Source organism: Marmota flaviventris, chromosome 1 (genome assembly GCF_047511675.1).
Source record: "Marmota flaviventris isolate mMarFla1 chromosome 1, mMarFla1.hap1, whole genome shotgun sequence".
Taxonomy (NCBI): domain Eukaryota; kingdom Metazoa; phylum Chordata; class Mammalia; order Rodentia; family Sciuridae; genus Marmota; species Marmota flaviventris.
In genome coordinates, this window is record NC_092498.1 from 179,703,853 (window position 1) to 179,775,941 (window position 72,089).

Genomic DNA, 72,089 nt, shown 5'->3' on the forward strand with positions numbered 1-72,089 from the left:
TTTGAAATGTAATTATAATAATTTAGCAGGAGATAGTATATTGTTTATGATTAAATAAGAACAAGTAAAAATAAGAATCAATCATGACTAAACAAAAAAATGCATTAGGTAAAATTTTTGTTTTACAGAAATAGAAATCAGAGGTGCTGAGGGAAAATTTTCTAAGTATCTTAAGAAATAGAGAGTTAAAGGGAAGAAGGGAAACTGGTAGACAAATTATTGGAATGTAAGATCTTTAACAACTGTAAATATCATATCATAATCTTACCCCTAATAGAGGGCTTAACGCCTAGCAATATACTATTGGTATTAAATGAATTTATCCTGAATTTATTTGTAAAATCATGAGTGTTCCCCTAAAAATAAAGCAGATGATTTGGAAGAAAAGGTCAGTTAAAACAGAAGAAAATTGTCCACATTTAAAAACTACACTAACATTAAAAGTTGTCTTCAAAGCAAAATTAAGAAATAAAAATCAATGCTTGTCATAAGCTAGCAAAATTTTAAATTTCTAGGACAAGAAAATTCCTGCAAGCATATCCAAAGAAAAAACATATGCCCTCACATTTCTTATAAGGAACAAGAACTTTTTAGAACCTCAGGTAAATTTCCACACAAATATTAAGAGAACTAGTTTGATTCTATATGTTTTAGGCGTAATTACTCATTTATTTAAATAAGCTATAGAATAAAATTTAAAAATTCACCAAAATATCAAAAAACAGAACAACCAAGAGTCTTCTGTAAAAATTGCAGGAAGATATTTTCCCACTCCTTAAGGGGTGAGAGTATAAAAAAAAATTTAAAATTGGAAATTTCAGTAAAAAATATTAGTGTTAATCATTGAAGGTAAAGACAAAATAACAAATGAATAAAGTATATGAAGTCAAACTGAATTCAAATTGATGCTAGATAGTTTTTACTAAGAGAGCACAGTTTCAATATAATTCTGAAGAGGAGGCTTTTGAATTTCTAGCAGAATTTGTAACTAACAATCACAATGTGGAAAGGGGAGATGAAAGAAAGAAAAGCATTAAGAGTTGTTTTATTTTTAAATCATTAGATAAGAATACATTTTAGGATAGTCAAGAACTATTTAATGTAAGTACTGTTGACCTGGAACTGCAATATCTATTTTTTTAAAATAATCGTAGAAGATAAAAAGTAAACAAAACATAGTCTAGGCTAAAGAAAAAAGGAATAAAAAGAACTACTGAAAAAAAAGGTATAAAATAAGTCCAGTCAAACTTCAAATTTATGACAAATATAAATGGCTCAAATTTTCCTATTTAAATGGACAGATCCTTAGATTTAATTGAAATGCAAGTCTAATGATTTGGTGTTGCTTCCAAGAGTAATAAAGGAAAATGATATATTTTTTTTAATAGCAAAGACTTTTCTGAAGCATAAAGTGTTGGTATCCAGCCAGACGTAGTGGTGCAGACCTATAATCCCAGCAGCTTGGGAAATTGAGACAGAGGATCACAAGTTCAAAGCCAGCCTCAGCAGATTAGTGAGGCACTTAGCAACTCAGTGATACCCTGTTTCTAAATAAAATACAAAAAAGGGTTGGAGATGTGCCTCAGTGGTTAAGCACCCTTGGGTTCAATCCATGGTACAAAAAAAAAAAAAAAAAAAAAAATTCCAAATCATATACAGCAATCTGAATTTCAAATGAAACTTTTTTTTTTTTTGGTCAAAAAAATAGTAAATAAGACAAAGGGGAATATTTTATAATCATCAATATTGTAATACCAATGAAGAAATAATGACACTAAAAGATTATATAGCAAATAACTAAACAAAAAATGATTTATACACTCTTTTAAAAATATAATAGAACTCACCACAGCAAAATAATGTGTGTCCAAACTAGTACAAAAGTTTTCGAAATGAAAAACTATACTATGAAATATTTAATGGTAATAGGGTAAAAAATAAAATGAAATAAATTATTAATTTAATAGATTGTTTTAAAAGCTTCAGATAAAATTTAGTACCTATTCCTGATAAAATGGTAAAATAGAAAAAGTAAAGTATTTTTTCAATCTGATAATGATGTTGAGTATTTATACTAGTTAGATAATGAATAGTTTATACTAGTTATCAACATTAAAATTAAAAATTCTAGAATGTAAAAATTCTAGAAAAGAATGTGTTTGAAAAGGGTGTGGTGAAGGTACTATAATGGATTTGCATAATAACAATATTACTTACTAGTATTTTAAAAACCCTAGTCAATGTAATAAAACAGGCTAAAAAAGAAGAGCTTTAAAAAGTGAAAATAAGATACAACATATCATCATGTACTGGAAAAATATTTTTAGTTTGAAAACCTAAACGAATCAATGAAAACATGAATAAATGTAATGAATTAGTAAAATATTAGAATAAAAACACTAACATAAATCAACAGTATTTCTAAATAACATCAACCATTATTTGAAACATGAAATTTTAAGAGATTTACATTATAAGAGCAATAAAATGTGTAACTCATAATAATACCTAACCAATGTATGAGATAAGAAGAAGATCACATTTAGCCAATACATGATATACAATCACATTTATTTGCAAACACATATATTTGCAAACATAGGAAAATATCAGCCTTAACAATAATCAAATGAATATACACTAAAACAAAAATAAGTTATATTTAGATTTAATCAACTATTTAAAAATTAGGGACAAGGGCTTGCACTCCCAGCTATTATATTTAGATATCACCCTCCCCAAAACAAGTAAAGCTGGATGAAGTCTAACAAACATGGTTTGAAAGCATTGGAGAGCTTTAAGTTGGAGAGAATTCTAGAGGCCAAGAACCCAAAGAGCAGGGACTCCAAGAGAGATCTCACTTATCTCACCCACCATCAGGAGCTAAACATTACATTACATTTGTTCATATTTTCAGTGATTTGTTTAGGTTTCCATTTGATGAAGATGTGATCTTCCAGAGGCTCAAATTATCTTAATGATTTTCCATACAGTGTCTAGTATTCAGTAAAATTACCAGACATATCCGAATACAGGATAAAGTAACCAAAAACAGACCTAGAATAAATTCAGATATAAGAATAACAGACTTGGAAATATTTGTGATTAGTAAGTTAAGGATATTGGATAAGAAAATTAAAATTTCAGAAGATTAGTGGTAACTATAATAAAGAAACACATGGAAATTCCAGAAATAAATTGGAAATTGTAAGAAATTTAAAAATCAGTAGGTGGATAGAAGAGAACGTTAGGAACAGTTGAAGAATATACCGATGAACGGGAAGACAAAGCAATAGAAAATTGTGTGCATTGAAAATGGTTTTGTAAGAGGTGAAAGACTTATACAATGAAAACTACAGAACCCTAAAGAGAGAAATAGAAGAAGATCTTAGAAGATGGAAAAATATACCCTGTTCATGGATAGGCAGAACTAACATCATCAAAATGGCGATATTACCAAAAGTTCTCTATAGGTTTAATGCAATGCCAATCAAAATCCCAACGGCATTTCTTGTAGAAATAGAGAAAGCAATCATGAAATTCATATGGAAAAATAAAAGACCCAGAATAGCAAAAACAATGCTAAGCAGGAAGTGTGAATCAGGCGGTATAGCGATACCAGACTTCAAACTATATTACAGAGCAATAGTAACAAAAACAGCATGGTACTGGTACCAAAACAGGCGGGTGGACCAATGGTACAGAATAGAGGACACAGAAACCAATCCACAAAACTACAACTATCTTATATTTGATAAAGGGGCTAAAAGCATGCAATGGAGGAAGGATAGCATCTTCAACAAATGGTGCTGGGAAAACTGGAAATCCATATGCAACAAAATGAAACTGAATCCCTTTCTCTCGCCATGCACAAAAGTGAATTCAAAATGGATCAAGGAGCTTGATATCAAATCAGAGACACGCCGTCTGATAGAAGAAAAAGTTGGCTACGATCTACATACTGTGGGGTCGGGCTCCAAATTCCTCAATAGGACACCCATAGCACAAAAGTTAATAACTAGAATCAACAAATGGGACTTACTCAAACTAAAAAGTTTTTTCTCAGCAAAAGATACAATAAGAGAGGTAAATAGAGAGCCTACATCCTGGGAACAAATCTTTACTCCTCACACTTCAGATAGAGCCCTAATATCCAGAGTATACAAAGAGCTCAAAAAATTAGACAATAAGAGAACAAACAACCCAATCAACAAATGGGCCAAGGACCTGAACAGACACTTCTCAGAGGAGGACATACAATCAATCAACAAGTACATGAAAAAATGCTCACCATCTCTAGCAGTCAGAGAAATGCAAATCAAAACCACCCTAAGATACCATCTCACTCCAGTTAGATTGGCAGCCATTATGAAGTCAAACAACAACAAGTGCTGGCGAGGATGTGGGGAAAAGGGTACACTTGTACATTGCTGGTGGGACTGCAAATTGGTGCAGCCAATTTGGAAAGCAGTATGGAGATTTCTTGGAAAGCTGGGAATGGAGCCACCATTTGACCCAGCTATTCCCCTTCTCGGTCTATTCCCTAAAGACCTAAAAAGAGCATGCTACAGGGACACTGCTACATCGATGTTCATAGCAGCACAATTCACAATAGCTAGACTGTGGAACCAACCTAGATGCCCTTCAATGGATGAATGGATAAAAAAAATGTGGCATTTATACACAATGGAGTATTACTCTGCATTAAAAAATGACAAAATCATAGAATTTACAGGGAAATGGATGGCATTAGAGCAGATTATGCTAAGTGAAGCTAGCCAATCCCTAAAAAACAAATGCCAAATGTCTTCTTTGATATAAGGAGAGTAACTAAGAACAGAGTAGGGTCGAAGAGCATGAGAAGAAGATTAACATTAAACAGGGATGAGAGGTGGGAGGGAAAGGGAGAGAGAAGGGAAAATGCATGGAAATGGAAGGAGACCCTCAGAGTTATACAAAAGTACATACAAGAGGAAGTGAGGGGAAGGGGAAAAATAATACAAGGGGGACAAACGAATGTCAGTAGAGGGGGCAGAGAGAGAAGAGGGGAGGGGAGGGGAGGGGAGGGGGGATAGTAGAGGATAGGAAAGACAGCAGAATACAACAGACACTAGTATGGCAATATGTAAATCAATGGATGTGAAACTGATGTGATTCTGCAATCTGTATATGGGGTAAAAAATGGGAGCTCATAACCCACTTGAATCAAATTGTGAAATATCATATATCAAGAACTATGTAATGTTTTGAACAGCCAACAATAAAAAATTAAAAAAAAAAAAAAAAAGAAAATGGTTTTGTATATATGTGGTGACATATAAATCTACATAATACTTTTTGGAAATAATTTGGTGACATGAATCAATTATTTGAACAAAAAAAATGTTTATGTCTTTTGAACCACTGATTATTTTCTGGTGTATCAAAAAAACAGGGCATTCTTTCTCTGAGCTACATCCCCACCCCTGTTTTTTTTTTTTTTTAATTTTGAGACAGGGTTTCATTAAGTTGCTGAGACTGTTCTCAAGCTTGCCAACTTCCCCAGTCACTGGGATTACAGGCATGTGCCACCACACCCAACAGACCCATTAATCTTATCAGAAAGTATCATAAGGAAGTAATTTTTTAAATGTGTATTTTCTCACTATCTCTAGACATTTTAAGTGCTTTATTTCAATTAATGCAATTAATCCTTACAATAACCCCAGGTGGTAGTTACTAAGCCCATTTTACAGATAAGGAAACTGAAACACTGAGAGGTTGAGTAAGTTGCTTAAGGTTATATAACTCCTGAGTAAAAGAGAAAGGATTTGAATGAGGCTGTCCTGGTCCATATGTATTTTATGCTCTAGGCTTTTGGAAACAACCTAGATAGCTAAGAGATGCAGACTTTCTAAATAAATAAGTACATTATACCCAGTCTATGTAATATTTTGCAAGTATTAACAACCAAATTCTAAACACTTTTAGTGTTTAGACTTCTGACATAATATAAAAGAGAAAAAAAAAACCCTAAAATCACAGACAAAATCAAATTGAAAAATATACATAAAAATATGATAGCAAATACCTCACAAGACTAACACAATTACATGAGGTTAGTAGCACAATAGTTTCTTTTCTCATTTTCTCAAAATGTTTAATAATGTGTATTTCTTATGCTGGGAAAGTATATAATCATCTACATACAAAAGATCAGTAGAAAACATTGGAGCAGAGTAAGTGCTCATTAGCCAGACTGCCTGGGTTACCACTTACTCAGTGTATGATCTTGGACAAGTTATTGGCCTTCTTTTCTAAGTTTCTAACTTTAGCCTGTAAAATGAAGATTCTTATAGTAGCTACCTCATAAAGTAAGGAGTAAATCTACTTTAAAATGTTTAAAACAGTGTTCTAGAACTTAGAGAATATGCAAGCATAAGTTATTTTGCAGTTATTGTTGGTTTACAAGAAAACTCATTGTTTTAGAGCCTCTTTCTGACCAGGCAAAGTTGACAATTCCCGCAGCTGGTCTTCAGGTAGGCATATCCATTAGGAATTAATTTTGTTTCTATCCTGGATCTTAATCCATCCTTACTGTGAAATCCCTAACTCAGAGGTTTCTAGGAATTAATCTGACGTTGGTTGAGGGATCACTTCTGACTTTATCTAAGAAACAGTGACAAAGATCAAGTATCTGATGAGTCTTTTATTATTTTCAAAAATTCTAGCTGGGTTTGATGCACACTCCTGTAATCCCAGGAGTTTGGGAAGCTGAAGCAGGAGGATTGCAAATTCAAAGTCAGCCTCAGCAACTTATTGAGGCCCTGTCTTAAAATAAAATATTTTTAAAAAATGAAAAGAAAAAGAGCTGGGGATGTGGCTCAATGGTTTAGCAGTCCAGGCTCTCTGGTTTTGTCTTAGCACATGTACAAGAGTAATGATCAAAACTACCCATTGAAGTCAATAAACATTAACGTCATCAATACTGAATTAGAAAAAAATACCTACTTCACCAATTTCTACCTGTCTGTAGATGCACAACTTTTAACCAGCTCTCTGAACTGAAAAGCAGAGTAATAATAGAAAGCTACTAGATAGGGCAGAGGGGTGGGAGGGGAAGGGAGGGGGCAGGGGGTTAGCAATGATAGAGGAATGTGATGGACATCATTATCCAAAGTACATGTATGAAGACATGAATTGGTGTGAACATACTTTATATACAGAGATATGAAAAATTGTTCTGTATGTGTAATAAGAATTGTGATACATTCCACTGTCATGCATTTAAAAATAAAACCAATAAAAAAGTGAAGTAGGACATTTGCTATGAATTGCGGGGGGGGGGGGGGGTTGTGTGTGTATGTGTATGTGTGTGTGTGTGTGTGTGTGTAAATCAAACACTCCAGAGTACCTGAAAAATGTACTTTAAAACCTTTTTTTCCACCTGGTGGATCCAAAAAATTGGAAGGTTTTGGTAGAATTTCCTTCCTTCTTGATATAGTTTCATTAAAATTGTAAAAATCATATATATATAAAATCCATTAAGCTTCCAAGATTTATGGTTAGCTGTTTTAATAGCTAATGAAATAATAAGACCTTATAATAATCCCTGCCAATTAAAACTAACAAGTGTTAAACAGATAGGACAGCAATATCTATAAGAGGAAGGGATGTGCACTGTTATTTCATATATTGGTGAGAACAGTCACCTTTGATGTATTTTGTTGGTTTTTAGGATGTTGCACAAACTCTCTCAATAATTCTCAGTTCTATAATAGGATAAATGTTCAACATATTGCTTTAGTGTCTGTGTGTTCCATTTTTCCTAAAGTTTTTTATTCCTTTCACACTTATTTGTGGAGGTATTGCTGGGTTTATCCACATCTCTCCACCCTTTTCCAATACTGTCTCCAAACTTTTTGCACTCTCTTTTCTAACAAGTATGTTCTATTGTGTCACAGTTCCATTGTTAAGACAGAATTTACTGTTGAAGTCTCAGATCAGCATTTTGCAACTGGTGATAACTGATCATATGAAGACCTGGAAAGGAATGTGGTAACAATGAAATCCTTTTCCTTCTTGAAAGAATGGATTCAAGGGTTCAACCAGCAATGGTGAGTTAATGACAACCAGTTACAAGGCGGAAATAATGTTACCAAAAGGTGATCTCAAGGTTAGTATTACATGTGAATTCCTTTCCTATGTTGTTGGGTACTGGTCACTTTCTTATTGTCATAGGATAATTAGATGTGATGTCATATGTTCCATTTTGCCATGTGGGGTTAAATGGAACTAGCGTTTCTCCCCTCTCTAACATTCTTTCAGTGTCTGAACTGAACTAGGATGAGTATCTAAACAATTCTGGGCTTCCTCCATTTGAAAATGGGAACAGTGGTATTTATCTATTTGGTCTATTAGGTGATAAGAACAAAAGGTCATGGTATAAATACCCTTGACAGCCAGCAAGCACTTTATCAATGCTAGCCCTCCCCACCTCTACTTATGGAGATAGAAAACAGATAACACAAACTCCCTTTTAATATTCAAATATATCCTTCATTGATGACTTTATAAATAAAACCATTGATTTAGATAAAAGGTGAATTTCCCATCCCTTTATCTTTCATTCCTTCTTATATTTCTCAGAACTTTTAGTTCCTATTATAAACTAAGAATGGGATGCTGTGGAGACAAAATGGAGAGACAGGGGTTGATACTATTCTCAAGGAGACTAGAGTCTAGAAAGGGAGGTTATTAAAAAAAAAAAAAAGCCAGAGATAAAGTACTATCTTAGTTTATGAGCTGGAAATTTTATTTTAACCAAGGTTACCAGAGAATGTTTCATGGAAGAGGCAGTGTTTGGGCTTTAAATAAAGGGTATATTTTGTATAGCAAAGAGGGAGGGGATATAATGAGCCAGGACTGACATAGGGTGGTTGGGTGGAAAGACTTTGGCCTGGAACTAAGTGATGAGTTGGCATGACCCTGGATGAACCACTTTTCCTCTTTACCTTAAGTCTCTTCATCTGTGAGAGATGTAAAATAAGCTCTGCCCTGTCAGTCTTTCAGATCCTGGAGAGGATTAAATGGGAATTTGCAGCTACCAGCTTTTTGGAAACCATGAAGCCCTCTGGAGCACCACTATCATCACCCAGAAAGTGGTTAGAAATGCAAAACTCCTCCCCACCCCACCCCACCCAGATCTATTGAATCTGAGTCTCAGGGTGGGGCCCAGCAATCTGGTTTTTTTTTTAACAATCTCTCTGGATCATTCTGATGCATAGTAAAGTTTGAGAAAAATGGCTCTGTACTAAGATGGGGAGTTTGGAAATTCCATGCCAGTGAATGTTTTCAACTGTGGATGAACTTAGAGACATATTTCTAGGATGTAGAGGCAGGAGTTTGTGCCCAAAAGACTTCATAATTTCAGTGTGAACAAGACAATTGGAAATATTAGAAAAAAACCCTGTATTGCCAAGCCCTAGTTTTTCTAATTCCAGATAATTTTGACCTAATCACCTATTTGCAAAGCAATGTAGGCATTGTTGGCCAGCACTGGTGAAACCCACTTGTTCTGCAAGATGATGTAGAATGAGAGTGTTTTTGTGGAAATATAAGCACAAGCTGTCAAATATGGCCCTAACTTTCTGCAGAGGGAGCAAGTATGTCTCTTAATTTTGATCAACTGTGGAGAAACATTGAATAGAAACTTCCAAACCAATTTGAGTGGGCAATTCTTCCTAATGCTGGCCAGCTGCAAAGCTATGACTTGAGGTCTGGTAGATTCACATTTGCTGAATGGGAGCATATTACCTGGAAGAGAAGTGAAAAGACTCAAAGGAAACATTTATCCCAAGGGGAAAAAGAAACAAGTGTGTGAGCTGGGGAGGAGGTGAGCAGGAGGTCAAGGGGAACCAGAGAGGAGCTGTTTAGGCTATTAGGATGACACGTCCATACAGGTTGGATGTCATATTCTGGTTTTTCCACACCTGGGTGGGGGAGGGGGTTGTCTCTTGTGACCTGCAATCTACAGGGCAATCTTTATCAAACCAGCACAGTTGTTCTCCCTAAGACTATGCCCCCCGCCCCCTTACCTGTGTTCCAGACCTGTGGAGAAAGCATGGTAAAAGTAGAAAAATCACTACTCTCTGCCTTAATTCTGAACACATTGTCCACAAACTCTCAGCGTAGGCTTCACTTAGGACCTGTTAGAAAGGCGGATCCTCAGTCCACCTCAGACCTGCTGATCAGAAGATTCACTAGAGTTTGAGAACAACTGCCTTAGAATGTCATATCAGCCCTGGTGGCATCCCCCAATATGATAATGTAGCCCAGGGGGAGAGCAGAGAGAATTTCTTCCTGGTTGTAATATGGCTAATATGGATGGCTGACCAGACTGTAACCTGGAACTAGATCAGTCTTACCTGGGAAGCAGCAGATGTACTAGAAATATATATTAGGGGGACCAGGGATGGAGAACAGCCCAGAGAAGAAAAAGAAAGAATTATACAAATTAGCCTAGAGGAGCCTCCTAAACACTGGCTTTGTGTGTGTGTGTGTGTGTGTGAGCGTGCGCGCGAGCGCACGCTTTACCACTGAACTACATCCTCAGTCCTTTTTTAAAATTTTATTTTCATACAGGGTCTCACTAAATTGCCCACGTTGGCCTTGAAATTGTGATCCTCCTGATCCTCCTGCTTCAGCCTGGAGTCACTGGGATTACAGGTGTGTGCCACCACACCTGCTCCTGAACTATTAATAGGAATAGTTGTAGGAAATGTAAGAAAAGCCAGAAATTCAACAATTGTTGGGTGAGAATAAAACTAGAGATCTACTCTACTGTTGCTGTTACCATGACCCTATTTTTGATGCTTGTAAGCTGATGGGGGCTGAGGAAATGGGTTTTGCTTGGGTATGTAGAGGCACAAGCAGTGTGGATAAGCTTGCAGAGAAAAATTAGAAGTGATTATCCATTAAAAGTGTTCAACATTACCATCTTGGCCTCGTTTACTTGCATGTCATTTAAATGTGTAAAGAAACTTTAATTTTCTTTCTATTCTTTTACCTGTTCTGGTCTTCTTCATGGATCCTAGTTCTTCAGTCTAGCAAAGATAATTCACACTTAACTAATTGTGTTTCTTTCTCCTCGCTTGAACATTGTTCTTTCACTTTAAGCATTCAAAGTACTGTTTCTTAAATTCAAACGTGCTTTGCAGTCACTTGGAGGGCTTGTTAAAACACAGATTGCTGGGTTTACCCCCAGGGTTTCTGATTCAGTGCATCTGGAGTGGAGCCCTAGAATTTACATTTCTAATAAGTTCCCAGGTAATGGTGATATTGTTAGTCCACAGATATTGTTAGCTCGAGAATTTCTGATTCAAACTATTCAGAGTTTAATTCCCATCCACAGGTGATGGTTTCAAACATCTTTTAGATTAATGGTTCTCAAACTGACTCATCTTTCCAGTGGTTCGTCAACCAAATTCATAGTACTGTTTCATGTGAACAGTATTCAGCTTATGCACAAGCAACTCACCATGCCAGTTCCATGCACCTGAACTAGTCTACATCCTGTTCTGAAGACTTGAACTCACTGATCAAATTCTGGGATGACACAGAAATGTCAATTTAAGATACTGGTTTCTAAACATGAATTCCCACGTGTATTTATCTCACCTCAGACCAGTAACAGTTTGGTCCAACAGTTTGGACTGGCTCTGGTGATTGAACCACACTTTGAGTAACATTGTTGTAAGTGACCAAGGAATATGCACTGTCTCTCTCAAATTCTCTACCTCCCTTTTGCTTCTCATTCCCATTATAGCATCTGGGCACCTGATGGGTGTATTGTACCCTTGTGGCATCACTGGATCACAGAGTGTCCTCTGGATAATCAACAATTTCTACCATAGACAGGCTGGATTAATTTTCTCCCTGGAATTGGGACCACTGAATGCAACTAAGTCCCACATGATTGTATGTACTGGCTCTCATCATTACTATCATAGTGCTTTTCATTTTCCTTGGTACCAAAGAGGTCCCATCATCTCTTTTCCCCTAAACTCTGCGGGCCCACTAGTACTCTCAGTGCAAAAGTGAGAAACCCCTGAAGCTCATGCTTCTCACACAAAGGCCAGGATGAGCCAGAAATGCTCTCTTAAGTCCTATATGCCACCTCTGTGGCATTGCGTCTGAGTCACATGGAATATGGTGCTGAGCTAAAGGAGCAGAGTCTTCTGAAAGCAGTGGAGTGCTGGATGTAGCTCATACCTCAGCTGAATATTAAATATCCAGGAGTTTTGCCAGCCAGTTGATAAACACAGCCGTTATTAAAAATTAAATAATAGAAACTTACATTCAAATATGTTACATTTAAAACAAGATAATACTAACAGAATCATTACTTCCTATTTATTTTTCTACATTTTACAATTGTGTATGGTGATAACACTGGGTAGTGGTCCTCTATCATACAGCTCCTTTCGGGTCTGTGTTTGGTGACATCACTTTCCTAGCTTGAAATCAGCCAGGTGTAAGTGTTTACATCATGGACATTGGCAAACCTTACAAATCAGGCCTCCACCCTCCCACACCTCCACCTCCCTGGAGCCAGTTGTTAAACATTGACTAGCACACCACTGCCTAGGGCCTGCATCTGGGAAAGAGAGCCACTAACCCAGTGGCCCCTGGTCACCCTATACCTATCCAGATGTCACCAAGCTGCCCTTCCTCCTAAGGATGAGCTCCGGGAATGTGCTTGTGGATAAGAGTGAGAACCAAAACCCTAATATCATCTTATCTACTTGCCCTACTTCTGTCTCAACCATATCATCCCAGGGGACCAGAGGAGCATATTTCTGACTTTCTATTTTGTCCACAGCTTATCCTTTATATGTTAAGAATGAACATCCAACTGGCCTAACATCTCCTCTCTAGTTTCCTCTCTAAATCTATGAGCATAGTCCAATTATGGACAAAACACTAGACAAACTCAAGTGGAGGGGCACTCTACAAAACAACCAATTCTCTTCAGAACTGTGAAGGTCATGAAAGACAAGGAAAGAGCAAGAAATGGTCACAGCTGGGAGAAGATTAAGGTACTAAATCCACTATGGCATTATGAATTGGACCAAAAAGAAAGGACATTGGTAGAAGACCCGAGGAAGTCAGCAAAAAGTCTAGTATTACCCTAGTGTTAATTTCTTAGTTGTGATCTTTGGATCATGGTTTTATAAGATTAAACATCAGGCAAAGCAGGGTACAGGGTGTACAGGAGTTCTCTGTTCTATCTCTGTAACTTTTCTGCAAATATAAAATTATTTCAAAATAAAACTAACGAGAGAAAACTTCCTGTGCTAGGTAACACGTAGAGAGGATGTCTTCTCTATTCTTTGGGGAAACTTTGGGTCTGCATCAATCTGCTTCATGATGTGATGAGAGGGCGAAGACGGGAATGGCTCCTAATAATGTTGGCTTTCAAGTCTTTTTATCTTTTTGCAGAATAAAAAGCACTCTGTTTAGAATGTTGTCAGCTGAACTTTTAACTCTTTCACTTTTTCTTTACGGTCTTACTGTAACTGTACTAATCCCCCCTACTCTGAGGGTAGTTGTTTCCAGGCAAGGAAGGTGGCCATATACACAGAATGTCAATGAATGTCACTTAAAAGCGTCACTTTTATTTCATGTCTTTCCAAAAATGGGCCACTGTTCACAGAGCTGGGTCTTTTTCTATGTGAGAGAATGGCCAGGGAGAAAATACTTTACCAGGGAAGAGTGGAGGTGCTCAAGAACAATGCTTCTTAGTCTCTCATTTGCATTTTCATGCCTGGGGTTATTTAGAGGCTGATGCAGATTCAGTAGGCTTGGGGTGGGGGCTGTAGTCTACTTCTCTAACAAGTTCCCAGATGCTGCCAGGCTAAGATGTCTGAATGGCAAGTGCTGAGGCCCCTTCGGAGGCATCTCCTTTGCCCTCTGTACAGTCAACAAAAGAAAAGCACTTACCAGTCAGAGACTTAAAAAACAGGAAACACACAATATGTACTTCGGTAAGACCAGAAACAAAATGATCTAGTTAAACAGAGAAGACACATAAATCAAAGCACGACTTTATTATTCACACTGAGATGGAATGGAGTGAAAGACAGACTACGCAGGGATTCCATGGATACAAGTGAATCTGCTTTTTTTTTTTTTTTTTTTACTGGGGATTGAACCCAGGGCTTTTAACCAGTGAGCCACATCCCCCCAACCTTTTTTTTTTTTTTTTTTTTTTCCAGACAGAGTCTCACTAAGTTGCTGAGGCTGGCCTGGAACTTGGGATCCTCCCATCTCATCCTCCCAAACTGCTGGGATTACAGGTGTAGCCACTGCACCCAGCATGAATCCGCTTTTGAAGGTTTAATTTTAAGTCTCCAAGGAGAGTCACTGTATCCAGTCATATCCTCTCCCTAGAGAGGAAAAATTGAACTGTTTCTATTAAGGAGGATTAAAAGTTCTCAAATACTGAGTTGCAGAGTTCATCTACATGTATCTGTTCCCTCCTTCAAAAGTTTCTAATGATGATGGTTTTGGGAAAATGACATATCCCTTCTTCAATGAACATTCTTAAACTACAGAACAACAGCAATAACAAAAACCCTTATTCTAAAAATTTAAGCTAGAAAAATAGATAATGTGTTTGTATCATAAAGACAACCTGTTTCAAAAAAAATACATACATTTTAGGGTTTGGAACATCGCAACAAGAGAAAAAAACATTGTGTGTGTGTATGTGTGTGTGTGTTTGTGTGTGTTTGTTCCACATTATTAGAAGCTTCCAAGGCATTACCATGCATTTACAGTCACTGTCAGCATCTCAACTGTGAGGCATTTTTCCAGCAGCCTGAGTCTTGCTCAGTGGTCCTGTAGGCACTCTGGCAGTCATATGTGGTTCATTAATATTGTGATGGACTTGACCAGAGTAGACCTGACTTGGCTAATCTCTTATCAGTTCTTTTACCTACTATTTCTTTATTTGCGAAAACATCGCTTGTCTTACCAAATACTTATTGTCCAATTTGCAGAAAACATAAATAATATTGCAAATAACAAAATGAGATTATGTGTGCAGATCCCTGTGTCCTGGTGGGCACTGCCTTGTTTCGTAATAGCTTTTCCTTGCGCTATTACTGCTGCCAAACAGACTGCTTATGTGATCTTTGGCTTTCTTAACGTCTCTTTGGGGATCAATAAAGTGTTTCTTTTTTCCTAGATGCCAACTTCATCTCCCTTTAAGAATACAGTATTAGTTTAAAGGACTGCTCAATTTAAAGCAACCTTGTAGAGATTCAGTCACCCATGATTGATGGTAGGCGAGTAGGAAAAAAAAAATGTAGACTAATATTTTTCCTTCACATTTCACATGGCTGATGAGGAAAGTGGGCTACCTTTTTTAAACTGCAGCCTGATTAGTTGTTTGAAAGTAGTCTTAACCTGCATTATTCTTCTGGTTTTATCTATAGAAATGTTAAAGTAGATATACTAGTATTTGTTTCTTTTAAGTACTTGTGTTTAGTGTTCTCTTGAAGTAAATATTAATAATTGTGAGTTATTAAATTGTGATTTTCACATTTTACATGAAATAATCTGATATGTGTGTTAGAGATGAAGACTTACATCTCCAATAGGAGCCAGTGATTCATGAAACCAAGTTCAAAATTCAAGCACTGCTCATATATTGACAGATTTGTATTTCTCCTTTTCTTGAAACTTTTGGTTTGTGTTTAAAATTATAGGCTTGACCTCTTATTCTATTTGTTGTTCTTATTAAAAATTTAAATATGCTGTCTCAAACTCTTTGTGTAAAGCCGAGTGTGTAAATACATACAGATACAAATAAATAACTAATGATCACATTTCTACTGGGAAACATCATTATTTCTTACTTAAAATGTAACAGTCATCAATTATGAGTTTGTACACATACAAGTGTTAACTGATCCTGATTCTTTTTACAAGAAAAATTGGCAATCTCAAATAAAAATGCTAAATATTACATTTCATGCAAATATACTACTAATACCAAAGAAGGTAGGAAAGCTTACCTAAAAATAATTATTTTGGCAAGAAATTTATAAGTAGAGGCCTGATTAATTGTATTTTTGTTTTTCTTAGTTGCAGCCATGTTCCCTCAGACTGCATGACTTCAGATGACCTTGTGTTTTCTTTGTAACTCACACTAAGTAATGTGTGTTGTTTTGCATTTTTTATATCAGGAAGCAAAATACTGAAAAATTAATAAAAGTTGTAGGGGAAAAGGGCACTCCCATAATAGAAAAAAGAAAGTGTAGCTTTATTTTATCTTCGTTTTAGAGACTCTTTAGAGGGATGTATAGTTTCTTTGAAAATATAAAATCATACATTGTTTGAAAATCATTCTAACTGCCAATGGTTGGAATTGTAGGTCGGCACACCTTTCTGTGGGAGGTGGACACTGTGTCATTAAAAAAAAAAAAAAATCTTAAAACTGTATAAAGCTCTATTTTACAGAGACATTCAATTTCAGAAGCTTATGTTAAGGAAATAATTATTAGTGAGTTCAAATTAAGCATAAGAAAGATCATCTCAGAGTAGCATATATTGGAGGAAATTAGGAAACACCCTGATATCCAAACAGAGACTAGTTTAATAAATTATGATCTGTCTAATCTAAAACTTATTTCACTGCCACAAAAAATATAGAAAAATATTAAAGAATGTGAGAAAACACTAAACATAAAGTCAAAAAGGTAACTCACAAAATCATTTGTATGTATAAAATACTTTCACACACATACACATGCACACATATACTCTGTATTCATACACATAGTGTATAATACAATAAGATGTTAACACTATATGGTTTGGGGTGTTGGGATTATGGGATTATTTTCTTTTTGCTTATCTATATTTTCTCCACCCTTTAATGAATAAGCATTGTTTCTAATAAGAAAAACAATATTTATTTACTTATTTAATTTATTTTGTGGTGCTAGGGATTGATCCCAGGGTGCTTTATCACTGAGCTGCATCCCCAACAAACATGCCTCATTTTTTTTGTTTTTTGTTTTTTTAGATAGAGTCTCACTGAGTTGCCCAGGCTGGCCTTGAACTTGGGATCCTTCTGCCTCAGCCTCCTTAGTAGCTAGGTTTACAGGCATGCATCATCATGTCAGGGATTATTTATTTTTTAATTAATTAATTATGGATCAGCATTTACTTATCACAGAGAACATTCAGCCTTTGTTTTTTTGGGATTGGCTTAATTCACCTAGCATGATATTCTCCAGCTCCATCCATGTGCCTGCAAATGCCATGATTTTTTTCTCTTTTAATGCTGAGTAATATTCCATTGTGTATATATACCACAGTTTCTTTATCCATTCATCTACTGAAGGGAATCTAGGTTGGTTTCATAGTTTAGCTATTGTAAATTGTGCTGCTATAAACATTAATGTGCCTGTGTCCCTGTAGTATGCTGATTTTAAGTCCTTTGGGTATAGACCCAGGAGTGGGATAGCTGGGTCAAATGGTGGTTCCATTCCAAGTTTTCTAACATGTCAGGCTTTTTAATGATTTGTTTGTTTGTTTTTTTAAAGAATTCCATTAATATGCTCCCAGTTGTCCTTTTAAAATTAAGTAGCTTTATATACTGATAATTCTATAATACATTGTTGATTTTAAAAATAGTAATAAACAGGGACTGGGGCTAGGGCTGGGGCTGGGGCTCAGTGGTAGAGTGCTCGCCTAGCAAGTGCGAGGCACTGGGTTCGAGCCTCAGAACCACATAGAAATAAATAAATAAAATAAAGATATTGTGTCCAACTACAACTAAAAAAAAATTTTAAAAAATAGTAATAAATAAAGTAATTTTTCTAAAGCAAAGCAAGAAATGGTCCTGTGACATATTGTAGTGACTTAATTAGTAGATAAACCATGAATATCCTGATGGATTATTTCCTGATGAGAAATAATTGTCCTGACTCTGGGTTACACTTTCTTGGAATACCACCAGAGATATAAACCATTTGCATAGCTATTCCAACTTTTTATCTTAAGGTGTAGTTTTTTAACATTCTTGCATAGATAAGATAGCTCCGGGAATCTTCCCAGTATGCAACTGTTTCTTTGATGACTATCTATGGAGCTAGATTTGTTAATGTAAATGTTAAACGGACATCTCTGTGTTAAATTTCTTATAGTAGCTAGATATAACCAACTAGCAGGCACTCCAGAGAGTATGAGGTATGGTCCTAACCAACCTAAAGGAGCTATATAGTATTGCTGGGGAATAAATAATAAGAAAAAATAAGAATGTAAGAAAAAAAAATAAAGAATATAATCCATGTACCAAATTGGTTGAAGAGATAAAACCATAGTACTTAGAAAAAGCAAAGGATAAAGGTAGGTTGGGAATTTGGGGAAAAGTTCAAGGAGAAGCTGTGACTTGCCCTGGCTTTGGAAAGAGGAGTAGGGTTTGGATGTGGGGCAAGTGGAGGAGACATTACAACTGGAGGGTGAAGGTCTAAAGCCCATAGGCTGAACATGTCCCTGTGCTGCAGTCTGGTCAGAATCAGGGATTTGGTTAGCCCAGGACAACAGGAATATCTGGCTGGAAGGTTCCCATTTTCCTGATGAGGGAACAGTGAGATGAAGGTAACAAAGATCAGGTGTGCGTGGGGGGTCTCCGTGAGACACCCTGAGGTTCAAGCTCAGGGTTGTCCCCTCCTGCCTTGTGGACACCCTGTAGTCCTTCTGCTTTTCTGCGGGCTCCCTCTCTTTCTCTTTTGTTGGCTCTCGACCCTTCTCTACCAAATCTCTGAAGGTTGGTCTTCTCCTTAGGTCCTTCCGGCTCCTTTCTTTTCTGACTCTGTTCTCATTCTCTGGGTGAGAGTCGAAGGTTTTAAACTATGCCACCACTGTAGTTCAAGACATCTACCCAGCTTTTTGGAAAAGTCACTGAGTCTTGGTCTGGGACAGGAATAATGCAAGATGAGTCTAGAGAATCTGATGATACTGAACGGTAAGAAAGTTCCAAGAATGGAAAAAAAAAAAACAGGCTTGGGGGCAGAACACACTGAAAGGACACAGGGAACAGCAGCCTAAAGGAGCTCTCAGCAGGTGAAGCTGGAACAATTTCAACAACAAAATAAGATATTGGATTATGAAACAGATTTAAATAAGTCAGCATTGATATAAAATAAATAATTGAATGAATAAATCAATGGTAAAGAAAGAACAACTCCTTGCAGAAAAAAAATCCAATTACAAAATGTAAAAGGAGGAAATTAGAAAATCATCATTAGGACACTGTAACATTGATAAAAATTACTATAGGAATGGTCATCAACTTATGCTTGCTTAAGCTGGTGGGGCAAAAGTTTATGGAAATAATGGATATTTAGTAGCTTCAAAGTATCTTCCCCTTGGGCAGGGGGAAATATATAGAGAGAGAAACAAAGGAACTTTCCAGTAATTAAAAAACATGGTAGATACCACCTTCACCAAAATGATCAAGGTTAGCATCACCTGGAATAAGACCTACTGACATGTGCCCCTGATACAATGCAGTGGAGAGGGCAGCCCACCTCTCTGTATGTCTTTCCCATGAATACATAACCTCAATCTGCTCATAAGAAAGCACCGAACAAATGTAAAGTGAAGACTATTTCATGAAAACACCTGATAGGCACTCATCAAGAATGTTTTAAAGGGCTGGGATACGGCTCAGTGGTAGAGCACTCACAAAGCATGTGTGTGGCCCTGGGTTGAATCTCCAGCACTGCAGAAAATAAAATAACACAACATAAAAAGAATGTTGTGAAAAACAATAATAAATGGGGAGCTCTCCCAGATTGGAGGAGACTAAGGAGACACCCAGCTAAATATAACATGGGATTGTGGGTTTAACCCTGGAACGGCAAAAGGACATCATTGAAAAACTGTTAAAATGTGAATAAAGTCTATGATTTAATTAATGATACAGTATCATTCTTAATATCTTGCTTTTGGTCATTGTACTGTGGTCACGTAACATGCTTGTCTTAGAAGAAGCTGGGTGAACAGTGTATGAGAACTTTGTATCTGTTAGTCTTCTGTAAATGTAAAATTATTTCAAAACAAAAAGTTAAAAAAAAAAAACAACAAATAAAACATCTATACAGAGAGAGCTGTCAGTCCTCAGTGTCTCTAGAGGGATATGATTTTCCTGTCTTTTTAAAATCTTCACCCTCTCCCTATTCCCATTTCAAATCTTCATTCCCCAAGTTCTCACATGCTTTTGTCTCCTGATCTTAAAAAAATAAAGAATACAGTAGTTTTTAGATAACTTGTCAGATGGAAATGGATGGTAAAGCTGCCTTTGCCTTCCAAGTATAGAAATACTAGATGAAATATCACTTTTTGAAAAATATGTGAAATACATAGGTAAACTCAAATGAAAGAGAAATTCCCAGGTGCCATAGCAGGAAGCCATCATCCAGATACATGAGACCCGTGGACTGAAGGACAGGGCCTGAAATAGCAATGCCATCGCTAGGGTGGGAGATGCAGCTCCAGGCCTGAGTGAGAAAAAAGCAAGAACTGAGCCTCCACATCCTCCACAACAAAGGGCCTGGGAGACTTCAGTCACCTGTTAGGGAAGTGTGACTTTGGCTAGGAGGCCATGAATAGGAAAATAATCCCTCCTAAAATATCAAACTCAAGCCACTACCCTTTGTGATTATAGGATCAGTTTAATACTATCCATGTAGCAGACAAGCTAAGAAATTAATGGGGGAATTGTTATGAGATGGGTAAAACACTGATGGGCTTAGCAGAGTCAATGTAAAACCATCTTGTGGGGATGATTTCTTAATCCTAAGCAGAAGGGTTTGATGGGTAAAGCCCCTCTTGAATATTAGTCGACTATACAAAATTTATAAAGAGCCACAAACCTAGAAAATTAGCACTAGAGATAATAAACCAATCTAAAAGGTGCTATTAAGTATGCTAGATTTGGATTTTTTTTTTTTTAAAAGAGAGAATTTCAATATTTATTTTTTACTTCTTGGCGGACACAACATCTTTGTATGTGGTGCTGAGGATCGAACCTGGGCCACACGCATGACATGCGAGCCCGCTACCGCTTGAGCCACATCCCCAGCCCCTGGATTTTTTTTTTTAAAGTGAGATTTTAGGAGTGTGTTTTGGGAAAAGGTGAGTATGAAAGTAGAAAAAGAAGATTTGGGAAAATGGAAATTTTAGAAATAATATATGATATGTAGAAGTTATTAAAACCTCAGTGGAAGTATTATACAGTAGATTAGATACCACTGAGAATGAGAATAGAGATATTAGAAGACAGATCTGAGGAAGTCATCCAGAATAAAGATCAAAGAAGTATGGAGAAGATAATTTTGAGAGAGTTTAAGAATCACGGAAGCTAGAAGAGTGTTCAGTATTTTTCGAGAAGCATTTCTACAAGGATGGAATAGACAGGAGAAGCAATACTTATGTTTTATCTATTTGACTGGATGGCCATATGTGTATTGCCAATAGCGGATTGATGGATAATAAGGACCTCCTCCTCTATTCTGTGCCATCTCATCACTGGGAACTACTACATTCCAATCATTGCTTAGATTGTGATAATGAGGACCAGAAATATCTTGTCTTCCTTTCATCATTCAAATTCTTTTTCTTTTTAGTATGGGGGATTGAACCCAGGTGCACTTAAACACAACCCCAGGCTGTTTTTTTTTTTTTTTTAATTTTGAGGCAGGGTCATGCTAAGTTGCTGAGATTGGTTTGAACTTGCAGTCCTCCTGCCTCAGCCTCCCAAGGATTACAGGCATGCATCACCATGCCTGGCTTCATCATCCAAATTTTTTTTTACCATCTTCTAAACTTTTCTCTGAAGGGAACTTAAAGATACCTCTTTTCCTTACACACTTCTGTGACATTGGCTCTGAACCTCCCTACTAAGTACTAAATCATATCCTATACCAAAAGTCAGGGAACTGAAAGTCATACAAATCCTGGCCTAATGCCTGTTTTAGTATGACCCATAAGATAGGAAAGATGTTTACATTTTTAAATGGTTGGAAAAAAATGAAAAGAAGAATAATATCGATGGCATATTTACATGACATAAAATTCAAATTTTAGTGTCCCCCCCCATACACCCTGGTATCCACTAAAGTTTTACTGAAAAACAACCATGCCCATTCATTTATGCATTGCCTTTAGCTGGTCTATACTACAGAAGAGTGGGGTTGTTGCAACAGAGAATATATACCTCATGATAACTAAAATATTTGCTATTTACTAATAGACCTTTGCAGATGAAATTTGCCAATCTAAATCTTTGTTCTACACTATTTGCTAACTCTATCACGCATATAAATCTTGTCTCTCAAATTCGCTTGAAAAGTACTTGAAGCCAGGTACATTATCATATACTTCTTTTGTCTCCCTGGCACCTCACTCTCCATCTAGGACAGTTATGAATTATTTCTTTAGCAAATTTTGACATGTCAAGTATAAGATTTTAAGAAATGAATCTGACTTCATAGTGCGGAATGAATTAGAAAGAAAGGAGAATAATAATAGCTTATATGCATTAATTTGGGCTTGAAAGCAGATGCTCTCCTATTTTGGGGCTCTGATATTATATGGCTTGGTTAAGTGCAGTGGTGTGGGATAGGGCTGCAGAGGCAGAGACCTGGAATAAGATCCTCCCAGTTAGGTGGCTCAAGCCAGGACAGAGTAGATCCAAGATTTGTCTGGCAGACAAAATATGGCATTCCAAGGGTTTAGCCTCATACAACCCCAAAAAGCAGAGGGCAGCTGAGACCAAGGAGCACTGAGAAATAAAGTGTGGGCATGAGGTCAGGAGTAGCCATAGCCATCTGGATGCCCCTGGGGCAAGCAGGTAAGAGATAATTACCAGAGAGGTATGCTGACTGGACTGCATTCTGCCTGAGATTAGGAAATACACGTTAGTAAAAAGCTGAGACTCCAGGAAGAGATCAGAGATTCAGACAATCAAACTATGGTAGAAGTTTGCAAGGGTCTCCTGAGTACAAGAATTTGAGGATCAAACTCTGAGCTCAGCCAGGTGTAGAGAAATTTAAATGCCAAGTCCTAGCATTAAGTAGGAGCTTAGCTCTTTCTTCCTAAAACTGGATTTGGTTCTAAAGATGGGAATGGGGTCGGCCACATAATAAATACCATGAACCCCAATGTGGCAATATGCCTGAATCAGTGGACATAAACTGTAAGGGAGTTTGCTACAACTTCACCCAAACATGTGGAGGCAAGGCAGGGACCCAGACACACAGAAAAGCAGTAATGGCAGTAGAAGGGGCTTGGGAAACACTTAAAACAAAACAAATTTGTCAGAGAGAAGAGACATGCTAAAAATGACAATATGTGACAAAATGGAGGTCACATAACACGGCAGACACTGTCTGGGCTGTGCCCACATCCCCTGGCATTCACCTCTATGTGCAGAAGGCTTCTCACTGTGAACACCTGCACCCATCTGCAGGAAGCTTTGTTCTGGTGGTAAGCAAGCTCGGTCTCGTGCACAACTGTCAACAGCTCCAGAGACAGCCTTTATCCAGTGATGGCCGTGAAGTGGGTAAGTGCCCCACCTTCTTTGCCTCTCGGGTGAAATAACTCTGAAGTCCATTCTACATCTGTGTTGCCCCAAACGGTAGCCACTTTGCCACATGAAGCTACTAAGCATGTAGAATGTGACAGGTGTGACTGAAGAAGGGAATTTTAAATTTTATTTGATGTTAATTAATTTAATATTTAAAAGTGATACTCATTTCAGTTGCTGGAAAACATGTAAGTATGTTTGGGAAAAAAAAAACTTGGCTGTGTGCATATACTTTTTCAACTGTAAGTGGAATGAAATCCAAATACAAATCAAGATGAAAATTGAGTGTCCAAGTGAAGGTGTACTGTAAGTTTAGAATGCACATACTTTCAAAGACTAAGTAAAAAAAATCAAATATATCATGAATATATTTTTACATTGATTTCACATTGAAATGTAATATATTAGATTTAATGGGTTAAGTGAAATACAGTATTAAAATTAATTGCACTTGTTTTGCAACTCTTTTTTCTTTTTTAATGTGGCTACCAAAAAATTTAAATTTACCAATTTGCCTTGCCTGGTGTTTCTATTGGACAGTTCTCTTCTCCAGTGTGTTCCCCACTAAGATGGAGCTCCTGTTGCCCACAGTGGTATCTGGCATGATAACACATGCTTTAGATTCCTTTTCCTATCTCATATTTCTTCTCTACTAAGTTTCCTGGGATCATCTTCCAGGTTTGTAGTAGAATCCCAGTCTGAGGTTTTGTTTCTGGGAAACCCTAATCAAGACAAATAATATTATAAACACGAAAGCATTTTAGGTGTTAACTATTCTAACCTCTTAACTTTATAGATTAAAAAAAAAAAAACCCCTGAAATTCAAAGGGGTTCAATGACTTAGTCAAGGCCACTCAGCCATTTTGGAATTCAGAATTTGATTTCAAATTTTGTGTTATATGTGCATTTATTTTCTCACTGTATTACATTGCCTTTAAAGATTATTGGCAACTTTTGAGAAAGCAAATTCGACAGTGGAGCATTTAGGACTCCTGGGGTATAATTATAATAAACAACTTTATGTTTATCCTCCATAATCTCTTTAAACCTGCTCAGGTAGTAGCCTTTCTTGTCCTGGTTAAAAACAAGAAAGTTCATTGACCCTTCTGGTCCTTTCCGCCACCCCCTCTTCTCCTTTTTGTAGTACTGGGGATTGAATCCAGCCTTGTACATGCAAGGCATGTGCCCTACCACTGAACTCCATCCCCAATTCCTGGGGATTTGGTCACTTGTAGCCATGATCTCATCTTATGACAGTATATAGCCAGATCATTTAGAGTATCCAGGTTTAAAATTAAATCTTCTTTCTTTCACACTTTTTCTTTTCCCAATTTATGAAAGACCATTTATGACCCACCAGGGGTTGAAGAGAGAGGCAGAAGGGAAGCAGGAAACTCATGTTACAGGTACCATTTTAAGAAGACGGTGCCTACTCTATGCTTGGCAGACAAGCTGCCACTTTCTCTTGCAGACACTGTGGTAAATTGCTCAGTACTTCCTCTGCTGGGTCTCTCTGACTGAACCTCTCTTGATGTGGCAGTGTCTCCTTGGGCAACCACACCCCCTCCGCATGGTTCTCTGGTAATCCACTCCTCACACACTCTCTCTGAGGTCCTCTTGGGAAGAATTCTGAGTTACTCCAATCTGACTCTTGACTGCTAGGACTCATGCACCTTTTACCTGTTGTCAGGGAGAATTTGCAGTTACCTCCCAGACCAACAATGCTCCTTCCCATTGTGCTGCCCACACTCCTAGATGGCTTTTCCATCTAGGAGTCAATCAAAAGTCTTCAGCATGCCCTGATTGCAAGTGTCCCAGGTCAAGGGGAAGCCTAAAAGGTCCTGTTGAAGACCCCTTTTTCAGTTTTAGAGAAGGACAAAAACAGTCTCCTTCTCTCAGGAGGTTGAACTCAAGAGTAGTTCCCTTTAGAGTTATTCTCTTTTCAAATTTCTCTTTCATCTCCCAAACTTAACACTCATATCCTTGAGGTGGCTGAGGGGTTCCAGGAAATTCATAACCAGGTTCTTGCACATCATCTTTATAAATTTCCACATGATCCAGCACCTCGCGACTCTAATGCATTAAGTCAATTGAACCTAACAACTTAAAATTTTGTTGGAGCTGCAACATTACAAAAAGTTGTGTTGGGAATCAGATGGAATAGACATAGTCACTATGGATCGTTTATAATTGGTGCTTAGTAGTGAAAGAAAAAAAAATAGGTCAGTGGCCAGATAAGTACTAGGAAAAAGTATAAGTTTAGTTTTAGGGTTTCATATATATATTTCATATATATATATATATATATATATATATATATATTTAATAACACAAGCAGATCATTACATGTCTGCAAAGATCTTGGGTAGAACTACAGACTAATTTTACTGCAGTCTCTCTCTCTCTCTCTCTCTCTCTCTCTCTCTCTCTGTCTCTCTCTCTCTCTCTCTCTCTCTGCTTCAGCTGTATGTTTTAATGAAATAAATAAGTATTGAATGTCTTGAGAGTTGTGTGATTTCCTTTGATAACTGCAAAGACACCAGAGGTTTCAATTGTTTTTGATCCTCTTTGATCTCTCCCAGCTCCTCTCTTTTTCAACATTGTAGCATTTTTGAAATTTCTACATGAGAGTGAACAATAAAAGTTAACACTGTCATTGTAATTAATGTGAAGAGTATGGCTGTGTTTACACAATAAAACTATTTGCAGATATCATCTTCATCTTTTTCTCAGTGGATTATTATTTTTATCTGCATTTATAGCACAATGGTAAGCAACAGCATCTCAAACAACATTCCTATTTGAAAACCTAATTACTGACCTTTATAGGAGTAACAGAATATTGAGTAACCAAACTCCAATCATACCAAACTCTGAATTTCTCATCTCAAAATAAAAACACAAAATCCCTAAGATGGCAATTGTTGTATGGGTGTCCTTTCCTGTATTGTTTAGAGATCAAAACAGCTAGGCTTTGTTTAGGTGAATAAATCATCAAGGATTCCCACTAACAGTCATGTCCAGTGAGTTCAGCAGGAGCGCGATCAATTTTGACGCTACATCAACATGATATAAGCCATGACTGTTTTCTGCTTTAAGTCAGTATTAGCTGTGTTTTAAAATGAACAAAGAGAAAAGGAAAGGGGAAATATGTGATGTTAATAGCCTTCCTTTTGTGATCTCTTAGGGAGAGGTCTTTTTAAATAAGGAGCTTGAACTTGACCTTCTTCAATGGCACAAAGGTCCAACACGCAGTTTTAACTTATATTTAAATTTTAATAATTTTACTTGTTAGAGTCAGTTAAAACCGGACTCTCAAAAAAAAAAAAAAAAAAAAAACCCAAAAAACGAATCCTTAATCTTTTAATGTAACTGAGTAACTGATTGGCAAAGAATAGAAACTTAGGGAAAAAGTCTCTAATAGGCATACAAATATTTTCCTGATTTCTACATCCACAAAAGCAAACTAATTGCTTCCCAGACATTAGAACTACTGTATTTGCATTCTTAAATATAATTTAATAAAAATTCCTAACCTCATGATAGATCTGTTTTGGGGGACCTGATACTAAAAAGTACATTTTAAAGATTTAAAAGTCACATGCTCAGTATTGGCAAAATGGTACTGAAAGAGGCACTTGTCATATGCTGTTGGTGAGAGTGTGAATTTTTAAAATCTTTCTGGAAGGCAGTTTGGCCATAGCTGTTGAATGCCTCAGATTTTTCCATAAAACCCTTAAACCAGCATTTTTACTTTAGGGGATTCACACTAAGAAAATACTCATAGATGTTTGCAAAATTACAGCTACAAGATTTTTGTGGAAGTATTTTTGATAGAAACAAGAACTGGATAAAACAAATATTTAAAAAACAGGCTCTGTTCAGCCATTAGAAAGGGTACTAGAGAAATATTTAATATCATGGAAAAGGTGGGAAATGTTGATTAAAAAACAGCATGCACAATGTGATTTCCTTTTGTAAAATATTTAAAATTTGCATCAAAAAAATTGGATGAAAACAAATAGAAGTATAACAGTAGTATCTCTACATGACACCTTTTTCTCAGCATAGTTATATAACGCTTTAATTTTTTTTTTTTAGTTGTAGACACACACAATATCTTTATTTATTTATTTTTATGCGGTGCTGAGGATCGAACCTAGTGCCTCATATGTGCGAGGCAGGCATTCTACACTGAGCTACAACCCCAGCCCCATAGTTATAGCTTTTTAAAAATATTTTTAAATTAAAATGTGTTGCAGGTATAGAAATTTCAAACCATACGAAAGTAAAATAAAATCAAAATTGTAAGCTTGTCTCCCTAAATATCACATCATTTGGTAAAATGCACACACATATACACATATGTATATATACTCACCTATGTCTTTTTTTTCCCCAGTGCTAGTGATTGAAATCATGTCCTTGCACATGATAGGCAAACGTTCTACTACTGAACTGTATCCCAGAATGGCCCCCTGTCCTCTTCTCTTAATTTAGCAGTATATCTTGGAGAGTGTTACATTATGGTGCAGATAGGTCAACCTCATCACATTCTTTAAATTACTGCATAGTATTCTATAATAGAAATACATAATATCTTCCTTACCCACCACTCCTACCCTGACTATTCTGTTCCAACAGCAGGATCTGTAGATGATTATCTACTTCTTCTCAGTTCTTCAGTTTTCTACTTTTCCAGCTTAAAGTAGTTATAATTTCCCTAGACACTCTCTTTTTTTTACCCCTATTTGCAATGCCCTGTAATCAGGAAGACAAGATTTATGGAAGAAAATCATGCTATAGTGCAGATAGCCTCAGATAGACTCCCAACATGACTTGGATATCCTACTAATCTCTCTGGTTGGACCACTCTCCTCATGTCTGCTATAATTATTTCAAACTGCCTCCATTTTCCTTCAAAAAGGATTTCCTCCAATCTTCTCCAATTTTCCCTCTCTGGGCTTGATGGTATCTCCCAATTGAGAGGGTACTGAAATCTCAGTTTCCAAATACTGATTTGTAAATCCTTTCAGTTGTGTAACTTTTCTTTCTTCCTTCTTGTTACACTGTAGAAATTCATTTGCTTTGCTGTTATTTTACTTGGGAAATTTGTACCTATTTATTCTTATTAGTACTTTAATTAGTTTCCTATGTACACCTGCTTTTTTGATATCAGGGTTATTCCATTTGACTTGTAGAATAAATTGGAGAACATTCTTTTATTTGTTTCTTTTCTGTAGATGCTCAAAGAATTTAAAAAACGAAAATGAACCGTTCTTTGAAAGGTTGGGGGAAGCATTTTGGTACAGGTCTTCAGGTAATGGTAAGGGAAATGGTGTGTGTGTGTGCGTGTGTGTGTGTGTGTGTGTGTGTGTGTGAGAGAGAGAGAGAGAGAGAGAGAGAGAGAGAGAGAGAGAGAGAATGTGTTTGTAAATCTTTGAATAACCTTTAGTTTCTCCTGTAATTATTGGTTTATCCCAGTTTTTCTCTCGCTTTCTGAGTTATTTTTGTTAATTTTTCCCCTCATAGAAAACATCTACTTCATCAAAATCATCTAGCTCATCTAGATGTATGTGTGTGTGTTGGTGGGTAGGAGGATCCTTTCACAATTGAAATCTATGGACGTTGTCTTAAAATCATTGTTAAAAATATTCTTGTGAAGGAAGCCACATAACTTTCTATGCTTGCCTACAAATAATGTCTGTTTTCTGATCATGTTTTTGTTTTCTCATAATGTTTTTCTCCAAATACTCAGTGATTTCCAAATGCACAAAACCTGCTTGTATAATACTCTCTATCAACGTGGGCTAAATGTGAATTGAAGAGCAAGTCAGATACAGAAAAGAATCTCTACTGCTGTATAACTTGCAGCACGGATGGCCTGTATCACCACAAGATTTGTGAAAAGGAGCTATTTTAAATAATACTTCAACAGTTATCTCAGTCATGTGATTTGTTTGAACTTGCAAGCCGTATAATGTTAGCTCCTAAGTTATCTGTTATACAATACCATACCACCTCATGGAGACCTAAAACTTCTCATGTTCTGTTTTGCAAAAGTTTAACAAGTAATGGAAAAAAAAACTCACTTCCTTTCATATATTGATGAATAGAGACAGATAAGAATTTGAGAGAGCAAAATAGGTGGCCGGGTCACCAATGTGAGAACATTGATAAGTAGGCACATTTGCTTGGCAGGTGGTCAGTTCATTCTCAGGAGCATTTATAGACAGGAACTTGGAGATTATGTGAAATCTGCAGACTGATCTAATGACTAGCATAAGGGATAGGTTCACAGATCTGCACCAGTTGAAAAATGATGCAAACATTTCTGTGATTTTTATTGATGAAAGTCATAGATGTTGCTAGTACCATTATGTCTGTTGCTTACTTTCATAATTGAAGGTCATGTTAAATTTCAGTTAGAGGCTAGTAGAAATAAAAATGTAATTTATTTCAAGATTACAGACCTACTGTAACCTAGAATCCAGGGCACTGGAATCTGGATGTCTAGATTTATCAGTGTATTTGTTTAAAGAAATATGTAATATAGTAGTCTCTTATGTTTCTATTTGCATTTTTTTTTAAAAAACTGACTACTTCTAGAGAAAGAAGTAATATAATTTCCTTAAATGTTTTATTTCCTTAATACATGAATGATAATTAAATTAACAAATTAATAAGTGATTATTTAAACTGAATCAAGAGTTTAGCAGATTTCTTTTTTACTGCGTTTTTTTATCCTGTTTTTCTGTTACATTGTTTTTTACTTTGAGCACTGCATTAGTAATTCTTACAGAAAAAGTCTCTAAATTTTAAGCTGTCAGAATATTTTCATGTCCTTAAATGTTTTTTTTTCACTCTTATACATGATTGATAATCTTGGTGGGTAGGTAAAAAATAATTTAATCACAGAACCTGAGAAGAGATTCTCCATTGTCTCCTAGCACTCAGGAGTGATACATCTGCATCCTTATTCTAAAACTATTTATGTGAAGCTCAAAAAAAATTGTTTTCATAGTTCTGTGATACTTTTGTGATTTTTCTCTTTATTTTTGGAGTCTTGCATATTTACCAGGTTTTGACCATTTCTGCTTGGAAGTTGCAAGTCTTTTCAACTAAAGATATATTTTTCCCCCTTAAAAAATTTTGTTCTATTATTCTCTAGTGAAGTATCTTCTTCATTTTATATGGAATCCCTATTAAATAGAAATTGGAACTTTTCAATCTATTATTTTTTATAGTTTCCTTACACTTTTCATATCTTTGCCCTTTTCGGATCATTATGATAACATTGCTTTGCTTGATCTTCCAGGTCACTAATCACTTCATCATTATGTCTATGCTAAAAACAAAAGAACCCCAATTTTTTTTCTAAAAATGTGGAACCATAAAAATTTACAAGTCTAGACTTAGAAGAGCCTAAAAGCTCTATCAAAAGACTTCTAGAACTGATAAACTGAGTCATCCAATAATTCAGTAGGATACAAAATCAACACGCATAGATCAATAACTTTTCTATATACCAATAATAAATCTGTTGAGAAAGAAATCAGGAAAAGGTTCATTCACAATGCCTTCAAAAATATGGAATAAAATATTTAGGAATAAATATAACCAAAGGGATGAAAGACCTGTACAAGGAAAATTACAGAATGTTGAAAATGAAACAAAAAGGACACCAGAAGATGAAAAGATTTCACATGTTTGTAGGTAGGCATAATTAAGATGTCCATACTACCAAAAGTAGTCTATAGATTCAATGCAATCCCCATCAAAATATCAATGGCATTCTTCTCAGAACTTAAAAAAAATACTAAAATTTATATGGAAAAATAAAAGATCCAGAATAGCCAAAGCAATTCTGAACATCACAACAATTCTGAGGCATCACAACACCCTACTTAATGATTGGGAAAATATATATATTAGATATATATCTTTCACCCTGCACAAAAGTCAACTCAAAATGGATCAAAGATCTGAGGAAAAGATCAGAAACTTTTGCACTGCTGAAAAAGAGCACACAGTCAACACTCCAATATGTAGGCATAGGTAGCAACTTACTCAATAGGACTCCTATAGCTCAGGAAATAACATCAAGAATCAAAAAATGGGATGGCATCAAATTAAAAGGCTTCTGCATCAAATTAAAAGGAAACAATGGCACAAAGAGAGAGCACACAGAATGAAGAAAATCTTTGCCAGGTCCTCTTCTGACAGAGGATTAATATTTAAACTATACAAAGAACTCAAAAGACTTAACATCAAAAAAGCCCCCAAAATACTATTCAATAAAATGGGTAAATAAACTCAACAGGCACTTCTCAAAAGAAGAAGTAGAAATTGCCAACTATTTCATGAAAAAAAAAAAGTTCAACATCTCTAGCAAAACTACACTGAGATTACTTCTTACTCCGGTTAGAACAACAATCATCAAGAATACAAATACAATATTGGTGAGGATTGGGGTGGATTTATATACTGTTGGTGGGAATGTAAATTAGTATAGCCACTATGGAGATTTGTATTGAGGTTCCTCAAAAGATTAAGAATGGAACCACCATATGACCCAGCTATACCACTCCTTGGTATGTATCCTAAAGAATCAAAGTCAGGATATTCTAGGGACACACACATATCATGTTTATAGCAGGAGAATTTGGAACAGCAAAGTTAAGGAACCCATTCAGGTTTCCAACAATAGATGAATGGATAAAGAAAATGTGGTATATCTACATGGTAGAGTTTTATTCAGCCATAAAGAAGAAGAAATTATGTAATTTGCAGGAAAATGAATGGAACTGGAGAATATCATGTTCAGTGAAATAAACCAGATGCAGAAAGTCAAGGGTCATATGTTTTCTCTCATAAGTGGAAACCAGAGAGAAAAAAGTAGAGGGGAAAAGCATTCTTCTGAAAATATCAGGGAGTTCAGTGAGGTAGAGGAAAGAGGTCAGGGAGAGGCTGGAGTAGAGGGCAAGAGAAGGTACTGGGGAATGAAATTGATCAAAATGTGTTATGTACATGTATGTGTATGCTTCAATGAAACCCACTGTTCTGTATAATTATTCTGTACCAATAAAAAATTTACAAGACCTTTTCTTTAACATACATTGAGCCATAGATTCCTCAACTCTATTGGATATTTTACATATTAATGTTTATTATCTTTTTCCAATTCTCAAATGAGTTCATCTGCTGTTGATGCTCTTCCAATGTCTCTGGTATAGACAGATTATTACTTTCGAGTTTATCCCTGTGTGATTTGGAATGGAACATAGTATTTAAAAGTTACTACCAAACATTAGAACCTGGAATCTGTTCAATGATGTCAAGTATGTATCAGACTCTATGCTAGTCCATGGATGGGTGAAGCAGACAGAGTTCCCCATCAAGCAGAACATCACAAACATCTCAGACACTAAACATTGTCCTCCAAGATACATGAGAAAAGGTAGGAGACTGTAGGCAGAGGAGTGGTCTGAACAGCAAGTCAGGTCTCCTCCTTCTAGGTATTTTCTGAAAGAATTTGGATTTTTTAAAAAATATATACACACTAAGGAGATAGGAAGGGATTAGACATATCTAGGAAGATAATTTTTGTCAATACTATGGCCAATGAGAAGGAAAAAGGTAGAACTATAAAGGGGAAGTCACTTAGGAGATGATTGCTCTAGTTCAGAAGGATCATTATCATCTAAGTTCCAGCAGCTTTAAAGATGGAAAGAGGAACATATGCACTTGACCCAACATCTCACTTACACAAACTTTTATTTGAAAATGGCACTAGATTCCATGTCAAGCACCACATCATTAATCAGCAACCACAATGGTCACCATTTTTGCATTATGTTTTGTCTGGTTACTGTTGTGGTTTGGATATGAGGTGTCTCCCAAAAGTTCATGTGTGAGACAATGCAAGAAGGTTCAGAGAAGAAATGATTGGGTTATGAGAGCCTTAACCCAATCAGAGAATTAATCACCAGTGGGATTAACTGAGTGGAAACTGAAGGGGGTAGGGTGTGGCTGGAGGAGGTGAGTCATTGGGGGCATGCCTTTGGGGTATATATTTTGTATCTGGCAAGTGGAGTCTCTCTCGCTTTCTCTGTTTCCCTCCGCCACACTCTTCGGCCATGATGTTCAGCCTCACCTTGAGCCCCTAGGAAAGGAGCTGGCCTTCCATAGACTGAAACCTCTGAAACCGGGAGCCTCTTAAAAAAATTTCCCTTCTGTACAATTGTTCTGTTCTGGTCTTTTTTAGACACAGCAGCAAAAAAGAACTGACTAAAACAGTTACTTTTTGATTATCCACACTTTAATAAGGAAGAGTTGTGTCATGAAGTTCTACACCTCTGATATTGTTACATGTTGTATAGATTTCATAGCAATAATTCATGCACAATAGAGAGATTATGGCCTGCTAGTTGTTAAGAAGAATATCAGGGTTGCTGGGTGCTTGAATACTGGCAATGAGAAATCATGATCAGTTCCAAATTGGGAGCCAGACGCCATCATCGGAGGATCTGGCAACTCATCCCTAAAATCCACAGTGAATTCTAAAGTTCTTCAAACGTGCACTGCGTGATTAAAGAAGACAATGCCCTCTGGAAGAGAAGGGGCATTCCTAGGTCAAAGAATAAGCCTATTACCATAGGTAAACTTACAGAGAAGTTTACATTTCTCTGGCTGGAAAGGTAGGCTCTGGGAAAATTTAATAAAAAATGTACTAATAGAAGTGATAAATATTCTTGCTCTGCTCATAGTTCTTTATATGACAAAGCATTGAGGTTATCCTGAAAAAACAGGGAGTAGGGTTTGGAATTGGATGGATGTGAATTTTGTAGGCAGTAGATGAGCAATGGAGACGGACTGGATTATCAAGGAAATGGGTGGAAAACAAAGTCTAATGGAAAACACCTTTTGATTGTTTTCTTTCAGAAGTTTCCTAATACTATATTTAAGGCAGAGTTTTCAGAGTCACTATTTTGACTGTAAAGGGAACCCAGGTCTTCAATTTTAATCTGATTTTTGTTAAGATAGTATTGTAAAAGTGGTCTTCCTGGGGTTGGGTCGGTAGCTCAGAGCAGAGCGCTTACTTTAGCTTGTGTGTGGCCCTGGGTTCGATCCTTAGCACCCACGTAAAAACAAATAAGAGAAAGGCATGCTGTTCATCTACAACTACAAAACAAATTTTTTTTTTTTTAAAGTGGTCTTCCCCACAGGTACATATTGCTCAGACTGTAAACTGGCAAATAAAATAGTTTCACAGTATATTGTAGAGAAGCTTCAGGTATATATATTTTCACAAAAATATATTTGGAAATAACCTGAATATTATAGTACAATTTAAAAATTTCTTAAAATTTGTGCCATGAATTGATGTCAAGTATACTTAAGTTGCCAGGAACAGCAGTACATGCCTGTAATTCCAGCGACTTGGGAGGCTGAAGCAGGATGATTGCAAGTTTAAGGCCAGCCTTAGCAACTTAGTGATGCCTTCAGCAACTTAGTGAGACTCTTTCTCAAAATAAAAAAATAAAATAAAAGGGACTGGCGATGTGGCTCAATGGTAAAGTACTCCTGGGTTAGATCCCCAGTACCAATAAACAAACAAACAAATAAACAATGCTTGAGTTCAACTTTTGTATATGGATAAGATGTGTACTAAAACTTAGTTTAACTTAATTAAATAGTATGTAAATGCATTGAAAGTCAGCTAATATCTCTTGTGTGCCCACTATGTGCTGGTCACGGTTCTGGATACCTGTGATATGTACTACTGAGCAAATCAGATAAAATGTGCCCCTCTGGCAGGGAGGAGAGTCTAATCCATAGATATAGTACACAAGTTAAATAGACAAGTGTTATGAAAAAATTAAAGTAAAAAGAGAAAAATAAACCCAGGTAAAAGGGATCATTAGTGGGTGAGATATTTCAATTTTAAAGTTTAAACAGGTCTTCAGAGTAGGTCTCACTGGCCAAGAACCATTTGTGTGTGTGTGTGTGTGTGTGTGTGTGTGTGCGTGTGTGTGTGGTGGTGGTGGTGGTGGTGCTGGGGATTGAACCTGGGGCTGTACTTGTGAGGCAAACACTCTACCAACTGAGCTATATCCTCAGCCCCCCAAGAACCATCTGGGTAAAGATGAAGAAGATAAACAAGTAAAATAGGATGATGAAATACTGTTCTAAGTATCCTACAAAAGGAAAATTGATTCCATAGGAAGATTCAGATTTATCCTCTACTTAGATTGGCAAATCATTTTTGATTACTCAAAAACCTCAAATTCACATTACTCCCAATATGTTCTCTAACATACTGGAATTCTTTTCACAGCATTGTCTAACTAGTTTTTTGGAATAATGCATATCAGTGTATTAGTTTACACCTACCTTAGAATCAGATGTGGGTATCCTTCTTTTTTTTTTTTTTAATTTAGTCTTATATCTATCAGCAAACCTGGTATTATACCTCCAAAAAGATTAAAGTCCTCTCCACTCACACCTCTATTTGGACTATATTTAAAATATAAGGCTTCTTGATTTCTCAGAATGATATAGTGATCTAGGGATTTTTTGAGCAAATGTAGGTCTCAAATTATTGGAAGATTTTTTTAGTTTAATAAATAGTTTTGTTTGAAATATATGCATGTTTTTCTCTTCCATGTGTGTTCATCTTCCTTCCTGAACAATATTTGTTTGCTGAGGATATAAACGCCTCTGCAATGATAGCTTTATAGTCAGGTGGCAGGTTCAATTTGATTGCACTGAAAAAGGTGCATTTTTTTTCATATGATATTAATTTTGGAGGTTATTGGAATAAACCCTATGCATTATATAGGTTTGTCACTTTTATCTATTTAAAGATGTCTGTTTTTATTACTTTCTGATTATTGTCTCACTGTGCTAAATATTAAACTACCTCTTCTTTATTTAGCCATTATTTTAAGGAGCTATGAGCTTCATGTGCCAACTTTTTAATTTAATTGATTAGAAGCAAAACTCATTTTCTTAATCACACTTTGCTTGGCATTGCACAGCTCAACTTACAGTGGGAGAAAAGAATACAAAACAAATAGGCAATCTGTACTTAAAAAAATTTTTTTTGAACAGTACAAACAAATGTAAAATTATACCCAAATAAACAATGTTAATTAAGTGATGGAGTTGTATTTTAAATAAATAAATCGTTGAAAGGGAAATATTTCATGCCCTTTCTTTGAAAATCAAGCACTTATTTTTGTTCTTATTCTTGGTTAGAAGAATTTGTGCACTTACCTCAAAGAATAAGCACTGGATTGTGCCTATTAATAAGATCAAAAGAAATAGACCAATCACCGTTGGCTTAGCTCAGTGCTCGGTGTTATGGAGCAAACAAAAAGAGCTGGGAAACTTTATTGTGTGGTGTGTGTGTGTGTGTGTGTGTGTGTTTTGCAGAATAATGGGGAAAACACATACCAATCACACTGTAACTTTGCAACACTTAAAGCTAACATGTCGCATTATTCTTTTAGATACATATTGATGTACCTGTTTGCTGCTATGGTTGTGTGATATACACACACATAACTAATGATCTGTTTCTTTTTAAACATGCAACTAATAATCAGACACTACTGCTATGTTTTATTAGGATTTTCTAAATGGTAAATAATCTTCAATTTTAAAAATCCATATATTTTTTTTACACCTACTATTTGCTAAGCCCTAGAAATAGACAGAGATTAAAAAGGATGAGGCTTTGGACCTCATTGAATTCCCATGTTATTGGCAGAGGCAAAGGGGCCACAAATGTTGGTGTCACACTACTGATGGAGGGAAGGTGCCCACCAGTGTGAGACCATTTAGGAAGAAATGCCTAATTCAGAGGGATAAGGCAGTGGGGATAGGGGTCATTTCATGGGAAGGTCTCTATATGAGGAGCAGTTTGAACTGAATCTGAGGGAAAGCAGGGTTTATTTGAGTGAAGAAAATATAGGGGAGTCGTTATATACTGGGGGAACAAAGTCTATGAAGCGAGCATGCCAGAGAGAACATTTGAGACACTCGTCTTAGTTAAATGTGATGACATTTCAGATATGCCATTTTCACTCTTGGAAAAATAAGCAAAATCAAGTTGCCAAGTCTGGAAGATTGATATCCCATTTCACATTTGAATTATTGAGATATCCTTAAACACAAAATGTGTACTCCTCTGCTGGTTTTGAAAGCTTGATGTTTGAGCATTATCCATTTTGCTGAAAGTAAACTCTTCAGAGTGAATCAAAGTTTTCCTTAATTTTCCTAAATATGCGACATTGGAAAGAAAATATAAGTTTTCCTTGTACCAATAAATTCATATGATCAATTTTATGGATTTACTTGGAAATAACCAATAGTGATGAGAAAATTTTGCTTTTGTCTGGGGCCATCTTTCTGGGTCTGCTAGCACATTTGAGACCCTTGTGTCTTCTCATCTGAGGTACAGCTGCCACCCACATCAAGGGCATCAGCACAGGATGTTCTGTTTCTGCCTCTCTGCCTGACTCTTCCCACCCCACATTGAAGTTATGTGCATTTTTCATGGGAACAGAAGCAAATGGTATGGTTGACTTTGTTTCAGCAAAGCTATGTGATGTTTTTATGCTTTAAAAATAGCATTTATATCTTTTCCTTTGGTATTCCCCAAACAAGCAAACTCATTCTGTTGGAACCAGACAACTGCTTCCTGTGGTTTGGATATTAGACTAACTAGGTCAGAATCACCTAGGGGGGGAAAAAAAAAAAAAATATATATATATATATATATATATATATATATATATATATATATATATATATGTGTGTGTATATATATATATATATAGTATGAAGTTCCTGATTCTGCTCAGGATCTATTGAATCAGAATGTCTTGGTGTGGGCCCAGATGGTCTATTTTCAGCAAGTCTTCAGAAGATTTCTGATGCACGTTAAAGTTGAAATATCATTTATGTCATTTATGTAGATCTTCTATCTACTTTGGCCCAAGGTTAAGTATTTGGGGGACCAAAATGAAAAACCAGTAGCATATGTTTATTTGACTTGATCCATTGAGCTTAAAAAAATTACCTACAGTTTAGAACAGCAGTTTTATAGTATCATTTTTATAATTTCCAAATTCCTTCCAACCACTACAGAGTAGGACATGAACATCATAACTTTTTTTGCACACGTAATACTTTCAGAAGTCCAAAGCTCAATTTTATCAAGCACGGAGCTCATAGCATTTATTTCTCCTTGACACATTTCAATTTGTCTTACAGAAAATTTTTTATTCTTTACTGATTTATACCCCTCAAGGTTACATTTGCCTACAGATTTTTCTTTTGGTATTTTGGTATTTATGACAGGCACTGAAACCTATTTAAATTATTTCTGAGCTACATTTCTCTTCAAATGCCATAAACATTTTCTTGTCTCACCAGAATGTCTAGTGTTACTTTTGCTCTACTTTTGATTTTAAAAAGGCAGCTGATTACTATTTTTCAATACAGTGTTTTGCCTATGAGATCTTTATCTCTTTAGACAGTGTCTTAAAGCCCCTTGTTATTTGTGAAAATACTTCCTGGGTCTTAAGTAAGCACTAGCAATGATTCTTAATGTTCTCTCTTATTCTGTTCCTCTGTGACTAGATGTGTAATGAGTGAGCTGTGTGTACATGGTAATAGAAGGACATTCTTCAGTATCATTGATGCTCAGGATCAAATTAATATGGCATCCTTAAAATAAAGTATGATCATATTGAATGCCAGAGCAAACTCTTATCCTTAGCATCTCTTCTTTCTGATATATATATATATATATATATATATATATATATATATATATATATATATATATCAGAAAGATAAAAAATCATATATATGATTTTTTTTAGTTGTTGATGGACCTTTATTTTATTTATTTATATGCACTGCTGAGAATTGAACCTAGAGCCTCACACATGCTTGGCAAGTGCTCTACCACTGAGCTACAACCCTACTCCAGATCTGCTGTGTTCTGAACTGCTGTGTTATAACCTCTGTCAGATTTCAACAGTTGCCAAACTACCATAAAGTATCATGGTAGACAGAATCCATAATAGAAAGACCTTACACCAAGGTGGGAGACGCTGGAGAGAAGTCCAACAGTTGAATCAGATCAAAACTAGTAACCAGTCCTCACACGCTGGTTTGAGAGTACTAATTGCTTACAGGAAAGTCAGGGAAATATGTCCAGATGCTGAATCTGTATTATGAAGGAGAGCTGCTAGAGAAATCCATGACAGTGTTGCCTCTGCATCACATGGTGCGTCCAGGGTAGCTGTCATTCAGTAGTACCTGCAGGTGGGAAGAAGAACTGGTCACAAGGTGTGGTGGGGAAGGGAGTAGGGAGGACTGAATGTGCTGGAATCCATTGGCACATATGTATTAGTCTCTCCGTGAATCTAACCATGAAAATCTTCAGAGTATAATTGGCTACACCTTCATCTCCACCTTGAAAAATTCTCATGCAAATTTTCTTTCTTCACCAACTTTAATCTGAAACCACAAGTGAAAGGAAATTCTAGGAAAATTCTTCTAATATAGTCAATTGATAAGTTATCCATATGAAACCTCTACAACCATATATCTGTTTAACATACATTTCTATTATTTCTAGATTAATGTGTTTTATTTATTTATTTAGAATAATAGTAGTTTTGTTTTAATCTGCTTTAGAACATATAGGAAGCCATAGCCTTCCCTCTTCTCCCTTTATGTACTACATACATTGTTGATTTCCTATAAATGCATTTTTTTTCCCAACTGAACAAGGTTCTGAAAAGTTAGTATCTTATTTACAAATATGCTCCTGAGAAGCTGACTGAAATCTCTAAGGATGCTCAGCACCATGTCCTTATGACTAGAATCACTCACCTCTCTAGATCTGATCTGCCCTACTTTGCAATGGAGCTTCTTGGGAGCACCATGCTTTGGGACTAAGCTAGGGAACCTCCACTTGTTAGTCACTGCTGCATAACATAACACCCCAAAATATAGAAGAGTATAATAGCATTTCCTTATTTCTCCTTATTCTATTAGCTGGATGGTTCCACCCTGGTTCACTCAGCAGGCTGACATAGCTGGAGGAACACTGGCCTGCATGGCCCAACACGGTCTCATTCCTGTGTCTGGCAGGTGATGCTTACTTTTGGTTGGGGCACTTTGGTTTGTTCTGTGCCCTCTCATCTTCTCGGAGGATTGGGTGGCTTACTTACCTGGTGATCCCTAGAGACACACCCCAAGATAACAAATTGGCAACTTAAATCCTTTTTAAGACCTAGCTTCATGGTAACACAATGTCACTTCTACAAATTTTTTTTAGGGGGGCAACATTCTTCACCAGGCAAGGCCAGATTCCAGGGGAGAGGGAATATACTTCACCTCTCCAAGAAAAAAAGATGACAAATGCCATGGCCATGTCTTTCAAGGTACAATAACCATCTTAAAAATGAAATTATATTTCAGTTAAGTGTCTCTTTGGTAAGAAACTCTACCCTCTTTCTTCCTCTCCATTCCCCCAACCATACTCACACATTCTATGGCTATTTGTATAGCAGTATGTCCTAGTTGAGGATGATTTGATCCTTATCTCCCCCAAGGGACATTTGGCAATGACTAGAGACACTTTTGATTCTCACAACTGGCATTGGGGTTTGATACTAGCATTTAGTGAATAGGGACCATGAATGGTGCCAGATATCCTACAATTCACAGGACAGTCCCCTGCAACAATAAATTATCCGGCCCCAAATGTGCTGAGGTTGAGTAACCCTGCCTTATATGGAGTGTAATTCTAGCAAGTTGCCTGAGAACTTTGGTCAAGAATAATACCTGAAGGTATTCTTTTCACACAGTCTGAAATGATTTAAAATTTTGAAAGGATCATAAATTTTCTTTTGGATAGAAAGGGACTTTAGGTGTGGAAGCTGCCTTTTTATCATTCATTATTTATGAGCAAACCATTTTAGTTAGAATATGAACCACTCAAACCTTTCTTTAAGATTCAGACTGAAAACAATACTTAGACTTTCAAGACTTTGCCTATTAGTTTTAATTTTCACTTCCCATTCTGGCTTCTACCCCAAACCTAAGGGATGTGCATGCTTGTGTATATGTGTGAGTATGCACATGTACACACACACACACACACAGGCACGCATAACATGTTTTAGCTAGTTTTGTCAGAAATCTTTTAAAGATCTTCCCTCCTTGTTTTAAAGGTTGCAAATACATGTTAATTGGACAATGTCAATTGCAAAACCATTGTCTCTCTTAATGAGGAATAATAATTTGCATAGAACCCCATGATTTTTCTAATTGTATCTTTAGATATAGACTGATAGAATTTAAAAGCTTACCATGGTTTCTCTACCACATTGTTCTTAGGAGAGGCTGAAATGTTTAAGGCGTAACCTCCAAAATAATATAGAGATAAAATAAAATGGGATGAATTGTTGATAACACAAAACAAGTTAAAATTATGTGCAACGGTAAATCCGATTTCCTTAGGGTAGAGAAAAACAAAAAGATAAAAGGGGATACCAAGGATAGTTTTTCCATAAGAATTTAAAAAAACAGAAATGGGTAGAAGGTAGCTTTGCTCTGCAACCCTGTTCCATATTCCAATTCCAGGTCTGGAGTTATCCTTGGCTTGGATGGTCACCAAGTTTGCTTCTTCACCTTTCTCACCCAAACACACCCCATCTGCTCCCTCCTGAAGGTGTGTGATCACAGGTATCTTACCTTGTTCCCTCTGGACTGACAGAGTCTGTTTGCTGTGCCTGCTCCAAAGCAGTGTTTACTAATGATGGTAGAGGAGATACATAATTTGAATACCTGAGTAGAAGTCTTTTATATCAGCTCAGGCCTGAAGATTCTTGCGTAATTTTCAGAGAGAAAGAGAGAGATAGAGAGAGAGGGAGATGAGTGTGTGTATGTGTGTTGGGGGTGGTGGTGCTTGAAGATTCAAGAATCCATGGAGATCAACAAAATAGTTCCCTTAATCTATGGATGAGACCAAGCCCACAGCTGTAATTAACATCACAGTGGTTGCCTCAACAACAGATAAATTCCTCTTTTCAGCTGAAGGTTGATGTCATGAAAGTGATATTTTACTGGCGAGATATTGCTGAAATCTGTTTGCTTAACAAAGCAATTATTGATAACTTATAATTGCTTATTGCTGCCCAAATCATCAACTTGTTAGCAAAAGCAATCTCACATCTCAATAGTGATATGTTGCTTCTATTTTAGGGAAGACTGACAAGTAATTTTTTTTTTCTTTCACAGAGATATGTCAGAGAACAACAACCTTTAAACTATGAGTTGTCATACTGGCATAAACTGGATCGGTGTTCCCAAAGTACTGAAAACACTGTTGGAGTTTTCTGCTTCAGAAGTCTTGACCTTTGGCCTTCAATCGTTTATCTCACTTTAGACTAATGGCAATGGATAGTGGAAACAGATGTCTAATCTGTGGTGTCACAGTCGCAAGATCTTTTCTTTAGAGAACTCAACATACAGGTATCTTCCAAGGAGCAGATAAACTCATCCTGAAGTGCTCTCAGAATGGAAACGTTTTCTTTGTAATTATAGCAGAAAAATGTAGACATCCAAGGCAGGCCTTTGTCAACCTTGAAGTAGGTATTTTTTTTTTTTAATTTTTTTTATTTTTGTCAAGACTCTTCTCAATAGATAGGAGCAGCTTCTGGTAACACTGACCCATAGCTTGAGATCTTGAAGTTGTACTACACTGGTTTTGAAGTGTTACTGCTCCCAGTTCTCAAGGAAGAGCTCCTCTCACTGACATGGCTCACAAGGATAGTTGTACCATTCATACCACTTTAAGGCATTGCTTCTTTCAGATGGCAGCAATCAGAATAGGGTAAGATCAAGACTGTTTTCTGGCAGCCTTGTTACTGGTACCACGTGACATTTATAGAGAATGTTGTGCCTTTGTGAAGTACACTTAAATGCATTACAGAGAGAGGCGGTGTAGCATAAAGGTCAAAAACAGGGCTTTGCCATCAAGGTGACATATATTTTCAGCCACATAAAGGCTCAGTTTCTTTATTTGTAAAATATGGATAATAGAACCTAAGTTGCAGCATTATGGTAATGACTGGCTATATGTAAATAGCTTCGTCTGGTGACTGTGCCCTAAATAGCATTACAGAACTAGTGGCTATTATTGCTACTACCATAATAATGCAGGTTCCTTTTCACCTTGTTTCATATATTTAGATCTTAAAAGATTCATTACAGATTTGTTGTGAAAGCATAGAATTTAGGGAAATCTGCATCAGAGTTGAGGTCCCTGCAAACCCATCAAGAAATACACACACACACACACACAAAACAACAAGATAGGCATTTGAATCCTCTGTGACCAAATATATCCCATTCTCATTGAAACCTCCTCCAAGATCATGGGGCTCCAGCTGACATTTAAATAGTATCTTCAAATACTGTAAACATTGGCTCAAAATTTCTTCTAGGTTATCAATTTTAAACCAGAGTCTAAAATTTGGATAGTGCTGACAGTGCACCAAGTAATGCTGAACAGATTGAACACGCTGCTTATTTTTGTGCTCCGTGCCATCAGGAACACCTTCTTTACAATCTTTTTTTTCCGAGGTGCTAATTCACTAAACAAGCAGCACACATTACCCCAGGCACCAAATCCTTCGAGATGTTCCCAAGTTGCCCATATTCCTCGTATTCCCTGGGATGGTTTGGGGGCCACAGAAAGCCCAACAACTGTTTCAGAGCCTGCTGCCTGGGGTGCCCTAGAATTATGCACAAATAAAACCCCGGGGGGAGATGTAAGATGCTAAAGTAAGCATCTTAAAGAGTGGGTAGGAAAGGACTCAAAGGCTTAAAACCACCCAGCAAAATTCAAATGAGAAATGGGTAGGTAGTTACAAAAAGGATCTGGATTGCGATGTAAAACAAAATACAAAAATAACATGCTGAAGCCTGACATTCTAGTGTAGCAAACCCAGTCACTGATTCTGAAACGGAATACTATTCTGATAGGCTTCACTTTATAGGAGTCCCAAATGCCGGAATTAGAACTAAGGCATACATAAACTAGAGGGAGTCCTTTAAATAATAAGTTCTTTTTGAGAATTTAAAAAAAAATGACAGATCTAAAAAATGATATATGTCTATCTTTTACAGGGATGCATTGAAATTTGTTGAAACATCTAAGCTATCATTTCCCTGAAAAAGCCTTCAAGGAGAGCAGGGGAGCCCCAAGCAGGCAGTCTCAGCCTCCATTTGCCATAAATTGGAAATGACAAAGAATGTGATAACTGGAATCAATTTGCTTTGACCTTGATGTCATTCTCGCACTTGGAACCATTTACTCTGTTTTTTCCCCGTGCTGGTCACAAGCACTTTCTTCTTTTTTTAGCTATTCATTGAGAGAACTTGAGAGAGCAGTTTGATTTCAAGGGTGGTTTGAAGGTTGTCTGCCCAAAGGGTTTAAGAGGCCTTTGCCACTTTGCTGTTTTCATCTTCTTTGTTCTTTGTGTCTATTACTATGACTTCGGGTTTGGTGTTAAGATGTGTGGGTGTGAGCACGTGTGTGTGTGTGTGTGTTATTTGTTATAGATGGTTATCTTTAATTGCAGAATGATGCTTTTGAGATGGCATATCAGTTTTGGTTAAATTTTTGAAGGAGTCATGCTTATTATCTTGGTATGTTTTGCTTGAGTAGAGATAAGTGTCCTTATACTCCTTTTTAACACCAAAAAAGATGGCTATAATAACAGTTGGATCCTGTTTTTACATAGGATATCCAAAATAGGAAATTATCATTGAGCAAAGTGTACCCGGCAAGAAATATTTTCATAGTTTGCTATTGTTTTATGAATCTTTAATATATTTCCATTCTGATGTTAGGCTTGGTTTAGTGACACGTCTCTGTATTCACTCTGAAATCTAAAATGCATTTCAAACCTTCCTGAGCATGCTCGTTTCTTTAGGTTGATGTTGTTCATATCTCCCACCCTCATCAAGGTACAGTGGAATGGAGTATACTTTCTAGTTCTCATCAGTAGTCAGAAAGTTTGTTCAAACTGATCCTTCTGCAATAGCAGGGGTTTACAGCCCAAAGTTAGTTTTATGCTTCCTCAACAGTTTCCAACTTTGAAGCGTTTGAATCAATGACTTGGTATCTGAAAAGCCTTCTCCTGCCTTTACAGTTCCCAGGAGATATTGCCCAGAAAATGAAGACCACTCATAACAAAGATGGCAAACAGAATTCACCAAAGTTTTTCCTAACCCTTACCCTACAGAGAATCTTGTTGGAATAGGCACATGTGGATTGGCTCTGTCACCCTGGGTCAAGTTGCTGGGAATTCTCGCCTGGGAGCCTGTGTGGGACAGCGAAAGCTGAAGTCTTGGGAGTGTAGAGGGAGCAATGGGCTGAAACAAGAGTGTCACATTCAGGGGGACTTGGGTGACATTGGGAGCTGATCAATAGAATGTGGAAATTAAGAGGAGTGTGGTAGTGTGGGCTGAAGTCTAGGCAATCAGACTAAAATGCAGTGAGCAACCTAGTCATGGACAGTGTGAGGGTGGGTTGGATTCATTTACAGGATTTTGGGGTGGGATTAAAATACAAGATACACACTGACCCAACCTACCTACCACATCTTTTTAGATTGACAAATTTTATCTCTTATATATAGAGAATGACTTTAATTTATCCTGAAGTGGTATCTTTTGAGTTTCAAAATGGGAAACAGATTATATTTAAAACATTCGATATTCTTACTTGGTGGTTTAAATGATGAATGAATGTGTACATGAATTATACTTGTTTCTAAGCTAACTGCCTCCATCTTCCATTGCTTTACAGAGTAGCTTTACGTGTTGGTTTCATGACAGTTAATCCAGCCTTCAAAGTTTTCCTGACAAAGCAGTAACTTTCACTTAAGGTTTTCTTTCTTTCTGATTACTGTCCATTTGAACCCCCATAAACACATGTACCTTATACACTTAGGTATAAGATATTCCTCTGGAATGTCATTTTTAAGGATCCTCTAAATCCTTTAATACTCTTTCTTTTATAACTTCTCCTTTTCCTTCTGTCTTACCCAGAACCTTCATGAACCCTACTCAGACTGTACGGCTAATCTTTTTATTTACTACTCTGGTCATAAAAAGTGATTTATTTGGTGAGGCAGCTTTCTTTCTTCCTGAGGATCTCACACAGAAAAAAAAAATCTTGAAAATTGCTTCTCTTGGTCAGAATTTCCATGCTTCAAATTAATGATATCCTATTAAGAAATATATATATATATATATATATATATTTTAACATGGAAGTTTCACACAAGTCATTCACAGATGCCTCAATGAATGGACTTTATTGCAGGGGGGACATGTCCTCCAAGAGTTAAAACGAGGTTGTGCTAGGAATTCCATGAAGTCACTGGAATCTGAACCGAGGAGTGCCATGCGGTAATGATGCCACCTGCATTTCCTGTTGTAATTTCTGACAAGGCATCTGAGTTTTCTGGCAAGCAGGATGCACATCAGGGTGCACCAGGGGCAGGTCGTGGTAACTTCCGCCCTAGAGCACATGCAGGGCTTCCTGTTTTGGTCTGATAGCTTCCCCTGGGCTTTGTAGATGCAACATTACCCACACATTGATGGGTTGCCCATGCAAAAGAGTAGGTGTCTTATTTTTGGAAAGGTTTGTTTCACATAATCTTTGTTGTTTATCCTCATACCCTATTTCTTTTTATATTTCACGCTAGCATTTTAAATGTCATTTCTCCCATCTTTCAGAAATACCTCCCCCCCTTTCTTTAGCTTATTTATCTTGTTATCTGCTTTGTTTTTCCTCTCTAGGCACTTGCCATTGTTATTGCTGTATTTGTTTACAATATTAGTGGTTGGCCAGAAGGTCTTAAGGTATACATTGTCAAATCATCAAAAACCATTTGAAAATATTGGTGAGCCTCTCCTGACTCCACACGTGCTCATACCTGGGGGTTATAAAAATGCCTTTCATAGTCCATATTTTCCCATGTTATGTTTTAAAATTTGAATTTTAGGAGTTGTTTATGTAGACTGGGTACAAATCCTTTGTATGTATATATTTATTTCAGTACGTGCCTGTGTTTACTAATTTGTTAAGGTTTTTTTGGGGAGGTGGGTGGGTACCGGGGGTTGAACTCAGAGTCACTCAACCACTGAGCCACACATCCCCAGCCCTACTTTGTATTTTACTTAAAGACAGAGTCTCACTGAGTTGCTTGGCACCTTGCTTTTGTTGAGGCTGGCTTTGAACTTGCAATCCTCCTGCCTCAGCTTTCTGAGCCTCTGGGATTACAGGTGTGTACCACCGCGCCTGGCTTGTTTAAGGTTTTAATTCCTATAAAATCCACTCTATCTTTTTGCTTTTTCTTTTATATTTAATGCTTTCTGTGTCCTGTCAAAGGAATTTTTGCTGATTGTAAAATATGCCCTTGGGGTTTCCTCAATGTTTAGGTCTACATAGGTCCTTAGGGAAATATGAATTAAAACCAATGAATTATAGCTACCCACTCACTAGAATGGCTAAATTAAAAAGACTGATAATACTAAGTGCACTGAGGATATGGAGCAAGTAGAATCAACATATACTGCTTGTGGGAATATGAAATGACAAGGCCACTTTGGGAATTGGTCTGGCAGTTTCTTACTTAAGTAAAAGCACAGCTCACCTGTGACTTAGTACTTAATACTTTCAGACTTTACCCAACAGAAATGAAGATAATTGCCCACAAAAAGATTTATATACAAATGAATGCTCACAGCCAACCATTCAAATGCCCATCAATAAAAGAGTACACAAACACTGGTTTATCTGTACAATGGACTATTACTCAGCAATCAAAAGATACAAATTGCTGATATACACAAATGATATGAATTTTTCCCAAAATGTTGAGCTGGAAACGTTTTCCACAAGAGTACCTGCTATATGAGTCCATTTACATCAAATTCCAGAGTAGATAAAATTCATCCGTGATGAAATAAATCAAAGCAGTCTGCTACAGTCTGAATGTCTATGTGCCCTACACAGGAGGTGATTAGGCCATGAGAACAGAACCCTATAATTGAGATTAGAGGCCTTTATCCCCAAAAGCTGCATTGCCTCTTCCACCATTTGAGGACACAACAAGAAAGCACCCTGTATGAATCAGGAAATGGGCCCTTCACAGACACTGCATCTGATAGATAGCACCTTGCTTTTGAACTTGCCGGCTTCAAGAACTGTGAGAAATAAATTTCTATAATTTATAAGCCACCCAATTTCTTGCATTTTGTTATAGCAACATTGCATTGACTGTACCAAGTGGGAATTGATTGGAACAAGCAATTCCTATGAAAGGAGAAGAATTCTAGAGTGGTAGAAATATCCCATATCTTGATAGATTATGTGAATTATACAAGTATGTATGTTTGTCAATACCCAGTCAATGAATATTTAAGATTGTATATAAATAATACCTCCATAAAAACCAACCAGGGCTGAAATTTGGCAACTAATTGGTTAGAAATATGGTATATTTGTTAAAGTGTGGCTTTGTACTCATGGGGTCCTGGATTCAAATCATAGTTCTAAAACCTATTATCTATAGAAGTTTGATAAGGAACAACTTTCTTGAACTTCAGTTTTCCCTTTGCAGAACTGAAATAATACTGTCTCTCAAGAGATGTTGTGGGAATGTATGTAAAGGGCTTATCACAAGTGCTGACACAATGTGTTAAGAAATTAATGCCACTTGAATAACTCTCCACCTCCTCCTTTTTCCTTCTTGTTCATTACTGAGTAAAGTGTCAACTATGATTATGAGTTTTGAGTGCTGGTGTTTGCAAAGATGGCAAATCGTTAACAAAAATACAGAACGCACGAGAAAGATCTTACCTGAGAGATAATATGATGCATTCTCTTTTGAACTTAATGAATTTGAAACAAATAGAGACAACCTGAATGCCGTGGGCAATAATGGGTCTCCAATTTTTAGGAGAGAAATCAGAGAGGAGTTTTTAATTTGAGGTGTGGTGAGCTGATAAACAGGATCTCCAGGAATTTTTTTTTTTTAAATCTCTGAATTGTAGCATTTGCTGATTTCCATGTTGTAAATACTCTCATCATGGCCAATTTCAAGTGGCCAAACCGGTTTGCAGAATTCCTGAATATTTACCAATCAGCTCTTTCCAGCCGGTGCCTGTCAGCTCCAGCACACTACCAGACCAGAGTCATTTGCTGAGGCAGAGAATGAGAGAGATACAGATCTTTTTCTCACCTTGCACCAGGTCCTTCTGCCTTTAGGATACTTAAGTTTAATTATGTTCTTTTCCCCATTTCTGAGTGGTTCTCTGTAATTCACAGCTTTTTCTGCTGTAGCACAGCCATACCTTATTTTTCTCTGTCCACAGCTTTCTAGGAGAACCTTCTGTTTATGAGAGAGAGATTGCTTGTTCCAGGGATCCCCAGGAGCCAGCCACAGGAGCCTCAGCTTGGAGGATCCAACACAACTCACTCTGATAGGAACAACTGTTGCCGTGGTTTTCTCAGGGTTTCCTCCACGGTGGGGCTTCTGCTTCACTTAGGATTACATTCCATGTTTCCCTGCTGAGGAACAAAGGGAACTCTTCCAAGCAGAGTCCATCACCTCTTACCTCCCATCCCACCTGCTTTCCAGGGTGTAAGTTGGTGTTGGCATGGGCTGCAGGTGTGACAGGGCTCTTTCAGTGCATGCATTCCTAAAATGCAAACAAGACTGTGGGATGGGGTTTCAACCTACATTTCATATCACTGAACTGTCTGTAGGAATAGGGAACATTGACAAAGAGTACATGGGGACTCTTCTTCACCCATAGGCCAACTAAGATACTCTGTTAAATGTGCATTTCTAGAAATTTCTTGTCCTATCTATAATAGTGATGTAAAGAGTTTTTGCCCAAAGATGTTTCCCTTCACTATTAATTTTTTATAGCAAAATAAAGTGAAAGTAACCTATAGGATCACGTTTCCATAGTGAAATATGACATCCTCATTTAAAATAACATGGGGCAGTCCCCAAAATTATTTTTGAAAACATTTTTATTTACATGAAGCAAATGGAAATATTATTTCTACCACTTTACTGCTGTAAAAATTATGGAAAGAGAAATAACTGGGACTACATTTCTCAAACTATGAATAATAGTTTTCCTTTGGTGGTGGGATTATGGGTGGTTTCTTCTCTCTCTGTGCACTTAGGGGCTTTAAAGAAACTTCTATACATAATTAAAAAGAATAAAATAAGCAAATAAAAATTAGAAATTTCTATACATAAAGCAATAAGTGTCTTTAACAAATTCAAATTTTCAGAGACCCACACTCCCTAAGAATATACATATATTCCAAAGTCATTGTTTATCCATTTGAGTTTTTTAAGATGTAAAAAACCCATAAATATATACTCAAATTATTTTCTAAAATAGAGATGAGACAAATATCTTGTACCATACCAGTGGCTTCTTCAGCCCTGCTTTATAGTGGTGTGACCTCTCTAGTTGCTTCTTCTGATGCTTCCATAAAGGTGGGTAGTTTCACAAACAAAAGCTTAACCTTTCCTCTCCCAAAGAACCCTTAACTAATAGTTAATTCAAATCTTCAAACCCTTTAAAAAATATGTATTAACATATGCATGAGTTGTATTTTCCCAATATTTTATTATAAAAAATTACAAACGTACTGCAAAAATTGAAATAGTACGGCGAACATTCAGAGACCTACCATAAAGATTTTATAATTAACATTTTAATTAAAAAAAAAATTATTTTTAGTTGTAGTTGAACACAATACCTTTTATTTTATTTATTTATTTTCATGTGGTGCTGAGGATTGAACGCAGGGCCTCACATATGCTAGGCAAACGCTCTACCGCTGAGCCACAACCCAGCCCTAATTAACATTTTAATATACTTGATTTGCCACATATCTATTTATTCATCAGTCCACCTTACTTTTATGCATTTTAAAGTAAGTAGCCCATCTAAGTACACTTTGTTCCTAATATTGTATCATGCACATCTGTCACTAGTGTCCAATATTTTTCATTCTTCCTTGTCCTTGGAAGTAAAATTCATGAGCAGTGGAACATATATAAATCTCTAATCACCAGTCAGTGAATTTCTACCAATATGTATCTCTATGTCATGCAAAGTCTGTCAAGCTACACAACATCACAACATCCAGAGAGTTCCCTCCTGTTCTTTCTCTGTAAATCCCTGTATTGCCCACGGCCAACCACTGTCCTGATTTGACTCCACAGTATAATAATTTCTCAAGTCTAGCTTCACATAAATGGAATCATACAGCACGTGGTCCTTTGCATGAACTTCCCCTCAGCACGATGTCTTTGCAATTACTGTGTATGTTAAATTAGTTCATTCCTCTTTATTGCTAAGTTATATTTCATCATATGAACATAACAGACTATTCAGCTATTTTCATGTTGATGGACTCCAAAGCAGTCCACATTTTAGTGCTGTGGACATTCTTGCACAAGTTTTTTTTTTTTTTCCTTTTTACATCTGTTTTTATTGCTCTTGGGAAAATACCCTGGAGTAGAAAGTAGAATACCCTGGAGTAGAAAGTAGAATTGCTGAATCAGAGGATAAGTAAATATCTAGTTTAAAAAAAAATATATTCAAAATTTCCCCAGAAACAAACCTAGCATCCATGAGTCCACAGTGTAAACCCCAGCACTGAGTAAGAATTCATTTTTTCCCTCACAAAAATATCTCTTTCTCCAAGATCTGAATAGTAATTACAGCAGGCTCTCTCATAATTACCTTCCTCATGCCGGTTAGTTCCTCCTCCTAAATTCTTTTCTTCTGTTCCTCCCACTGCCCCACTCCCCTCAGATCACCTCTAGGGATTATGGAGTTGCTTCATACATTCCAAGCATCTCTGACAGGTAGCTTGTTTCATACTTTTTTTTTTTTTTTACATTTTAGGTTAAGGGCATTTATATCCATGTTTTATTTCGTTTCTTAATCTGTAGACATGTTGAAGAAAAGTAGTATTTAACTTATTTTTGTATAGCCCCTTGCACTAGGAAGGGGTTCACTGAACATATGATTGAATGAGAAGTGATAGGGTTAAGACCAAAGACCCTTGGGCCAGGCTCTACCACCAACCAGTTGTGTGAGGTCAGGCAGATTACTTAACATCTCTGAGCCTCAGTTTCCATCTGAAAAATGAGAAAAATAAAAATGCCTAACTTTCTGAACTTTTGTGGGGATTACTGAGTGAATTATTAAAAAGTGCTTGGAAGAGTTTCCTAAAAGATAGCAAATACATACAGTAAAATGAACCTGATCTTCTTTGGATCATGTATACAACTTTATAGAACACATCAGCTTTCTAAGTTTATATCTATCCTGCTGTATGAAAAATTTCCTTAATCTACAACATCATAAACAATAAATAATAACAATAATCCAATCTACAAATACTTCTCTCAAGTTCTATAGTTCTGTAGTTCCAGAATTTGGTGAATAAGATTTGCCCCTGGTAACTTTATAACCTATGATTATATGCCTCCCATCCTCCGGAGTTTAGACTAAGTACATCCATAGCGCTTTTTTTTTTTTTTCTTTCTTATCTTTGGTCTTGTACTGTATCTTAAAGTGCATATCAGGATTAGATATGCAAGACTTACAATGTAAACTCTTCTTCTAAGAAGAGTTCTCCCAGGTAGAAGGGTAATTTCATCTTTAATGGCCCTGCTACTTAATGTATCTTATATTCAATGGGTTTATACAACAATGGATTGCATCTTTAACAATGGTATAAAGAGGAAACTTTGACACTACTTATTTATAGTGCTGAGGCTGATGGGCACATGTTCTGAAATACCATGTCTTATATTCTTTTTTTTCTTCCCTTTTTCGTACAAGGGATTGAACACAGGGGCACTTTGCCACTGAGCCACATCCCAGCCCTTTTTATTTTATTTTATTTTTATTTTGAGACAGGGCCTCGCTAAACTACTGAGGCTGGCCTTGAACTTGCAGTCTTCCTGCCTCGGCCTCCTGACATGTGCCACCGCCCAGCCATGTTGTACATTCTTTAAACAAGACTTTGGGGTTACCTACTGAAAGAGTTTGAACAGGAAGTCTCGAAAAGGTCTTGAGAGCAGATTCCTGTAGAAGAAAAGGCTGTGATATTTTAGGATCTTCAGGAGCAGCCATAGCATGGCTCTGCTTTCCTTCCTGGGACCAGCTTCCCTAACTGTCTTATTTTCTGGAGTCAGAATGCATCTGTTTACCTACTTCCAACACAGAGCAAACATGCTTATGAAATCAAAGGAGAGCATTGACCACCGCGACCTGTTTAACATGTTTCTTCGCTTCGCTTCAGATGAGAGATTTCAAATCGCATCATTAATGTGGTGAGAAATATCGAATTGGAAGACACTAGCATTGTTTTCTCACATTGATTCACCCTCCGTTGGCAACTTCAGAACAACAAGAAGATATTAATGGTCACCTTGGCTGTTTCCTTGTGACCTCCAACATGGCTTGCATTTTAAATTAAATCTGGACTGGGGTGTCTGGAAGTGTGTGAGTGTGTAGGGGGGCGGTAAAAATCCACAGGGTGCAGAGTAAAGGCTCGATATGTCCACTCGGTATTCAAGGAATGCTTTTGCAAGCAAAAAAAAAAAAAAAAAAAGAAAAAAAGAAATGATACTTGGTAAAAATGAGTGTCGTTTTCCCGGCTTTGGCATCTGCTTGCATTCACAATGGCCGCAGTGTTTTTCTTTACCTGGTAGGTGGCCTCTCCATGCATCCATGAGGCACTGCGTGAAAATGTGCCTCCTTATGTCAGAGGGAAATTTGCTTCCACTTCTTTCCCCGGCTCTCCTGTGCCTCCCTTTGTTCTAATCATACATGTGAGGAGAAAAGCCAGTGATATCAGCAACCATTTTCTTCTCCAGCCACTTTTTTGGAGTTAATAATTCAAACAGATCTTTTACAAACTCATTTTATTCTTAGAAATGGCCTTATTGCTAACAGTCTGCTCTCCAGTTGTACTTTATCAAGCGGCAGATCTGTTGTAAAATGTGATGACTGGATTTCATCTGTTTTGCCACCCCCTAAGAATTCATCGCCCACAGTGCTTCCACTGCTGTTAGAAGAGACGGTTTAATTTTTGTGGTACATTGATTGATAACTGGGCTCCCTGGTAACATGGTCTTCCCTTGAATAGGACTGCTGTTTTCTAGGTCTCAGATCCCCTGAAGATGCTACATAACTCCCTGTATGAAACAAATCTTCCACACCCTAATAGTAATATCCCAAATCCCCACATGAACAGAAAGCACACACAATGGCCTTTAGGTATCTCTGTGCCTGTAGGTGATACAATATGGGAAGAGAAGTTTCCCCCTGATCGAAGGTGGGACCAGAGAAGCAGCAAAGCAGACAAACAACCCGCCCAACAAACGAACAAAACTGGAAGACATGCCACAATTCTGAAAAGTTGTCTAAATTGGTCTCTACTGAGTAATAAAGTTGCAGGTATTTTTTTTCACTTCTTGACTAATTTTCTGTTGCTCTCAAGTGAACTATGTAGGATTCCTGCTAGGTACCTCCAAATTAAAGAGAATAATAATAACAACAAAAAAAGAAGGCAAAAAAAAAAAAAAAGAGCTGGCAAAGAGGAGAATTATATAAATAAGGAAAACAAAGGGTAGGGAGAGCAAGCAGAGAGATTTGAATCTCTAACTGTGAGACCCATTTAAAAAGAAAGAAAACTCACACAATATATATATATATATATATATATATATATATATATATATATATATATTTTTTTTTTTTTTTTTTTTTTTGTGGCACCGAGAATGAACCCAGGAGTGCTCTACCACCAAACTACACCCATAGCCACTTCACCCACTTTAAAAAAAATATTGTGGAGGAGGCTGACCTTGAACTTGCAATTCTCCTGTCCCAGCCTCCTAAATTGCTGAGATTACGGGCATGTGCCACGACACCCATCTTCTTTTCAGCATACTAAGGCCAAGAATCTTCGTGTTGATACACATCTGAGAGAAGGGGACAATGATGTAGGTCCTAATAAAATCATCACTACTGAAATTTGCTAAGCCACCTGCAAGGAAAAAAGTTTCGGTCTTGATATAAGATCACAGATAATTTAGCACAAAATAAATTCTTAGCAGCCTAATGTGCCTGATGATTTGGGGGCAGTCCATTTCTTCCCTACTGCATGCATCTGATGACTGGTGTGTATAGTGGCACTGTGTAATATCTTATGCTGCTTCAGTAAGGATTGGGTATGGTCCCTGCGTGGCCACTCATATGGATTATCTGAGCAACTCTTACTTTGCCTACTTTCCTTTTGTTTAGGGTAAATAATATAGTTAGAAAAAGCTATCTATATTCATTAAGCATTACTCATTCACCACATATTTATTGTTCACCTATTATGCTTCAGGCACTAAGAACTGGAGATTTGGTAATAGACAAAAGAGAAAAATCTTTGACCTTCTTTCACTTATAGACTATTGAGTTAGATAATAACTAGAATATATAGAATATATAAAGAAAGTAAGAGAAATGAGATAATGATAAGGACTAATCGGCTATCAAGGGAAGGAGGGGGAGTTTTAGATAAAGCAGCTGAAGATGATCTCACTGTGAATGTGATTTTGTTTAAACACCTGAAGAAAGGAGGAGAACAAGTTATGCAGATATCTAGAGGATCAGCAATTCAAGCAGAGAATAGCAAGGGCAAAAGTCATGGGCCAGGACATGCCTGGCATTTTTGTGGGGAAAAGCAAAGAGGTTGGGATTACTAGAGCAAAGTCAATGAGGAGGAGATTCATGCAGGAGATTTCTGGAGGATGACATCCCCAGGGTAATGAAGACTGGACCATGTAGGACTTTTTCTTTCTTTTTTGGGGTAACAGGGATGGAACACAGGGCTACTTAACCACTGAGCCACATCCCCAGCCCTTTGGACTTTTTTATTTTGAGACAGGGTCTTGCTAAATTGCTCAGAGCCTCACTAAATTGTTGAGGCTGGCCTCCAACGTGTGCTCCTCCTGCCTTAGCCTCCCAAGTCACTGGGATTACAGGTGTGAGCCACTATGCCTGGCCCATGTAGGACTTTTTAAGTCATAGAAAAAGCATTGTTTTTGCTTTGTGTTGCTTGGGAAGTCATGGAACATTTTGTATAGAATACTGACTCAATCATATCTGCATTTTTACCAAGATCACTCTGGATGTTATGTTGACTCAGAATGGATGAAAAAGTGCAAGGGTTGATGGAGAAGCACTCTTAGGAGGCTATTGGAATTATCCAGACAGGACTGAACCAGGGTGATGGCAGTAAGAGTGATAAGCAATTGAGCTCTGCATGCTGGACAAGTGCTTTACCACTGACCTCCATCCTCAGCCCCAATCCCTCCCTTTTTCTTTTTAATTTATTTTTCTAGGTTACCCAGGCAGGCTTATCTCCTGCCTTATCCTCCAAGCAGCTGGAATTATAGGCAAGAGACCCACACCCAGCTGGGACAATGGGATTTGATCAGACCACATCGGAGGTGTTCAGGGTGGTGTGGCCACCGACCTTTAGGATTTGAAAATGGCTGTTAGAGTACGAGCAGCAAAGACATTGATCTGGGGGCTGGGATTGTGGCTCAGAGGTAGAGTGCTCGCCTAGCACATGTGAGGCACTGAGTTCGATCCTCAGCACCACAGAAAAATAAAATAAAGATATGTGTCCATCTATAACTAAAAAATAAATATTAACAAAAGATATTGATCTGAGTAACTGGTAAAGTGGAGATTGAATTGAGGTAAGAAAGTTTGGAGAAGTTATTATTTTGTGTGCGTGGGGGTGTGGAGGCTATGTTAAGAACTTGCTTTGGGACATGTCAGTTAGGTGTAGGCATGGAGTGATCACGTGAACACTGGGATATGAACACCTGGTCACATGGATACATGAGTCTGGAGTAGAGGGAAGAGGTCAAGTTGGAGATGAAAATTTGCGTATCATCAGCATATAGATAGATGGTATTTAGAGTCACGAGATGGATGAGATCACTTAGCTCACTTCTTAGAGTAGGGGTCTATGGACTGAACCTGAAGTTCAGGGAGATGAGGAGAGAACAGCCAGTGTTGCTGAAGGAGTGGCCCAAATGGGCATGATGTCTAGGAGACAAACAAAGACCATGCTTCAGGCAGGGAGAATGACCAATGTGTCACATGCTGCTGGAAGATCAAAGAAGGTGAGAATCCTCAGATAGAAATGGTAGTCCATCAGCGACCTTCAGGAGAACTCATTCTCATGGGTCTCTAAGTCTAAAGAGGACACCTCATCCAACTCAGCAGAGTAGTTAAGGACGTGTTTTCAGATGCAAGCAGTTGGTTGGAAAGTACGCTGGGGTGAGAGGAGTGGTTTTTAAATCCCTTCCATTGCCATTCTGTTCACTCAAGTACTGAAGGATGTGATGTTTAAAACAAACAAAGAAATAAGCAAACAAATTATCTGCATAGTATCACCATAGGTAATAATCTTCAAAGGAAACCATGACAACAGGGAAAAGAGGCCTTCTCAATAATGTGTGTGTGTTTTTGCTTTGCTTTGTCAATATATGTATCGTCCTATGGCCTTGGTGAGAGCAAGAGCCGGAGAAAAACCAGTTAAGTTATTCCTTATTATTTGAAAACAAACAAACAAAACTACCTTAAAAACCCAATCTAAAAAGAATGGATGAGGTTGGAGTTCTTTGGGTAGATTTGGTAGGAGATCTAATTATACTACAGAGAAGAGGGTAATCTTGCCTAAAACAAAAGCATGTTGTTTGGTTTTAGAAGGCCTGGAGCTCCATCGGATTGGAATGAGAATTGGTCAAGGGAGAGAGAGAACAGAGGGGATGAGCAAATTAATTTTAAAACTGGAAAAATATAGACTGTTCCTTGTAAAACTCAGGAAAAGCAAATATGTAGGAGAATCCATAATAGGACTGTTCCATATATTTGAAGTTACATTTCCAGCAGTCTCAACCAAAATACAGATATAGCCTCTTAGAGAAGGCTCTTTGGAGCTCATAGAGGAGAGACCTGCCTGTACCCTCCAGGGCAGAGAGGAATATTAAGCACACTGAGTCATATGTTGGTTATTTGATTTTCCGCATCAATGATAGTGGCAGTAGATTTACTGACTGATTTCTTTTTTTGGCCAGTCTAAGAATGGGGTGTAGTGGGGAAAGTAGGAACAAAGAGATAGCCCAAGAGAGGAACAATTCACTTACTTTAAGTTCTTTAATGATACCCGAAGGAGTAAAAAATAAACCCTCATCCTCACTGGTCTTTTGCTTGAAAATGTGTGTCTGGACTTCTAAGCCAGCCTGTGATGTATGCCATGACCCACCCAGTTGGCTAGCATGGATGCTTCTTGAATGTTCTTCATCATTCTTGCCCGTAAGCTACCTCAAGGCTTCAAACTCTTTTTTCTCACTTTTTTTTTAAAAATTCATGTATTATAGTTGTACATAATGGTGGGACTTGTTGTTACATAGTCATACATGCACACAACATAATAATATAATTGGGCCAATATTATTCCATAGTAGCACTTTCTGCCTCCCACCCCTTTTTCCCTTTCCTCTACTGATCTCCCTTTGATTTTTACAAGATCTGCCCCTACTTCTCTTTTCTTTTTTTTCTCTCTCTAGTTTCTGCATGAGAGAAAACATATGCTCCTTGACCTTCTGAGTTTGACTTATTTCACATAACATGATGGTGTCTAGTTCCATTCATTTTCCTGCAAATGACCTAATTGCATTTTTCTTTAGGGCTGAATAAAATTCCATTGTGTACATATATCACATCTTCTTTATCCATCCATCCATTGATGGATACCTAGGCTGTTTCCATAGTTTGACCATTGTGAATTGTGCTGCTATAAATGTGGATATGTACATATCACTATAGTAAGATGACCCTAATTCTTCAGGATAAATACCAAAAAGGGGAATAGCTACATCCATGCCTAGTCTTTTGAGGAACCTCTCTACTGATTTCCATAGTGGTTGTATTAATTTACAATCTCACCAACAGTGTCAAAGTGTTCCTTTTTGTCCACATCCTCTCTAACATTTATTATTATTTGTATTCTTGATGACTGCCATTCTGACTGGTGTAAGATGAAATCTCAGTGTAGTTTTACTTGCATTTCCCTAATTGCTAAAGATGCTGAACATTTTTTTTTTCATATTTTTTTTTGGTCATTTGTATTTCTTCTTTTGGGAAGAGTCAATTTGTTTGCCCACTTATTAATAGGGATATTTAATTTTTTGGTGTAAAGTTTTTTGAGTTCTTTATATATTCTAGATGTTAATCCTCTTTCAGAAGAGTAGCTAGCAAAGATTTTCTCTCATTCTGTAGGTTCTCACTTCACATTCTTAATTGTTTCCTTTGCTGTGCAGAAGCTTTTTAATTTGATGCCATACCATTTATTAACTCTTAGCATTATTTCCTGAGCTTTAGGAGTCCTATTGAGAAAGTCGTTGCCTCTGCTATATGTTGAAATGTTGACCCTACATTTTCTTCTAGGAGTTCCATCTTTTCTGGTTCTAATTCCTAGGTCTTTGATCCAATTTGAGTTGATTTTTCTACAGGTGAGAGATGAGGATCTACTTTCATTCTCCTACATATGGATAACCAGTTGTTCTAGCACCATTTGTTTAAAAGGCTGTCTTTTCTCTAGTGTATGTTTTGGGTACCTTTGTCAAGGATCAGATGACTATCCACCTGTGGGTTTGTCTGTATCTTCTATTCTGAAGCATTGATCTATGTATCTGTTTTTATGTCAGTACTCTGTTTCATTGTTACTGTAGCTCTGTAGTAAAATTTGAAGTCAAAATATTATCATACCTCCAGCCCTTAAAATATTTTCTTCCCATTTTAACTTCACTATGTATTTATGCATGTCTCCCAGGTTTTTGGTTCACAGGTCTCCTTTTCAAGAGTGACTCAGGTAAGAGACCTTGTTCCAAATTCTCAAGACCTTGTGTCTAGTTCTAGAGCTCCCAGGAGGGAGGAAAAGAGATCAGACATATTGAAATCACTCTCTTTTTTTTTTTTTTTTGTAAAATGCAGAGCAGAATTGAGCCCAAAGGCTAGGAAATTCCTCAGTACTATAGAAACAAAGTGGGGTTTGGCAGAGCAATTTCTAAAAAGTGAATGATTTTATAAATGCCCATCCCACCTGCTTAAAACCTCCTTTACTTTTGGCCATTTACTAAATAATGCGCTATGCTCTATGGTTTGTCTGTGATGTTGTGAGTTAAGAAAATGGCCTTTCTGGGAATTTTTCAAAGCGTTTGTTCACCTGAGCAAATATCAATATGATCTCCCTTAAACTGAGGCATCCGAACAACCTGCACTATGAGGAAGTGATAATTATGCTGGTAATTTAATTGTCTTAACACTTAACCCTGAAGCAGATTCTGAGATGAGGATTAGTATATAAGTGATTTATTAAGGAAGTACTCTCAAAAGCAACCCGTAAGGGAGTGATGACATCAGGACAGAAAAAGGTGGAAAGTCAAGCGAAGTAGGCTATTTCATGCAGAGTCCCACAGTGGGAGCTTTAACATGATTCTCCCAAGGTATCCCAGTTGGTGAATTGAGTTTTCCTTCACAAGGTGCCTGAGAGGCACCCAGGCTGTCCTGTTCTTGAATTATCAGTCTCTGCTAAGGACCACCCCAAGGCCATGCTGACTTCTAAGTACTGTTTATCCCATGGACCGTCCCCTAAAGAAGAGACAAATGGGTGGGCCATTGGAAGCTAAGGTCATGGATGAAAATAGGAATGTATGAAACAGGGAAGGAGTTCAAGGGCATGACTGTCAGGAGCCCTGCAGTGTTTGCTACATCAAGTTATTGAATCTTTGCTAAGTGCCTCAAAGCTTCTCTTCGGGGGTGTAGTATGTCAGTTTAGTTCTCACGAAAGGAATCGTCTTGATTTGTATGCTATGGAATTGAAGTGTTCGCTCATTTGTAAGAATGTTCGAAAAAGATCAGCAATAGAGCAAAGACTTAGATCCTGATCTGTCCAAAGCCCATGTCCACAGTTATGGTTTTCTCTTCTTATATGTCTTATTGGTCAGTTTCATAATGAAGTGAAGCATTCAGTTCAGGGGGACAGAAGAAATAGGGATAGTGTAAAACAGAGAGGGTAAAACAGAGAGGGTAAAAATATCTTGTTTAACAAAAAAGTTTATTAAATATTTTATTTTTAAAAAATGGAAGCAGTAAACCAGTGGGAAGTATTCTATGGCCAGAAGGGAAGACTGAGAGGAAATTTAATAATGGCTCTCAAGTTCATGGAAGCATTTAACACAGAATAGATTGACCAGCTGTGCTCAAATCTCTATGTAGTGGCATACAGAAGAAACCTCTTTGCTATTGTACGACAAGGGTTTTAGGTTGGATTGAAGTAAATGTTACCTGGCCAAAAAGGCTGTTGTGTATGGGAGTGAAATCCTACAAACTCAAATTAGAAGCAAAAGAAAAAAGGGACGAAATGATGGGAGCCCAGTCTGCCAACTGTGCAAATATATGAGATGTTACCTTGAATGCAGCAGCTTCACACCTGCCTCCTTCCAAAGAGGGGAACTGCAAAAAAAAAAAAAAAAAAAAAAAAAAGCAGCAAGCTTCATTGTAGCTGAGGATGCTTAGAAACTTGATGGCCTTCCAGAAACTATTATATCCATTGTTTATGCTAGGAAGGAGATGCATCTTGGTTTGTTCTGTTCTAGTGGTTTACTGCTTTTTGGGGGAGAATGGGGTGGGTACTGAGGACTGAATCCAAGGTGCTATTACCACCAAGCCACATCCAGAGAACTTTTTTTTTGGCAGAAGGGGGATTTATTGAACCAGCATGCTGGGGCTCCGTGCCCACTCAAGAAGGGAAAGCAGCCCAGAGCCCCGAGCAGGGGCTGAGCACTGCTTAAGTACACTTTTTGGGGAGGGCGGAGGGCTTTGTATACATCAGAACAATTCATCATTAGGCGCGGGAAAATTGAATAACAACTCCTAAACATGATTGGTTCATTCATTGGCGGGAACAGGTCAGGCTGGAGTGATAGGTCATTCCTAAGGAGGGGGTTACATTTAAACTGATTGGTCCAGGCCCTGCAATGCCTATGTGCGACCACACAGAGCCCTTATTACTGGGCAGTTCCAAGCATTGTCTTAACAGCTACAGAAATTTAACTCAGACCTTGCAGCTTAGAAACTTTACAACACCCGGTCTTTTACCCTTTAACTTTTACGCTTTAACTTCAATTTCTTTTACCCTTACATTCCCCACTCCTTTTTCTGACTACTTTTAATCTTAAAAGTAATGCATCACAATTATTGAAGGGTTTTACATTTCATGAGTTGTTTTGCATTCCCTGGAATCATTTTCAGCATGGCCTCCATTTTAGATTTCACTCGGTATTAGACTCCAATTTATCTAACTACACTGACTACCTAACTTAAAATCTGGCTTTATTCCCCCCTCTAATTTGGGAACTCCTCACTGCTGTAAGGAATGGGGGGGTGAAGAGAATCTTTCTGGCTTCTTCAGGCTGAAAAGGGACGGTGTGGGGCAAGCAGTTTGGAGTCCCCCTTTAATAATCGGGTCTATCGAGTGGTCCATGATAAAAGTCCAATTGAGAAGTATTAGGCTGGAGGGCCATTCGAGGGATAGGTGGTCTATAAGAGAAACAAGAATTCATTAATTTACTGGAACCATATTGATGCAGCAATAAATGTCACAGCACAGGAATATGCCAATGAGTATAATGGCCAAGACAGAGACTAACAATGTTTTCCACCAGGAAGTACCAAGAAACAGAAGCTAAGATATTGTTTCCACGACAAAGTTGCTGAGGACATGGCTTCTATCTAAGCATGTAAATCTTTAAGGATATTTGTCACCTTGCCAGAAATGTCAGGGATGTAAACACAACAACTAACATTTAGGTTTACAGATGTCCTTTTTACTAGTATGACCTATGTCTAATAGGGAAACCTTTAGTTTTGCTACTTAGGGCTGGATAACCATACTAGCAAACACCAAGCCTACCTGTGTAGGTTAGGAATATCTGTGGGCCTTAAACTAAAAACTACTCTGGCAGTTCCTTTTAATAGTTATCAGACATTCCTGTCTGAGAATCTCTTTTGTAGCCTCCAGTTTACTTATTTTTGGAAGTTATATTTAATTATTATTATCATTTAAAATGTCCAGGAACAACTGTGCTTTGGCTTTAACTGTCTTTGCTAAGTGTTTAAGATGAAGCAAGTCAAACTGACTTTTGTTCTTATCTATTGTCAACAGTCAGCTGAGTTTCCCTGGGAGTCCTCGGGGAACTTCATAGCAGCTTCTCAGTTCTGCTAGTGCCATTTACCTTAGGATGGGTCCAGGCCTTGCTTGACCATGTGGCTTCCCTCGGAAGCATCAGGGATGTCTCCCCTTTCTGATGACCCTCCTCTTCACAGCAAATGTACAGATTGGCTTTCTGTCCTCCACTGGTCTCATTAATCTCCCTGCTCAGGAGGTTATGTGGCCTAGAGTTGCAGAGCCCTTTGGAGAAGTCCCCTATTCCCTGATTCAGACTGACTCAGAGGGCAAGAGCCAAATTTTTAATTTTAAAACTTAATCTTAAACATCCAGCAAATAAGTTAACAGCCTTCTATTAAGAGCACTGGGCTTTAATGTCTATCTCTCTATCCTGTAGGTGATAACTCCTTATCTTATGTTGACCCAGGTTGTGAGTTCTTAAAGCAGTACCTCTTTAAAACATTAACAGGCAATCCTTAAACCATCTATAAGCAAACAACAAAACAAAACTAACTAGGGTAAAAACATATTTAGCTTACATAATAGCTACCTTGAATTCTGGCAGGGTTATATATCATAATTCCCTATTTGAGATCCTAGTAATCTTGGCAAAAACCTACTTTTGGACACAACTTTAACTGTACTGAAATCTGGCTTACTTCTTTCATAGCCACTTTCACATGTAGTGAGATGGGACAGAGCCTTATCTCAAGTAAGGCAGGGCTCTTTATAAATCTCAAGTACTATAGTTCTGAAGCTGATCATTTTACAAAGTTTACATAAATTGTTGTTCAAGTTTACATGAACATTAGCTAACACAACATAATATCACACCTAAAACATGAATTAAAGGCTGAAAGCTTTTAACCTTTTGTAGAAAAGTAGCAAAGTACTTTGGTGTTTTACAATAAAACCTTCACACAGATTAGGCTCTCATTAACTTAAAAATACATAAATTGTATCTCAGAGTAGAAAGTAACATGGAACCGTACATATCTTATTGATAACAAGTCCAATTGTAGAACACAAATGATATAAACAAACCTTCAACATGTTTTTTTTAAGCCTAAAATTACCAACTTTAAAACACCAGCTTGATACATGTTCTTTTGAAGCTTCTACCTTACAGACTTGTATACCTGGGGAAGAGGAGCGGATTTGGCTGGTCTCTGAACCCTGAAAGCTCCCTATGGGAAACACAGCCCTGCCAGTCACCTGATCCTCTTCACCACCAGAGAACTTTTGATTGTGTAATTTGAGACAGGGTCTTGCTAAGATGGTTGGAGGGCCTCGCTAAGTTGCTGAGCCTGGTCTCGGACTTGGGATTCTCCTGCCTCAGCCTCCTGAGTTGGTGGGATGACAGATGTGGGCCACTGCAACTGGCTGCAATAGTTTGCTTCTTAATGAAAACTTTTCTTTTTCATTTTCTTCCCATAACAGATCTCAGATTTCATCATGTATAAGCAAAAGGGCATTTTCTAAAGAATTAGCATTTGTTAATGCGACACTCTAGGAGAGAGCCAGAGACTGTGTGGATGGTGGAGGGAGTGGACTTTTTTTTATTGTTGTTGTTGTAGATGGACAGCATGTGTTTATTTTATTTGTTTATTTTTATGTGGTGCTAAGGATTGAACCCAGTGCCTCACACATGCTAGGCAAGTGCTCTGCCATTGAGCTACAGCCCCAGCCCCCAGAGGGAATGGACTTTGACTGCTTGTTTTGTGCACCACTTCATATCCACGGAAAAATCTGTTGTTCTGGTGTCTCCTGTCCACCCACAGCCCCTGCCCTGGGGGATTTTCTGTGTAAGATAGCTGTTTAGATTTCATGCACACACATATACACACATGCGCATGTTCTCAATGATGTATCTGTGTGGTATGTGCTGCAGGCAGAATAACCTATGATGCCACTATTTTATCATGGAATCACTTATGAATGTATTTTCTCTATAGCAACTCCCACATGGTCGGAATTATGAAATATCATTGTAATCACACAAAATGTACCAGTGAAGGTGCTACTTTTTGGCTACTCTCTGGACTACATATTTATTTATGAAGTAATTTGATCACCACTCATATCATTATTTCTCTGAGGGGAAAAAAAAGAATTTTAATTTGGATTTGCGATTTTGGTAATATGTCCATCCTGACGTAATGTCATGGTTTGGATATTAAACGTCTCCCTGAAACTCAATGTGTGGAAGGTATAGTCCCCAGCTGATGGCACTGTTGGAAGGTGGTAGAAACTTTAGGGGGTGGGGCCTGATCAGAGGTAGTTAGGTCATTGGGAGTGCCCTCCAAGGATGTTTTGAGACCTTGGTCTCTTCTTCTGTCTTTTTGTTTCTTGGCTGTCCTGAAACTCTGCTCCACCATGAGCTCCCTGCCAAAATGTTCAGATTTGCCACAGGCCCCAAAGCAACAGAGACCACCAACCATCCACATACTGAAACCTCTGAAACCAGGAGATGAAATAAATCTTTTCCATATAGGTTGATTTCCCCATACCCATCGATGGTGGCTTGCAAGAGGATTTTCTACATATTGGTTAAAGTTAATAACCCAAAGTCAGTTCCCTGAGGGTGCCTTTCCTCTAGCTAGAGTGCTGATTTGTTCTCTGGGAAAGAGAAATCCCCTGCCTTCCATTTTACTAGCAGACATATGGAAGACTGAAGTATTTGTTCAAGGGTGGCAATTATAATTATATTTTAAAAATATATTTTTATTTATACATGAACATAATACCTTTATTTATTTTATGTGGTGCTGAGGATCCAAGCCAGGGTCTCACACATGCATGCTAGGCAAGTGCTCTACCACTGAGCCACAACCTCAGTCTCACAGTTATTATTATTATTGAGCACTGACTATGTATGGGACATCACATCATTCACCGTCTGTATATTATCTTGTGTATCTTTCATAACGACTTTGGGATATTGGTATTATTATCACTATTTATGGAAATAATTGACTTAAAGCAACCAACAAGCCAGACGTCCTATAAAGAATAACTGAGAGGATGAGATTGTGCTATGGTTTAAATGTCCCCTCCCAAACCCATGTTGAAATTTAATTACCACGGTAATAGTATTAAGAAGTGGAACTGTCAGAGGCGATTAGGCCACCAGGGCTCCACCCTAATGAACAGATTAATGGTGTTATTGTGGGTATGAGTTCATTATGGCAGGACTGGGTTTGTTAAAAAAAGGGCAAGTCAGGCCCTTGCTGTGTCTTGCCCTTGCCTGCCCTTCTGCCATGGGTTGATACTACAAGGAGGTCTTTGCTGTTCCTTTGATCTTGGACTTCTTAGCCTCCAGAACCGTGAGATATAAGTTTTCTTTCCTTTTTTCTTTTTTCTTTTTTTTTGTACCAGGGATTGAACCCAGATGTGCTTAACCACTGAGCCACACCCCCAGCGCTTTTTTATATTTTATTTTAAGATGGCATCTTGCTGAGTTGCTTAGAGCCTCACTAAGTAAGCTGCTGAGGCTGGTCTTGAATTCACAATCCTCCTGCCTCAGCCACCTGAGCTGCTAGGATTACAGGTGTATGCCACTGTGCCCGGCTGAGAAATAAATTTTATTTGTAAGGCATGTCTTATTAAGGTAAGTATAATAGATATAAATTTATCTGTTATAGTAGAATGGACTAGAACAGTTGCAAGATCCAGATCCTCTAACCTTAAACCCTAATCCTTTCATAAATGTCGTGGTGGACATCTGTTGGTTGCATATCTAGTCTCCATTCTTCTTACCATTATTTTCCTTTGGCAAATTTACTCCTTGCTACCTGTGCACACTCTACCATAGCACACCACAGACATTTAGTTTGTGTGGAATTGACTCCAAGGCCTGTCTTAGGAGTGAGCCCAGATTGACTTAGGGCAGTCACTATGTTCTGTTGCTTTCCCCTACCACCCCTGCCAGATTGCCTGATTTGAAGTTGAATAGGTGATTCACTCAGGGCCCTTGAGATAGAAGATGTTTACTGGTCCTCTGGGAATGAGAAACTCCCTTATTAAACTGTGTCATGTAAGGATGTGAGTTCTGAAAAGGTGGAAACATTTAAAAAAAAAAATCTTTAGGAGACAGCATGTTTCCCCGCCCCCCCCCCCCCCCCCCCCAAATACTATTTGGAGCCTTAGTTTGAAGCTACTGGGGCAGAAGACAAAGGTCAGAGACAGAAGGAATTTAGACTTCTACTGACAATGTTTGAACTCCTGGATCAAGCCTCACCTGCAGTAAGAGCTGCTTCTGGATTCAATTACAAACATATTTACTCAAACTACCCTTTGGAGTCTGAATTACTTTGTGGGTTTTGTGCTACTTTCAACATAAAGTGTTCTAAGTGACACAGGTACTCCTCAGGGAAGAACCTTCATTAAGAACCTTACATCTTCCAAACCTCTGGTATGATGAGAAGTGACTTCCAGAATCTCAGTCCTGGAACAATTTAGCAGCCTAATTAATCAAATTAAATTACACTCTGGCTACTCTCCTTGCTAAGTGAGAAGGCTTGCCCACTTAAGATTTACAAAGATTCTGAACAACCCAGAATGAAAACAAAAAATGTTTTGGTTAATGATTTTAGGTAAGAAAAAAAAATGATGTTTTTTTTTTTCTCTGATAATTCCTAGTTGACTGAAGTTTTAATTCCAGTAGAAACACCAAATGGTGGGGGTTGTTTTTGAGAAATGAAGTTTTCAGATTCTTTACATGTGGTTAACTTAAAATTAATGTATGTACTCTTTAATTTCTCAACTGAGGAAATATATTAAAATATATTAATATATCTTAGGCAAAAAAAAATAATGTGAAATTCCTCATTATCTTCAGTCTTTTCCCCTATATGTGCTAAGAATACAGAGCTAGAGTTCTCTAGGTATGCTATGGATCACATAGGTAATATATACAATTAAAATGGAGTACATGTATATGGGTCACAGACACTTTCATATTTAGTTAAGGTATTTCAGGTCATCTCAGTGTAGAATTACCTTCTACTAGCACATAGTATATCATACATGCCAAAGACCTGCTTGGCCAGAGATTTTATCAGGATATGAATGGATAGTAAACTGTCTGGCACTGGACATATGTATATAGTGAGGAGAAGCCGGATTTGAAAGGTAGAGTCAGAAGCTAACCCATTAAAATTCTTCCAATTATTAGTAATGCAAAATTTCCAGCAGATGATTCAATTCTTACCGGTGTGAAGTGAAACAGAAAGTTTGCTACTGTCAAGAATATAACAAATAGTGTTGCATATGAAATTATTAATGCGATATATATGTATATGGAGGGAAGGCTGAATGATCTTTTCACTTTCTTATAGACAATATTATAAAATTGTTGTCATATGAAGAGTCAGCAAATAGTTGGCACAAACACATATTAGTTATATACCTATAGTTAACAATGTTATTGTGTGCTCAAAAATTTGTTAAGAGGGCAAATCTTATGTTATCCTTTTTTTTTTTTTTTTTTTTTTTTGGTACTGGGGATTGGAACCAGGGTGCTTTGCCTACAAACTAAATCCTAGTCATTTTTATTTATTTTTTATTATGAAACAGGATATCACTAAGTTGCCAAGGCTGGCCTCAAATTTGAAATCCTCCTGCCTTAGCCTCTCGATATATGCCACTGTGCCCAGCTTATGTAAAATGTTTTTTTTTTTTTTGGGGGGGGGTACTGGACATTGAACCCATACATAATTATACATGAGTATAATATATATATATATATATATATATATATATATATATATATATATATATATATATAATATAATTTTCTCCATTTTAGTCCCAACTGCTTCTTCTTTCCCTCCCCTCTCTCCTCCCCCTATTCCCTTTCCTCTTCTCTACTGGTCATCTTTCTGTTTATTGCTTTTTAAATTGGTGTTTTATGGATATATGTAAAAGTGAAATTCACTGTGCTATATTCATACATGTACATACCATAATTTGATCAATTTCTTTCCACAGTTCCTGCCTTTTCCTGTCTCTTCTGCCTCCCCCTCAAACCCCTTCCTCTACTCCACTGATTTTCCTTCTATTTTCAGGTGACTCCTTCCACCCCCATTTACCCTTAATTTGCTCTAGCTTTTGCATATAAGCAAAAACATTTGACCCCTGACTTTCTGAGTCTGACTTATTTTGCTTAACATGATGTTCTCCAGTTCATTCCATTGACCAGTAAATGCCGTAATTTCATTCTTCTTTATGGCTGAGTAAAACTCCATGTGTATATATATATACACCACATTTTCTTTATCCATTACTTTATTGATGGGCATCTGGACTGGTTTCACAACTTGGCTACTGTGAGTTATGCTACTGTAAACATTGATGTTCCTATATCACTCTAGGATGCTGATTTTAGTTGTTTTGGAAAAATACTGAGGAGTAGGATAGCTGGGTCACATAGTGGTTCCATTCCTATTCTTTTGAAGAATCTCCATATTGTCTTCCAAAATGGTTTTACCGATTTGCAGCCCACCAACAATGTATGAGTATACATTTTCCCCCCACATCTTCTCCAGCATTTATTATTATTTGTATTTTTGTGACTGTTCTGACTGGTGTGAGATGAAATCTCAATTTGATTTTGATTTGCATTTCTCTAATTGCTAGGGATGTTGAACTTTTTCACTTTTAAAGAAGCTATCAATAATTTTGTAAAGTTGTGGAACCACTATATGTCATCAGTAGAGTTCCAATTGTATGAAATCTTTGCTACAACCAGATAATGGTCAGCTTTTTTTTTTCCCCCTTTCAATCTAAATCATTTTAATAGTAGTGTAATGCTGTCTTAGTGTGGTTTTAATTGAAGGCTTTTCATGTGTTTCTTTGCCCACCATCTTTGGTGAGGTATCTGTTCAAGTCTTTTGCCCATAGCTTGTTTTCTTATTATTGAGCTTTAAGTGTTTTTAAATATATATGTGTATTTTGGACACAAGTCCTTAAACAGTTATGGGATTTACAAATATTTATTCCCAATCTGGAGCTTGTATTTTCATTCTGGTAACTGTATTTCAAATTTTAAAAATTTTGATTATGTCCAATTTTTCAACTTTTTCTTTTTTCAGATTGTGATTTATCTAAGAAATCTTTACCTAATCAAAGTTGCAAAAGTTTTCTCCTGAAAAGTTTTACATTTAGGTCAATGATTCATGTTGAGTTAATTTTATGGTGTGAGATATGGATCAAAGTTTATTTTCTTTTCTTGCATATGTATATATCCAATTATTCCAGCACCATTTGTTGAAGAGACTCATCTTTCTCCACTGAATTGCCTTTGAAACTCTGTCAAGATCATTTTCCTGTGTATGTGTGGGTCTATTTCTGGACTCTCTTCTGTTCCACTCGTGTATTTGTCTATCTTTACACCACTACCAAACTGTCTCGATTATTGTAGCTTCATAATAAATGTTAGTTCTCTAAATTTGTTCATCTTTTTTCAAAGTCGTTTGGGTTATTCTTGGTCCTCTGAATTTTTATATCAATTTTAGCATCAGTCAGTTAATTTCCACAAAAAGAGCCTGCTAGGATTTTAATTGGGATTGTTTTAAATCTATGGATCGGTTTGGGGAGAACAGAGTTTTTATACTTATTGAGTCTTCTGACCAATGAATATGGAACATCTCACCATTTACTCAGGTCTTCTTTAATGACTCTCAGTAATATTGTGTATTTTTCATTGAATTTGGATATTTCACACCCTTTTCAGGTTTATCCCTAATTATTTCATATTTTTGATGTCCTTTTTAGTGGTGGTGTTCTTTAAAATTTTAATATTTGACAGTTCTTTGATAATAGAGAAAAATACAATAGACTTTTCTTATAATGACCTTTTATCCTGAAACATTGCTCCAATTCACTTAATATTTCCATGAATGTCTTTTATAATTGAAGTGGATTTTCTACACAAATAATTACATCATTTCTGAATCATGA

The 72,089-nt window shown here is 37.1% G+C and overlaps 1 long non-coding RNA gene across 1 annotated transcript; it reads left to right on the forward strand.

Moving 5' to 3' along the window:
- Positions 1 to 23,539: 23,539 nt before the first annotated feature.
- LOC114081747 (uncharacterized) lies at positions 23,540 to 45,613 on the forward strand. The gene is made up of 5 exons (XR_003580850.2): positions 23,540 to 23,626; positions 41,019 to 41,124; positions 42,329 to 42,430; positions 42,986 to 43,219; positions 44,879 to 45,613. It is a non-coding gene; the product is annotated as an uncharacterized lncRNA (long non-coding RNA).
- The last annotated feature ends 26,476 nt before the right edge of the window (positions 45,614 to 72,089 follow it).